General features: G+C 30.5%; 2 protein-coding genes and 1 pseudogene across 4 annotated transcripts; 2 read left to right on the top strand and 1 right to left on the bottom strand.

The window, feature by feature from the left end:
- Nucleotides 1–6,214: 6,214 nt before the first annotated feature.
- Nucleotides 6,215–10,592, top strand: LOC111282862 (putative inactive poly [ADP-ribose] polymerase SRO2). Of its 2 annotated transcripts, none has more exons than XM_022871136.2 (5): nucleotides 6,215–6,921; nucleotides 9,056–9,291; nucleotides 9,408–9,547; nucleotides 9,655–9,750; nucleotides 10,273–10,592. In XM_022871136.2, exons 1-5 carry the CDS (start codon nucleotides 6,452–6,454, stop codon nucleotides 10,309–10,311), a joined length of 981 nt encoding a protein of 326 aa, XP_022726871.2. In that variant the 5' UTR covers nucleotides 6,215–6,451; the 3' UTR covers nucleotides 10,312–10,592. The 2 variants fall into 2 exon arrangements, with proteins under 2 accessions (XP_022726871.2, XP_022726872.2); XM_022871137.2 differs by having other exon boundaries at nucleotides 6,218–6,921; nucleotides 10,266–10,592.
- A 5,274-nt stretch (nucleotides 10,593–15,866) lies between these two features.
- On the top strand, nucleotides 15,867–17,219 carry LOC149518722 (uncharacterized). Its single transcript, XM_089761479.1, has one exon. It carries the CDS (start codon nucleotides 16,237–16,239, stop codon nucleotides 17,023–17,025), a length of 789 nt encoding a protein of 262 aa, XP_089617605.1. The 5' UTR covers nucleotides 15,867–16,236; the 3' UTR covers nucleotides 17,026–17,219.
- A 1,983-nt stretch (nucleotides 17,220–19,202) lies between these two features.
- Nucleotides 19,203–48,200, bottom strand: LOC111281456 (peroxisomal membrane protein PEX14-like; annotated as a pseudogene). The gene is made up of 12 exons (XR_016341993.1): nucleotides 48,057–48,200; nucleotides 47,907–47,955; nucleotides 47,496–47,671; nucleotides 47,222–47,405; nucleotides 46,885–47,054; nucleotides 45,696–45,769; nucleotides 45,522–45,583; nucleotides 45,367–45,428; nucleotides 44,925–44,969; nucleotides 44,756–44,823; nucleotides 23,145–23,313; nucleotides 19,203–19,500 (listed from the first exon to the last, which is right to left on the bottom strand). The product of XR_016341993.1 is annotated as a peroxisomal membrane protein PEX14-like (transcript).
- Between the last annotated feature and the right edge of the window lie 23,889 nt (nucleotides 48,201–72,089).

Below are 72,089 nucleotides of genomic sequence, written 5' to 3' on the forward strand. Positions count from 1 at the left end.
AAAGATAGACTAAAAGTTACAAACTAAGAAGAAATCAATCATGAAAAATTGTATGAAAAAACACACCACAAACTAATTAAATGAGGGGTGGCATAGTTTGCCACACGCAAAAAGCTAGATAAATTCCAGTATAGATTGATGAAATCATACAAAAAAATAGATTTGTTATAAAAAAAATCCCACAAAATTGCAAGTGAGGCATTTCATTGGAAGAAGAAGACCTATCACTGTTTATATAATAATGTTATACATCAACTAATAAAATCACAACAAAAATAAAAAACAAATTAACATGTACTCAAAAATAGCAACCAAATCAAACAAAGAATAATAACAATATCATGATCAAACTTCAACTTTAATGTTTATAGCAAGGATCATTGAATGATCTCAAAATCAATAGATTTTTACAAACTACAAAACCATTAATAAAATCAAAATAAAACTGTAAAATAAAACAAAATTTTGATAAAATAAAAATAATAATCGCATAAACTCCATCAATTACAAAACTAGATATCAAACTTAGATAACGAACAAAACAATCCCAAGAAGATGCATTTCATTTTTGTATGATACAATATATCTATCCTATCACATGAATATCCCAAAAAGATATATTTGATAATAAAAAAACACAGCAATTACTGATATTGAAAGTACACACAAAAAACCAAATATATTCTAATACACATTGACTAACTCAAGAACTTTATAAAGATTTGACTCATCAACTTGTATTCTTGCTACTCTCATAAGTTTATTTTGCTTATGATTATTGTGACTCACCATCTAACTTAATCTTAAAACCTTTTAAAAAATAACAAATAGTAAAAGCTAGACAAAAACCTTACAAATTAAGAAGAAAATAAATTACTCAAAACTCAATGAAAATACATACCACAGATAGATCATTTTTAACAACCAAAACCAAGCACTTATTCATTAATTATAGCAACAACAACATTAATCCAACTTTAATATTTTGCATACTAACTATCAAAATAGTTTATACAACTCTGTTTAGCATCAACTCATCACTTAAAAGCAAAATAAATAAATAAATAAACAAACACAACATCAATAACTTAATATAACAAAACAAAGTTAGAATAACATGGACTCAAAAGCTAAAACAAAATTAAAGAAAGAATTGTCAAACCTAAACTTCATTATACACAGTAAGAATTTTGAAATGACATCAAGATCAATAGATTTCTACAGACTACAAAAATATGAATAAAATGAGAATAAAACTATAATTACAAACCTAAATATCAAACTTAAATAACAATCACAACAATTTCATCAATTAGACAAAACAAAATAATTACTGATACTGAACATGGATACCATAGTTTGATCCATGCAAAAGCTTAAACATATAACATGATAGACATATGGCATCATACAAAAATGATACACCTGATAATACAAATATAATGTCCATAACCTTATCATTATTTGTAAATAGAGGCCTGAAAGAATTGCAAATGAAGCATCATATTAAAGAAAAAAATCTATTTAAAAAAGTCATGAAGAACAAAAATCCTACATGAAAATCACAATCTTGTTTTGTATTTAACAATGACTTACCTGCAGACTGCCAAAGATTCAAAAAACTAGAATAAAATGTCAATACAAAATTTTAACCCTAAATACAAACATTAAAACATAGACTAAAAAGTTACAAACCAAAAATAAAATGAATCATGGAAAACTCTATGCAAAAACACACTATATATTGATTAAATAAAATCGTGGCATAATTTGCTAGATGCAAAAAGCCAAATAAATTTCAATATATGATGATTAAAACATGTAAAAAAAATGGATTTGTTATAAAGAAAACTTCTACAGAATTACAAATGAAAGATCTTTTTGGTGGAAGAAGATCTATCACAGTTTACAACTTTGTTTTATATCAACTAATAAAATCACACAAAAAAAAAAAAACATATTAACATGTACTCAAAAACACCAAATCAAATAAAGAATAACAACAACATCATAATCAAACCTCTTAAATGGTCATAACAAAAATCCTCGAATGACCTCAAAATCAACATATTTTTACAAACCATAAAACCATCAATAAAATCAAAACAGAACTGCAAAAATAAAACAAAAACTTGATAAAATAAAGATAATAAACTATGGACTCCATCAAGTACATAAACAGATATCGAACTTAGATAATGAGTAAAATAATCCCACCAAGATGAACTTCAAAATCAATAAACAGACTAATTATTGATATCCTAAATAAAGAATTAAAACTTCTATAACTTACCTGAAAATTGACAACCACTTAAAAAATCAAAAGCAAATACCAACAAAAAGAATAAACTAAAATCATTTAAGAATAAAATTGTTAAATTGCAATATTAAATTCAAGTATTAACCATTCATATTTCATTTTTCACCACAATATTTAAATCATTTCAAAAGAGAAAAAAAATACAGATTATAAAAAAGGCTGCAACCACCACCACTAAACCTAACATCAACCACCACACTGACAAAACTATTGCCACCATCAACAAACCTAATGTTGATTACCACAATAACATCAGTTCAAAACCCATAAAATAATTTGCATGAAAAAAAAAAATAAAACATAAAACTAATAGCTTCTATCAATTCACAACCCATAATTACTAACTAAAATTAAAAAAAAAAAGCTTAATAAAAAAAAAACACCATACACTAAAAAAAAATTCAAATGCAAAATTGATATCCAAAAAACCTAATAATTACATAAAAAGAAAAATTGGCACAATGCAAGAGAAACATAAACAATTAATCGAATAAAATGAATACGCAGAAACAATAACATCAAAATAGTAACGAAAAGACATTAAAAAAGAATAAATCATATAGAAAAAAGAAAGAAAAAAAATTAAGAAATCAAATATGAGAAGAAAAAAATAAACTCACCTAGATGAATAAAACAAACAAAATAGGAAAAATACTGAAAAGCATAAAAAAAAAAAAGTGGAAAGTAGAAAAGAAACAAATCCCAAGCTTAAAAACAACTTTCACCCCAAAATTAACCACTAAATCCTTTTTTTAATACATTGTTGAGCTGTCCAACTAATAGCTAAATAGGGACAGTTTTTATATAATGTAATAGATATAATATGATATATAAGATGTCAAAAATATTAAATTATTCACATTAAATCATTTCCTTTCTTGTTAGATTCTTTGAATTTATATATTTATATAAGACATTTAGTTTAAAAGTTTCTTTCTTTAAATCCTAATGTCAAAAAAATAGATTTTTTTGAACTTAATTCTAGTAACTAAAATTAAATGTTCAATACTTTATTAGCAAATTACACGATTGTTAGCCATATAGATGTTTTTGGTTATGATTCTTAAATGTATTTTGCAATGAGATCTATATAAAATAAATAGCTTGTACAAAAAAATAATAATATTAATGTAGTTTGACAGCTATTGTTTATAGGAATAACAAAATCCACTATAAATGTATAGATTACAAATAGCACAAATTTTAAATAAACTAATGTAAATAGCAAAATTTTTTATAAACGTAGAGGTTACAAATAATAAAAAATTTAAGATAAATTAGTTTTCATGCTAAGCTCATGGAATATCTCTTATGCAGTCCAATGGTTTCACTATTTTTGTGACATCCTACAACTCTATGAAATTAGAAATTCAACTCTCACATAAAAGATTACATCTCTCATGATTCTAAAGTTAAAATTCATTTCATATTTATTTTATATTTATAAAGTTTTGTTACCTAATTAAAAAGAATTATTGTTCATTAAAAATTTAATTTATCTTTTAAGTATATTTATCGCATAAGTATATTTAAGAATTAAGTAATTCTTATCCACAATAAATTCATTGGAATTGAAACTAATTACCAAGTAGAATTTCAGTCAAATATCCAACAATTATATTATTTTTATGTAAATATATTTATTTATTTTGTAAAATTATATTATTCTTAGAACTTAAAGTATGTATTTCTTGAGAAAAAAATGCATTGTCATTAAGTAATCTAAAAAAACAATAGCCAAGCAACAACCAAGTGATCTAATCTTTTGTAAAAAATAATAATAACAATAATAATAAACAAAATAAAATCTGTAAAATAATCTAAGCATTTATACTATATAAAACTTTTGACTGATGTTACGAGTGAAGCCAACTCAATGGTGAATTGACTAAAAACCTCGGTAATGATAAAAAATAAATCAGAAGAGGTGTATTAATCTTTTATTTTTTTTAAAAAATATTATTTAAAGCTATTTTGTTTTGAATTGACAATTGTTTCATTTTTCTATTTTAAAATTGCATAATCAATTTTTTTTTATCAATTTTCTATTATTTAAAGCTATTTTGTTTTGAATTAACAATTGTGTCTTTTTTATTTTAAAATTGCATAATCAATTACTTTATTTTTTATACTTTTAGATATAACATGCTTTTTTAACATTTATCTAAGTAATAAAATTATTTATTGCTTTATTAAGATAATGTGTTATGTGTAAGAATGTAAACTATTCAAACTATTCTAGCTTCATCTCGTGTATGTTTGAGCTTGATTCTTTCATTATTAAATCAAAATTGAATTTAAGTTCAGATTATAAAAATAATTAATTGAATGAATTTGAATTCTTTAATATTAAATTTAAAAAACTACAATCGTAATTAAGAATTTATTTTTAATACCTTTTAATATATTTAATATGTATATATAAATAACAAAAATATAATATTTAATATCTATGTTATAGTTTTGTGAGTTTTTTTGCACATGAAGTAAGTTTATAATCTTATTTTCATAATTAGAGTACTTTCAAACTTTTTTCTTAAAAATAAATAGTTTTTGCACAATTGCATTTCATGTCAGCGTGGTAATTCCACGTCACTCTCTTTTCCTACATTTCTCCCTTTTTCACTTCTCTTCCATTTTTTTTTCTTGGTTGTCTGCTTCAAATCCAAAAATTCTTGTAAGTTTGAATGAAGGAAAAAAAAAAAAAAAACCCATTTGCCAATTTTTTAAAATCATTATCCTACACAAAACTTGTGGGAGTGAAAATATGAAATCACAAAATTCTTTTTTAAATCATTCTCAAATTATCAAAATCCCATTAAATGATGAAACCAAACTCTTTTTTTTTTTTTTTCTAATTTTGGTCAACTCTTAATAAGCAAAAGGATTTTTTAGGCTTCGATAAATTAAGGAAACTTTCAAATTTGAGTATTTTGTGAAGATAATTTTGAAACAAAATGCAAGAGGGCTTATCTATTTAAGTCTTATTTCCTGTAAATACTTATTTGTTGAAGTTTGTTTAGAACATGAGTTTGGAAGAAAAATATTAAAAAAAAAAAAAAAAAGGATAGCAAAATGTTGCAGCTTGCGCGGAAAAAATGAAAAGAATTGATGATAGAAGATGCTAAGTTGGATAGAACGCTTACGTGGAAGTAAATTGAGTCAAATTATTTTTATTTTGAAAAAGAATTTAAAAGTATTCTATTTGGGAATTAAAGTTTAAGAGTACGTTGACTCAGAAAAAGTCATAATTTTATCAAAAAAGATTAAGTATGTCAAATCAAATTCAAACAATTCAAACAAATTACAAATAAAGTTTTAAAGTTTTAAATCTAATTAGACTTAATCCGACAATCAATTGACTCAATTAAACTTTTCATTCATCTTATAAAAAAGACTTACCTGAAGCCAAAATTTTAAATTCAATTAAATAAAAAATAATTTCGTTTAGTTTGACTGCAAAGTCAAATTTCAAAAGGTACAAAATTAAAATATTCTTTTATGATTCAAATTTGTTTTCCATTAAATCAATCAGTCATCTTTCATTACAAAATTAATGCTTGAAAAAATGATTTTTAAATTCTAATTAAAAGAGACAGAATAAAAACCTTTCCAATCACACAATATTGACGTGATCACATACGATACATACAACTATCTCAAACTTGTTTCCCAAGTAATTATTCATTTAATAAACATCTTAATTTTTAATTATTTATCAAATATCCAAAATACCCTTCCGTATAATAAAATCTCATCCCTTACTTCAGGGAAGATCCCTTTACTTTCTCCAAAAGTAAGGCTAGAGCATGTAATTTTCTCTTACTGAAAAACCTCAAAATTCTAACGTGGCTAGGGATGCTCGCCCGTACTCTGTTCTATGCTACGGCACGAAATCTGTGCGTCGCCGCGTTAAACGGCCATAGTATTATTTATTTTAACAATTTGAAAATTAATTAAAAAAAAAATGAAAGGGACGGTTAAATCAACCTTCGTAAACCTATAAATAAATTTTGTAACTGCTCCTTGTTTTCCCCATTTGGTTCTTTCTCTAAGCCACGGAAGTGTAACGCTCTTTACTCTTTCAGAAAAAATAAAAAATCTTTTCATTTCTTGGTTGTAGATGATCAAATGGTTGTAGAAGATCAAGTCTCGGGTACGATCGTTAATGAGGAAATCCCAGATGCTACGTTCGAAAGCACCGAGGTTGATTCGGGTTTCCGGTTTTTTGTCGAAAACGGTTTCGCTAATAAGATACGTAAATCAACCTCAGAAGATTCAATCATCAGAGCAAGTTTTTTCTCAGGCATGGGTCAAAATTTGGGGTTGGTTGAGAAAACAAAAATCGTGGCAATTCATAAGAACTTGAACCCTAGTTGTTCAGGGAAAGTTCGAGCACAAAGCTTTCAGGTTTTCGCAAAGGCGGTGGCCGACAAGCGTGGTGGAGATGCCAATCTCAAGTATGCTTGGTATGGTGCTTCCAGGGATGAGATTTGCGAGATTTTGATACATGGGTTTAGTTGGTATCGCAAGGCTGCTGGAAATATCGATTGTTCTAGACGTTGCATCTCTTTATCTCCCGCAAAATTTTCCTTCGACAGGTAGGCTTTTTCTAAACTGTTTTCTAATGATGATTTTTATTGAATTGTTACGTTCTGTAGATGGTATGTATAGCTCTTTATAATTTCTGGATTCAATTTCTTTTTTGAGACAATAATTAGAATTTAGAAGAAACCAAAGCTTCTCTGTTAAAAATTTTCACCCAAACTATCTAGTAAGACCTAGGCTAGGCTCGTGTTTTTCTCATGGGGGGTTTTCTTCGTTTTCAATTACTTGTTTCTTTGGTAAATTAATTGTGTTTGTTAGACTGGTTAACAATAACAAGCTATATGCATTAACAAGCGCAAGAAAGTAGTTGCAATTGTTAGCAGGATGATCATCTTATTTTGTTTATAGCTATCTACAAAGAAGCAATTAATTATTGATGCTCAATTTTCCTTTTAATTATAAACCTCTTTTCATCTTTTTTTTTTCTTTATGCAAAGGAAGTCACAATTTGATGATAGAAAAAAAAGTTAAAATATTGGGATCTGAATATCATACTTTCTTAATGTCACTTTTAAAAGTGATTTTATAAATTAAGTGAATTAAGTTTTTAATTCCTTTTCATCATTCTTTTTCCCTATGAATCTAGGACAAATTTGTTAACCCTAGGTATTCAGTTACCAACATATGCTATAACATTGATTTTCATATGAAATCTCATTGGCTGTTTGGTTCGGAGAATCTGATTTTTTTTTCCTAAATCTTACTTTTGGGAATGTAATTCCCATGTTTAGTTCATAAGTACATAATTCCTAAGAGTAATTTTAGAATTTTAATGGTATCCAAAAATTTCAAAATCAGAAACTCACCTCTATTTATGATTTTTTAAGATTTCAAGAGAAAAGTTACTTTTTAACCATATTTGATTTGAATAAAAAATGTTTTTTTTTTTATTTTACCTCATGAAAATCAATGTATGAAAATCAAATAATTGTGAATTGCTTTTGTTATGGAATTTTTTAATTTGAGTAATTTTTTTATTTTTTTCACTCAAATATTGTGTTTGTAGGCTTTGAAACACAATAATTGTAATTATTTACTGTGTTTCTTTGAACAAAAATATAGTATTTGATAACTCGTAAATCTTCTTTATATTTTCTTACTCGAATACTACATTTGTAGTCTTTGAAACACAGTATTTATGATTATTTATTATGTTTCTTTGAATAAAAATGTAATATTTGATAACCTGTTAACCTTTTTATTTTCACACTTAAATATAATAAAATTTTTAATAATAATGATTTAATTAAAATTTCAATAAAAAATAAAAATAGATAAATTGATAGAATTAAATGAGAAAATCAATAATTAATATTTATTCAATAGTAAAAGTTTTATAAAAATTTTTATTAAAAATAATTATAACAAAATATATTAAAATTTATTAAAAATTTTTGAAAATTTATACACTTAATTTATGTATTAAGTACTTTTAATTTATTAATTTTAATTTTTTTATTTTTATTTAATAATTTAATACAAAATTTTATAAATTTTCCTTAAAAAAAGGAAAAGATGATATTCAATAACTCGCACCAACCATCATAAATAAAAGGGTAAAAGTTTTGGAATTCCAAAACTCCAACTTCATTGCATGTCATTGTCGTATTTATTGTGTCTTTTGGAATAAAAATGCAGTGATTTTGCAAATTTTTTTATATTATAGTTAGATACTATAGTTTTAGGCTTTAAAATGCAATAATTAATTAATAAATTTTTATTTTTATAATTGATCATTCGAATATTGCGTTTTTAATATTTGAAACGCATTAATTGATGATTATTATTTTGATGAATTGTTATGTTTGTTATATAATGAAAGACATTACAGTAAAAATAAATGCTTAAGTAATTTGATTTTTTTCTCAATCAAATATAAGAATCCAATAATTTTATGCCATGAAGATTCACTTCATTTCAAGATTTTACACTTTTTTGAGGATTACTTTTCCTCTTAGAATCTAAAATTCTGCAAACTAAATGCTCCGTAAGAGTTTTTATTTCTTTTTGGGATAAATAGGGTTTTCCTTTTACTCAAACTTTGTGATGTAGTGAAATATATGCAATCGATGCATAAATATGCTAACTTATCATATTTCTAATAATTTTTTTCTCAATGTTTTGCAGTGTGTTGTCTTCAGAGGTTGATGAAACTGGATTGAGGCATTTGTTGTTATGCCGTGTTATATTGGGAAAGCAAGAAGTGGTGACCGATTCTAATCAGTTTCATCCAAGTTCCCCGGAGTTCGATTCTGGGGTAGATGACCTTTCAGCACCCAGAAAATATATTGTTTGGAGTGCTTACATGAATTCTCACATCCTCCCTTGTTACATCATCAGTTTTGAGGCTCCTTACTTGAGAGGTAAGCAGCTTAACTAGGATGCAACTTTTGTTTAGTGTGTGACTATTAATTTGTTTCTATACATTTATTTATCACATAATATAGTATTTATCCAGTCTGATTTCTGCATCAGTTAGACTCCAAAGGATTACTAGAGGCGAATACCATCAAGCCTAGATCACCATGGATGAGTTTTCCCAAGTTGATTTCTATGCTCTCAAGGTTTTTAGGTCCTTCAGACATGGCTTCCCTTAACAAACAGTATGCAGATTTTCAAGTAAGTGCATTATGTTCTCATCTCTAAACCCCATTTTTGGCTTCGGGACTTTTATTTCATATACAACTGGATCTCACCATTCATTTCTATGCATCTGGTTCTTGCAGGAAAAAAAGATTACAAGGCCGCAACTGATACAAAGTGTGAAAGAAATAGCGGGAAACCAGTTGTTAGCGGCGGTAGTCAACTTGTACATAAACGAGGTGATGTTTTATATTCTAAACCATGTATTTTACTTTCCGCTTCAACAAGTTTCTTTCCAAAATTGAATTAATGCAAACAAATTGCATTTTAGCTAGTTGGCTTTCAGAACCTTTGTGTGTGTGTGTGTGTATATATATATATATCCCAATTTGAAATCAGCATACACTTTCCGCCACATGCTAGTTCTTGTCTCTTCTTCAGCACTGATGTCAGACTGGTCCACAAAGTTTTTGACAATTTTCACATCTTTAATTGTTCATGGTAGAAATTGGGTTTACTTCATTACCAAGAATATGACTAGTAGTTTTTGTCATAAATTTGTTAGACGTCGCTTTTAAGGGTTTAGTTTCAACTTTAAGTCTATTCCTTCCTTGACATAAGCATGTGAGTTGGCTGCTTAGCATAATTTTTGTTTGCTTGAAGGGGATAACTTCCATCTGTCATGACTCTTGAACAATAAATCTTTTCTATTTCAAGATCATCAATTCAAGTTGTTAATTGATCGGGTCTTTAGAGTGCAGGAACTTCAAGTTAGCAGCAGCAGGAGGAGCAGCAAATGACCGGTGATGCAGCTTGTTCGACAACGGGTATAGTAGTTGCGGTAATAAGAGTTTGGAGGCTTAATTGACTTCTTGCAAGTGGCGTCTTCAGTCTTGGAATGAAAAACAGAATTAGATAGGATTTTAATATAGGGTTATACTCTTAATGTTTCTTCAATTCATTGAAAAGAATACTAGAAAATTTGGCAATTCGACTTTTTTATCTCCTTTTACTGGAGGTCATTGACGTTGAACAACTTCTGGAGAACTTTGTTAATAGCAAGACAACTCCTTCTGGACCATTTCTGCCCCAACATAAATATATCAGGATCTTCTTGACAAATTTTCTATGACCAGTACCGAAGATACAGTTACACCAATGGCAACCAAAATCAACTCAACCTTCATGATGGAACTGGTCCAGCAATTTTAACACTTGGATCAAAATTATTAAACTTAAAATATTATTTTGATTCAAATAAATTATTAATTTAATTTTGATTCAAAAATTAAAAAAAAAAAAAGAGTTACACTAGTGTAACAGTATCTCTCTCTCTCTCTCTCTCTATATATATATATATATATATATATATATATATATAGGGGAGGAATTAACCCATTTGAGCAAAGGGTTTTTATTAGGATAGTTAAACAATAAACCTAAAATCAATTGATTATAGGTGTACGAGTTTAATTTAAATATAACATCACATATAACTTAGTATTTAAATGATGTGATATAATATTATTTTAACAAATTTTTATCACATATAAATAAAGATAAAAACTTACAATATAACAAACTTGAAAAGAGTATAAAGTAAAAATCTTTAAACAAAATTTGGGCTCTAATATAATGTTAAACATTCAATCTAAAATTAATCGGTGTTGAGTCGCAACTTACCCGAGCAATGATGTCATGCAATTTGTTTGAGCGATAATATTATATTAAATATCTAATTAAACAATACTATTTTAATAAACACAATATTTGACACGTGTAAAATAACCCAATGTTTCTTGATCGTTTCTAAGAATTAGTTAACAAATACTGACTTTTACTACAATAATTGAGTTTTCAAAAAAAATTATTTTGAATCTATTTTTATTTATATAAAATAAATTTATTTTTAATAATCTGATTTCTTCTTCTTATGGGACAGAAGCAGTTAGGATCGTTTTTTATTGTCTATTTTTTTATTATTTATAAATATAAATTTTAATAAATAATAGTTCCCAAAATAATTTTTTAGTAGAAAAAATTATAAATAGATTAATATATCAATTTTTTAAATTGATATGAAAATTTATACTTAATAATTTAAAATGATATGATTTTTTTAATTGTTTAATCTGTTACAAAAATATTCTTAATTTTTTAAAATGATATGAAATTTTCTAAAAATATATATTGAAAATTTTAACTTTATTTTAATTTTTGAAAAGCTATTTTTATTAAAAAAATATTATTTAACTAGTATATTATATTAAATAAAAATATAAAAATCTTATTTAAAATTTAATATTTAACAAAATATATTTGAAATATACAAAAATTATAGATACAATTATCTTGGTTCCTAAATTTTGAGTAAAATTTTATTTTGGCTTCTCCATCAGCTATTTGAGATATTAGTTATTGCCATTTATGTGGCATCAGCTATCACTTAATATTGATTTAAACGTTTTTGTAGATTAAAGGATCAAAATGATAACTTTGAAGAATTAGAAATTTAATTGGAATTTTTATAATTAAAAATCAAAATAAAAGTTGATTCAAAATTTAGGGAACACAATGCTATTAACCTTAATAGCATCTTGGGTTTAATCAATCAAACAAAGACGCTAGTTGAACTCGCATTATTTAAATCAATTTAGAAACATAATTTTTAAGAATAAAATACAATTATAAAAAATATTTATCATTCATTCTTAGCGAGTATATCATCTATAATTTTTTTTATTACAATCTTAAAATTTCCTATTCAGCAAAAAAAAAATTATATAAGGGTCCATCATTTATAAGTGTAGTTCTGAATTGTAATTTGATGGACCATATACAATTTTAAATTATAATTGGTTTAACATACTCCAATGATTATAGGTGAAATATTTTTTTAAAATTAAATCTTATAAATTAAAAGTAATCTTTTATTTTTAAAAAAGAGTTGAATCATTGTAAACTAAGAGAATAACTTATCCAATTTTATTTTACCATTAAATTGAACATCAAACATGAGATAGAATCACTAGTACCCTATTGTTTTATTGGTTATTCAATCTAAATAATAGAATAGAAGAAGAATAATGTTGAATTTTCAGTAGCATTATTTATGACCAATATAGGAAAGGTTGAACGCGGGGTATCAGACCAATTGAAGTGTTTGAGCTAATGGTTTCAAAATTTCCGATTTATTGAAAGTAATATAAAGTAGCCATAAGCTCGGTTGCTCCAGAAGCAACATATGCATGAGGCATAAAAGTTGGCCCAAGAAAGAAGTGAGCAGAAAAGAAGTTGGGCCAGAGAAAAGGTTAGACGCAAAAAATTGGAGGAAGAACGAAACAACAAACCTGAGTTTTTTCCTAAAATAAGGTAATTTATAATCTTATTTTAAAAATTGGAGTTGTTTTAAACTTTATTCCTAATATAAGGTACTTTTGCACACTTAAGTTCCATGTCAGCATTTCATTTTAAAAACACTTACGAATCAGCATATTTAAACCCTACTCACTTCTCCCTTTCTCTTTTCCTTGAAACTACATATACATTTCTCTAAAAATTTATTTTTTCTGTTCTCAAATTAATTCTTAAAAGGATTCAATTACCATTACTCACGTTTATAAAGGTAATTATACCAGTGTTTCTATCTCCCATCAAATATTAGAAGAAGCAAAAATCTTGGTGGAATCTTCATTAGTTTTTACCGGTAGAATCTAGATGCTACTAAAAATATGATATCACCAAATAGAAAATCTAAAATAATTCTGGTTAAGTGTTTCCTTCTCTTTCACTACCCAGCCTCCACATATCTTTCAAATTTTGATGACCCAAAATGATTATTTGGTAAAGTAATCATATGTAATAATCAAGAGTAACTCTTTGTAGTTTTTTGAATACAAATTCAATAAAAAACAAAATCAGAGAAGCAGAGTGGCCAACATTGAAAACAAAAGCTTTTCACCTTGTTACTAGACTTGAATTTCAATATGTTTATTGCATTTCTTAGTTGGGTCTACATATAGATTTAGAGTTCAAAAGGGATCATATTGGATTAGTGTTGATGTTTAATTTTTTATCAAGGAGAGCTTCAAGGCAGCAGCTATATCTCCCAAACTTGCAGTATTTTTCAAAACAGCTGTATCCTTAAAGCCCGTCTTACCAAATTCATTGGAGTTGCTGTTGTCATCTGTGCTAATGGATGGATCCCGAATCGTGAAAGAGAAGTTTTGTGATATTAGTCAGATATAATCCTGATGAAAATGATTTTATTAGTCAATATTCAATATTAGATAAAAGCAACAAAAAAGCATTAATATAAATATATTTTTTAATTTATTTGGACAGTTGACAGACAGAAAAACTAAAAATCGTGTGATTTTGCTTTTAAAGTTTCTTCCAAATGAACCAAATAGAATTTCGAAAGTCAATGTTTGTACCAAGAAAGAAAAGTCAAACTTGAGATGGACCGAACGAACAAGTTGTCCGACGGTTGAGGTAGGATATATAGCAATTTGCCTGCTGTATTTTGTAGTATTAACAGATTTTTGTATTTGTCGACCTTGTTAATGTATGACAGCCTAAACCTCCAAAATTCAAAAGACCTTGTCAACAACATATTTATTTATTCTTGTTGACACCACTTGGAGTTTAGCTCCTTGATGCCCAAGTAAAACGTATCTGGAACCGAACATGTACCTTAAATTCTTTAACCATTTATTGTTTTATTTTCGTCAGTTCAAACCTCATCTGCTTGCGTTGGGTGACAAACAATTCATATTTTAAGTTTTCAATTATGTAACATTTAAATAAAATTAATATTTAATATATTGTCAATATATTTTTTTAATTTTATAAGTAAAATTAAAGATTGACATATGCTATATTTATTTTTTAAAATATATTTACGTATCATCTTATTAATTTTGTTTGTAAATTTATATGATTTACATTACAAATTAAAAAAAAAATTACAAATGCACCATGGTTGATTTAGTATATTGTTAAGAATTGATTATGATCATTAACTAATAATCAGCAAGGATTTAATTTCTTCGCTACTTTAAAGTGTTGAAAATTTTGGCTGATTTAATTTAAGATTTTAAAAAAAAATTTAGCCAAAAATTTATTCTTTATTTTAATATTGTATATATTATTGGTTTGACCATCTACCCTAGGCCTCTTCTTCTCAAGGGCTCAGAGTTCGTGGATTCAAAGGACTTTATATGCGTGATATTTTTTTAGATAGATAAATATAAATTTTCAAATTTAAAATTTTCAAAAAAAAAAATTTTGGACAAAAAATCTTTCCCAAATTTCCTTCTTTCTCATATACCCATTTCATCACGCATGATACATCCACCCACCAAATATAGCTGGAGTTATTATTATTAATTTATAAGTATTAGATTTATACAATAAATTGCATATTCAACTATTATATTATAATTCATAATTAAATTATAATCATTAAAAAATCAATAAATAAATTAAAATATAATTAAATAATAAATTTTATATACAATAAAATTTAAATTTAAAATCTCAATATTTCAAAATCTTTTCCGTACCCATAAATCAAATCTCATTGCTAGTTATTATTTTTATTATTTAACAAGATTTGCACATTATATGTAACATATCCCATATTGACTTTGGACTTTCCAAAGAAAGGCATTAGTCAACGTCACCTGCGGCTGATCCAACGGGCCAACCAGTCAACCCCATACATATTCATTCTACTACATTCACACGAATTGCAACAAGTGTAGCTTGTCCATCAAGCACCCTTCCCATTTTTTTTGCTTTTCTTCCGTTACATTTACATTATGGCCTGCGTAATCAAAATCACAACAACATAATGATATAATATAATAAAAATAATATAATTTAAAATTTTAAAAATAATTATATATAAATTTAATAAAATAAAAAAAATTATATTTTACATTTTTATAATAACATAAATTATGATATATTTTTTTATATAAAATACGATATAAATATATAAATTTTAATATTTTATATAATACAAATATATGAATTAGTAAATATATTTTCAATTTAAGTGTAAAATTAATACCTGTCATATAATATAATACTATTATTATGGTCAAATTATGTAACTAATTATTACACTTTTTGAAATTTAAAATTTAGTTTTTGGAGTATAAGGTTTGAATTAAATTATCCTAAAAATGTATTAATTTTTTTATTTTCACTTAAAATAAATTAAAAATTAAAATAAATAAAATTTGAAAATAAACAATTATACTTCTTAAAAATTAACATAGATTAAATGAAATGATCATGGCAAATTCATTAATCCACGTTAGCATCATCTTTCTTTTTAATAAAAAAAAATGTCATATCAGCAAAAATTAATGGTTATATCAATAAATCAGCGATGAGATCAACATTTTTTATGAAAGAAGTTTAATAGATATAGTGATTTAATTAAAATTATTAAATCGAACTACAGTTACTTTGTTATATTATAAGAGTTAAATTTTGAATCTTATTATAGAGAATAGCAGGATAATTTGACCATTATTATATCTTAAAAAGACAAAAAGCACGGGAGTTTCCATCGTCTCTGTAACCAACCGCCTCTCTATAAAAACCCGGCGAAGCCACATCCTCAAACCCCACCAACGTCTTAGTTTATTTCTCTATTTGGCACAAAGATATTGAAAGGTTCGATTTCGAGGTTCTTGTTTTTGTTAACGATGCAAGTCATGAGTGCTTCTCTGTCTTTGTCTCCCAGCTTTAATAGGTTTTGTGGAACCCGATTTCCGGAATTCGCCGGTAACTTTACCCATGATTTTGGAGTTAACGAAGGGAAGGAGGAAGAGTTTTCGTTTGTTTGTTTAATTCCTGATGGTTCCCCGATTTCTGCGGAGGACGTGTTACAAAACGGTCAGATCCTTTCGGTTTTCCCGTTATTTAAAGAAGATCTCCTCTTTGCCGACGAAAATGGCTCCGTTTTGATGTCTGAAGTCGGTGATGTGTATCTACGGCCTCCATTGAAGAAGATTTTCGTGGAAGATTCACCGCACACGAAGTCGTCGAGCTCGTCGGAACCGGGGGGACCGTACTGCGAGTGGAGGAGAGGTGGAAAAACCGTAAAGGGAACCTCACCTGGAAAGTGTAAGAAGTGCAACTCCACAGGGTTTTCCAAGCTTTGGAGGTTACGAAATTTGATGCTTCGAAGTAACAGCGACGGTAAAGACGCGTTCGTCTTCTTAAACCATCCACCTTCCACAGCTTCGTCGGTAAAAACAGAGAAGAAAAACGAAAAAGAAGAGAAGACTGCGAAGGTTAAGGTAACGGGAGAGAAACCAATGGTGAAGAAAGAGAAGAGTCGTAAAACGGCATCGCTATCGGCTCACGAAAAGCTTTATGTTAAAAACAGAGCCATGAGAGAAGCGGATAAACGGCGGTCGTATTTGCCGTATAGGCAGGTCGGGTTCTTCACTAACGTCAACAGGCTGAGCAGAAATGTTCATCCATTTTAGGGTTTTTAATTAATTTTTATTACTGCTAATTTTTAACATTATTAATTTAATTTGTTTTTAAATCTTGGGATTACGGTGAGTAAGTGAGGGATTTTTTGATGTCTTAATGTTTTTCCAATAATTTCTTTATAAAAATTTTATTGCAAGAGTAAGTCCAATAATTTTAAAATTTATTGCACTGTGATAATTTACTATGAGCCCCTTTTTTTTTATATATATTTTTAGTTTAATTTTTTAAATTTCATTAGTAAGGTTAAAAATTATCATATATATATTATTATTTTTATTTTTAATATATTCTTAAAAATATGTGTTATTTTATTAATTTTATTTGTAAAATTTAAAAACTTAATTAACAGTGATAAGATAATTTCTTTTTTTATTATTATCCATTTTTTATGTGCACTTTTTTAATTTTTATGAGATTTATTATGTTAAAAGATTAGTTTAATTTTTATTTGCACTTCAATTAATTTTTTTTTTTTTTTATAAAAGAGATTACATATAAAGATAGAAGAAAAATAATTAGTGTTAAAATTTAAATTTAAATATGCTAAATGTTACTTTCTAAAAATGATATAAATTAAGTGAACTAAATTTTAATTTTTGTGTTTAATTAATTTTGGTGATCATATTTATCTCCATAATAATAAAGAGATATCTAAGACTAAAAGTTTAATTGCAACTTTAAACAATCAATGGCGAAGAGAGATAGGATGCTTGATTGTAAGGGTGGAAAAAAATAAAAAAAAATAGAGAATTGATTGAAATCGTAGAAACTTGGTTTGCTTTGGTTTTGATTGATTTTTTTATTTAATTTGTATATTAAATATTTTTATTAAGTTTGAATCAGATTTTAAATATAAAATAAAAGATCAAAAAATATTTAAATTACATCGAATTATATTTTTTATATATTTAATTTTTATAAAATAAAATAATTATTTTATATTTAAATTTATTTAAATATATTAAAAATTATACAAAAGTAATATAAAGGATTTAAAAATTTAAAATTTAAAATCCAATAATCTTAAATAATAGAATAAGATAGGTTTCAAAGAGGATAAGCAGATTAACGTTTAGGATGATGTAGACCCGATCTTTGAGCAATAATCGGGGAGCACTTACGATTAACTTAATTACCTGATATGAGTATTGGGTATGGAGATCTATGGATGACGTGAAACAACACTGAGAAGGGTGTGTCTGAAAGTAAATAAGAAACCTATTACAGAGGTCAGTTTGAGGGCATAGTGGCACTTGCATCTGGAGATTTTACCTGTTTAAAAAAACTATAGAGCAAAGAAACTATATGAACATTCTGCAGCACCCTAGAAGGCTCATTAATTGTATGACTGCTGGTCTTAATTAATTACAGGTGAAGAAACATGTGAAGTTTGGGTTGCGTTCTCAGTCGAAGAGAGTAGAAGGAGAAGATCGAGTAACAGCATCAACTTTGGTGAGCTTGCATGTTGTAGTTGTCTGATCTGGAATTGAACAAAGAGATTCATGTACCGAGCAACCACTCATAGAATCCCTTTCATTACAAGATGCCAATCCAACTCTTTCCTCAATGACAATCGTCAAACTCTATTCAAGCCAAAGAAATTTATGAATTTGATATTGCTCATCGAATGGGACCAGTGGTTTGCTCAACACAATTTAATGAGCAAGACAATCTAAAGCACCATTTTTTCATTGGCAAAAAAAAAAAAAAAAAGACCCGCCATTTTTAATAGGCAAAAGAACCCAATTTGTGGGGTTTCATATACCGTTCAGATCTTAAAATTTTCTCCTTTTGCTCAGAAATATCATTTAATAGATCAGTTGTGAAACTCCAAATCTCTACTTTCCCATCTTAAATCAACAAATAGCATTAGAAGTTAAGACACCAAGCCCTCATGTAGGATTGTTTACCTTGCTGTAGTGAAGCCTTTGCTTGTCAAATACGTCGATGTTATGCGACTTCGAGGAATAAGCAAATAAATCAACTTCGAGGAAGCTGCATGCCTTTTGGTTTTAGAAACAAAAATAAAAACATAAATATTTTTATATTGTATAAAAAAACTGTCAGGAAGTAAAAAATAAGAACAAAAAAGCAAACAGGCAGCAGCTGGAAAACAACAAACATGTTTTTACTTTGCACCTACAATCTTTTCTATGAGCTATATTTCTTTTGTTAAAAAAAAAAAATTCTCTTTTGGGTGTTATTATTATTATTTTTTTGGTGAATAAAAGGTGCATAAAACCAAAGTCAAGCCTCAGCAGGGGCTTTACAAAATAACAGTCCCGGGAAACTTGATTCCTATTACATCAGCCATTAACAATGAAGATAAACTAGAAGAAGGTTCTTCAAACCACACAAAGGTGGAACCAATGGACGGCCCGATTTTAGCCAAGCGATCAGCACAAGGGTTGGCCTCCCTGAAGATGTGTTGAATTTTGTAATTGCGGATGCATCCCAGCAAAGACCTGCAATCGTCAACAATAGACCAGTAAAAATGGGAAGAAGTAACATCATTAGAAACAAACCTTAAGACAACTTAAGAGTCAACTTCCACAATCAAGTTGTCAAATCCTCAGATAATAGCAAAGAGGAGCCCCTTCCTGAGCCCCCAAAGTTCCACTTATAAAGTGGTAGTGATCCCAAGCTTGCGAGAAAATCCTCCCATCCAGTTTCCAAGATAGTCTCTAAACACACCTCCAGCCCCAGCTCTGCCAAGATTACCTTTAGCAAAACCATCAGTATTAAGTTTGATGAAGTTTTGAAGAGGAGGCTTCCAGCCAATGTTAACTTGTGTAGTATTTTTTGGTTGGATTTCCAGGTAATTAGTGATCCAAAATTCCTTGACACGAGTTTGGAGATTGTTGTACCAACCGCTAAAGCTTTCAGGAACTTCTTGGAAGATACGCTTGTTCTTTCCCTCTCAAAGAAGCCAAATAGTAAAGGGAAAAACAACTTTCCAAGGGTTATTAGAAATAGTTGACTCCACCATAGAATTGCAGTTGACAGAGAGCTGGTCGACAAAGTCCGTATTAAACGAAGGGAGGACTTCGGGAGGAATATGTAAAGCATCCCAGAACTCTTTAATCTTTTCACAATCTCTAAAACAGTGGCTAGGGGTTTCATCTTCCCTATTACATCTCGGGCAAGTAAAATTAATATGCATTCCTCGCTTGAAGAGAGAGTCCCGAGTAGCAATCTTTCGGTGTTTACATAACCATAAGAAGTGTTGAATCCTAGGTAAGGTGGGGGTTTTCCAAACAACTTTCCAGTTTTCATCGTTTCCCCTAGTAGAACTCTTTAGCATCTTATAAGCTAAGTGAGAAAGAACCAGATTGAGAGAATTCCAACTAATGGTATCCTCGTTATCACTTCCCACTTGAATAGAAGCAGCAATGATCCTTTCTTGAATTTCATCCCGGACCTGCGCACTGGCCAGATCAAAATCCCAAGAGCCAATGTCATTAATCAAGTTTTTCACCACCAAAGTTTCATCTTGAGGCAGCCAATAACCAAAAATAATAGAGTTCAGGGGACCCATGCCAGTCAAATCATCCGACCAAAATAAGGCTTGAGCTCCCGATTTGACAACCCATCGAATCCCCTTTTAGAGAATAGGATTTCCTTTGCGCATGCCTGACCAGATGGGAAAACAGGCCTTCCTAATGAATTCTCCATTTCTTGAGTATTTGGCCTAAAGAATTTTGGTCCAAATACTCTCTGGTTCATTAAGGAAATGCCATCCAAATTTAGCCATATTAACCTTATTGAGAGTTCTCATGTCTTGGAGGCTTAAGCCTCATTTTGAATTAGGCAAGGTCACAATGTCCCAATTAACAAAATTCATTTTCTTGTGGTTCTCTGTCGATCCCCAAAGAAAGTTTTTGCTAATTCTATTGATTTCTTCACATATGCTAATCGGAAGATTAGCTCCTTGCATGTAATACATTGGAATGGCATTGACAACAGATTTAAGAATCATAGTTCTCCCAGCAAATGAGAGCAGGTTGGCTTTCCAGTCAGAGAGTTTCTGCTTGATTATGTCAACAATGAATCTGTAGTTGCTTGCTTTCCATTTATCGGATAGAGGAAATCCCAAGTACTTACCAAGATAAAAAAAAAAAAAAAGAGATTCCCATAATGTTGCTGAGGGAATCCATCATTGCTCCTTCCATATTCTGGGAAAAGAACAATGTCGACTTGGTCAAATTGATGGTTTGCCCAGAGATTCTAAAAAATATCCCGTAGAACATTCTGCATTGCATGACAAGTTTTCACCGTAGCTTTTCCCATAAGGATAAGGTCATCAGCAAAAAATATGTGAGAGAGTTTAGGCCCTCTCCTAGAAAGTTGGATGGGTTCCCAATTCTGGTTTTCGCAATCCTCCAAAATTTTAAGATACAAGTATTCCATGCAAAGAAATGTAGGGCGATAAAGGATCCCCCTGTCGAATCCCTCTTGAAGGGGTGAATTTGAAACTTTTTTCCCCATTGATAAGGATAGTCATGCTGGTAGAGGAGATACAAGACATTATTAGATTGACCAATCCTGTAGGAAATTGAAGAAATACAAAACATCCCTAACAAAGCCCCATTCCAATTTGTCAGAGGCCTTTTCCAGATCAACCTTCACAACCATGAGACCTTGCTTCCCTTTCTTTTTTTTTGAAAGAGTGGATGACTTCTTGGGCAATAATCACATTATCGTGGGCTCTTCTTCCAGGAACAAAGCTGGACTGGAGAGGATGGATGATGCGAGCAAGACAAAGCCTAATTCTATTGACAAGGATTTTGGTAATAACCTTGTAGATAGCATTGCACAAGCTGATGGGACGGAACTGACTAATGCTTTCGGGGTTCTAAACCTTTGGAAGCAAGCAAATAAAACATTCATTGATCTTAGCAGGGACATGACAATCCGGAAAAGTCTGATTGATAAACTGAAAAATGGATTGACCAACAATATTCCAGCACTTTTGGAAGAAAATAGGATAGAGGCCGTCAAGACCTGGTGCCTTGAGGGGCTTCATGCTGGAAATGGCTTTGAACACTTCCAAGGCAAGAAATTGGGGCAGTGAGGCGAGTTAGATCATTATCATTAGGCGGGTTGGCGAAACGACTACTGAGAGAGGAGTGAAAGTTGCTAGTTTCAGAGAAGTAGAATAAAGCATGTCAAAATGCTTCAAAACTAAGGTTTTAATCCCCACTTCATCATTAATCCAATAGCCGACCGTGTCATTTGGAGCAAGAATTTTGTTTTTACGTCTATGCAGGATTGTAGTCATATGATAGAATCTTGTATTACGATCACCATCCATGATCCAATCCACTCTTGACTTAAGAGGCCAAATCTCCTCTTCAAGTTTGAGAATATGTTGATATTCATTCATCAGGGATTCTTCCAATTGTTGCAGCCATGCATTGGAGGCAGAATTGAGAGATCGCTGTATGCCATCAAGTTAAGCGCGTATCCTTCTTTTCTTATAAAAGATATTTCCAAAAGTATGTTTATTCCATAAGGTAATGCCATCTCTAAAGTTTGGGATAGCTTCAAGGAGGGAATTATGCGTCTGGCTCCAAATGTTCTCAATAATTTCTCCATGTGTGAAAACCAAATAGTTTCAAACCTGAAAGGGTGCGGGCCCGAATCTTGGCATTCTGGGATTGGTATCCAACAAAACAGGACTATGATCGGAATGAACCCGAGTCAAGTGGAACACCAAGGAGTCAGGGAAAATGGCCTTCCAATCACAGTTAGCCCAATCCCTATTCAATCTCTCACGTTTGATTTGGCCGAAGTCATTTTTGTTTGTCCAGGTAAACTATTGGCCAACAAAGCCAAGATCCATCATGCCATAATTATTCATGCAATCTTGGAATAGCCGAATTCTAGATTGGCTAAGGGGCCGTCCGCCTAGTTTCTCAGGCTCACTTATAACATCATTGAAATCCCCTATTATAATCCAAGGAAAAGAATGAGACTGAGCAAAGGCTGAGAGGTTTTCCCCAAGGAGGCGTCTTAAGGCAACGCAAGGACAAGCATAAATAGCAGATATCATCCAAACAAAAGAATAAGAAGAAAAAGAAGCATGAACAGAAGAAACAGAAGTTACCTGGACAGGGGGATGAATGACTTGGGAAAAGTGTCGAAGGATGTTAACCGAAACTTCAGCAGAGTGCCGAAGGAACCAGAAACCACCCGAGAAGCCTTCAGCATCAACCCGAAAAGTTCTATCAAATCCTGGCGAGTTCCACACTCTTTCAGCATTCTCCCTCGAAATTCTGGTTTCGGTAATTATCACAATACTTGGGTTATTGATTCGCATCAGATTCATAAATGTACGCCGAAAGTTAGGGCTTCCAGCATCCCTAGCATTTCAAAAAAGGCACCTCATGGGAAAGACTTCAAGCATTCTTTGGTTAGTGCATTGTTGTCTTTTACTAAGTTCAGTCTCCTCACTGTGTCTAGGAAGACTTAGGTTAGTGCCATGCCCTTGTAGGGTGGAAGAGGTTCCAATTGCCTGAGGATGAAAATTTGTTGTTGACTGTTTACTAAGAGTAGGTGGGGTTGTGGACTGTCGATATCCATGGTGATCGACAAATTGTTCCAAGCTAGGCCGATCTCCCTTTTGCTCCAGTCCTCCTCTTGGGGGTTGCCGTTGAACAGGATTTCCATTGTTCTTGTGATCCTGATAACTTTTTCTCCTAGGTGAAGGAACATTGAATCCAGTTTTGAGTAGATTTCTAGAAGGTTCTCCACGGGATCGAGGGGATAAGGCGTTGGTTCCGGCGACAGGTTTGGGCTTGGTGTTCTTAGAGCTGATTTTGGGACGTTTAGGGGGGGTTCTTTGGTTGACTAGAGAATTGGAATGCGGACAGGGAACTCACCTGCTTTGGTGGGGCCAAACTAGGTGAGTTAGAGTTAGGGAAGTTGGATTGACGGGTAAAAGGACAAGCATTAAATGCATGAGATACGTTACTCTCATGTAAATCTATAGAACTCTGCCGAACAAACCAAGAGGCCTGATTTTTCAACCGTTGAGAGGGTTCTACCACGTCCTATTCCATCACCTTACTCTCGCCCTTGTCTTTCGAGTTTTGAGATGGGTTTGTTTTCGGGTCTTCCTTGCCCGACTTATGCTCTCTGCCTTGTTTGGATCTCCTACGTGTGACAGCCATTCATGGACCATACTCTTCCCCTTTGAACCTGTCTCATTTTTCATCTCAATAGGCTGTTGCGATGCTACCATATCCACCCACCTCCTTCAATTTACTAAAAGAACAAACCTTTTTTCTAAGTTGAAGAGTGATTCAAAATTTAATTCATGCCTGGGCTCAATGTTCAAGTTCTTAATATATAGTTGGTAGTTAATTCTTGTACTTGATTGGGTAATTCTTAATATTCAACTACTATTTCTCACTTTTCTTATTATCTGTTAACTGTTTGAGTTTTTTACTCATGTTAGTTATCTTACAAGCTTATTAAAAGGTTAGTTGAATTTAATAAAAATAAAGAGCAATTTATGTGCAATTACCCAAAATTGATTCTTTATTTGACGTCAATGATTTAATTTCAAAAAACCTACTCCCTTCCCTAACAAATTTTTGATATTAAAGCCTTAAGATTCTTATCCATTTTTTGTATCCACTGAATTGTCAATGATGATAGTTAATGACAGTTTAAATGTAACCCAACCTCTCATTCCCATGTTCAATTGAAAATGTTACGACTTCTAGAGCATCAAGATGAATACACTTTTCAACTCTTAAGATGTAGAGATCGGATACGATGAGAATGATAATGATGAAAGACAATTGAAAGACAACAAGAAAAAGGATTCCAAATCCCTATTTATCATTCAATAGGCAGTTCATGAGATACTTTTCTTCGTGATTGTAGCAGCTAACACTTCAAATGAAGCTTGAGAAACCTTACAAAAATAGCTTCAAGGCTCTTCAAAAGTTATTGTTGTGAAACTCAAAACGCTTTGACATGAATTTGAAACTTTGATGATGACAAGTAAAGAAACAGTGCATGATTTTTTTTCTAAAGTAATTTCTATTGTTACTTAACTGAAATCTTATGGTGATAAGATTATTGACGAGACTGTTATTTTCAAAGTTTTAAAAAGCCTAACTCTAAAGTTTGATTATATAATTGTTGTAACAGAAGAGTCTAAGGATCTGTCTATTTTTTCTTTTGATGAACTAATAGGTTCTTTGCAAGATTGTGAGGCAAGGTTGAATAGATCACAAGAGAAGATTGATGAGAAGGCATTTCAAGTGAAAGGAGAAAAAACTAGAAAGAAAATGTCTGTTGGAAAAGGATGTGGTAGAGGAAGCTTTCGTGGAAGAAAACGTGGTAGAGATAGAGGAAGAGGCCGTTTTGATAGACAAGAAAGGTATTCTGTTGGTGAGCAAAAGAAGAATAGAAGAGCTGTCTAATTTTGCAATTGCAAGAAATTTGGGCATGTAAAGGCAAAATATTGGAACCAAGTGAACTATGTGGAGGAAGAAAGCAAAGAAAGTAATTTATTCATAGCCCATTTACCTACTAATGAAGTTTAAAATAATGTTTGGTTTGTGGATAGTGGGTGCTTAAATCATATGACCCATAATAAATAGCTATTTAAGGATCTTGATGAGTCACAAAAGTTGCACGTTAGACTTGGGGATAACAAGCAGATACAAGTTGAAGGAAAAAGTACTATTACAGTGAAGACAAGCAATGGTAAAATAAAATTACTTTTTGATATTTTCTTAGTTCCTAATTTGGTGTATAGTTTGTTGAATGTTGGACAACTAATGGTTGGTGGATGTGCAATTATGTTTGAGAATAGAGAATGTATGATTAAAGATAAATTTAGGCAAACTATGGTGAATGTGATATGAAAGAAAATAAAAAGTTTCCACTTAAAATTTCTAACGTAAAAAACCAAGCTCTTATTGTTAGTACGAAAGATAAATCAAAATTGTGGCATCTATGATATGGATATCTCAATATCAAAGGCTTATAGTTACTAAGTAGGAAATGTATGGTTCTTGGATTGACTCAAATTGGATCACTTGATTTATGTGAAGGGTGTTTTTACGAGAAATAAGCAAAAAAGTTGTTTCCAAGTTGATAGTTATGGAAAACCTCTGAATGACTTAAATTAATACATGTCGATCTATGTGGGTTTATGAGACCTACATCACTTGGTGGGAATAAGTATTTTTTACTCTTTATTGATGATTGTAATCGAATGAGTTGGGTTTATTTTTTAAACAACAAGTCAGAGACTTTTGAAAGTTTTAGAAAATTCAAGGCTTTTATAAAAAAGCAAAATGGAGCTTTCATAAAGACTCTTCACACTTATCAAGAAGAAAAATTTTTATCTAATGAGTTTAACCTTTTTTGTGATGAAAATAACATTCACTGGGAATTGATTGCACCATACACTCCAGAGCAAAATGATGTAGTTGAAAGAAAAAATCATACTATTATGGAAATGGATAGAAGTTTATTGCAAGCAAGAGGATTATCGAATCATTTTTAGGCTAAAGCTATGGTAACTACTGTTTGCTTGCTAAATCTTTTTCCTACAAAAGCAATCTTCAATCAGACATCTTATGAAGCTTGACGAGATACAAAACCAACGATAAGCCATTTAAAGATTTTTTATTGTGTTGTATATGCTTTGGTTAATTCTCAAGCTCATTACAAACTTGAAAAAAAATCTAAGAAATGCATTTTTGTGGGATATTGCACTTAATCCAAGGCATATCGTCTATATAATCCTCTTAGTGGCAAGGTGATTATTAGTAAAAATATGATATTTGATGAAGAAACAAGTTGGGAGTGGATAGACATAAATGAGACAACTCAAATTCTGATTTCAAGTGAAAGTGAGAATCCAAGTGAGAATACAACAAATGAAAGTATTGAATTAACCCATATAAACTCTCCAGTCAGTTTTTATTCACCAGTTTCCTCATCACACTCTCCACTTCCAACCTTACAACATAATAGTTCACCTTTTTTAGAAGAATTATTAGATGAAACACCTCTAAGAAAGTTTAAATCTTTAAAAGATATTTATGAAACTTGTCAATTTGCTCTCTTTGTTTTAGATCCTATAACTTTTAAAGAAGTAGCAAACCAAAAAGAATGGCAAAATGCAATGCAAGAAGAGATGATGGCAATCCATAAAAATGAAACATGGGATATGGTAGATTTACCTAAAGGCAAGAATCCAATTGGTCTCAAATGGGTGTTCAAAATGAAGTACCATGCTAATGGAACCATACAAAAGCACAAAGCCCATTTGATGTTGAAAGGATACAACAACAAGGTATTGATTTTGAAGAAACTTTTTCTTTAGTTGCTCGATTTGAAATTGTGAGAATTATTTTAGCCTTAGCTGCACAACTTCATTAGCCTGTTTATCAATTTGATGTCAAGTTTGCATTTTTAAATGGAGACTTGAAAGAAGAGGTGTATGTCAATCAACTTGAAGGGTTTGTGATCAAAGGTAATGAGACAAAGGTGTACAAGCTAAATAAGGCATTTAACAGGTTGAAGCAAGTGCCACGAGCATGGTATAATAAGATTGATAGCTATTTCTATCATAATAATTTCATAAAGAGTGAAAATGAACCTACTATTTATGTGAAGAAGCAAAGAAGAGATGATCTTATAATTGTTTATTTTTATGTTGATATTATTTATATAGGCTCATATGATTCTCTTGTTATTGAATTTAAATCTAACATGAAAAAGAAATTTGAGATGTAAGACATGGGTTTGTTGCATTAATTTTTGGGGCTTGAGGTGAAGTAAGGTAAGGATGAAATTTTCATTTCACAAAAGAAATATGCAATAGACCTACTTAAAAGATTTAATTTGCTCAATTGCAATCCAATTACCACACCCATAAACATGAATGAGAAGTTACAACTTGAAGATGGTTCAAAAAAGGCTGATGCAAAGATTTTTAGAAACTTAGTAAGAGATTTGATTTATTTGACCCATACTAGACCATATGTTGCATTTTTTGTTGGTGTAATCTCCAAGTTTATGCAAAGTCTCACAAAATATTATTTTAGAATGACAAAAAGAATCTTACATTATATTGCTAAAACTAGTGTTTTTGGGATTTTGTATTGACAAATTACAAACATCAAGTTATATGGATTCACAGATAGTGATTGGACAAGTTTGTTGGATGATAGAAAGAGTACTTAGACAAGTGTTTTCACTATTGGATCAAGTGCCATCACATGAAGTTAAAAAAAAACAAGCTACAACAAATTTATCATATTCAGAAGCTGAGTATGTATCCACAACTTCAGCAATTTGTCAAGCAATTTGGATTAGAAGACTTTTAGCAGATCTTTGTCAGGTTCAAGATAGAGCAACTAAACTTTTTATGACAACAAGTCAACAATTGCTATGACAAAGAATTCAACATTTCATGGGATAACAAAATACATCGATATTCATTTTCATTTTATTCATGACTTAGTTACAAATGGCATAATCAAAATAAAGCATTGTGGAATAAACGAGCAACTAGCAAATCTTCTCACCAAAGCACTTTCAAAAGATGAAATTTTCTACTTTAGATTACTTCTTAGAGTATGTGATTTTGAATTAAGGGAGAGTGTTGAAAAGTGATCCAAAATTTAGTTCACGTTTGGGCTTATTATCCAGGTTCTTAAGATATAGTTGGTAGTTAATTCTTGTATGTGGCTAGGTGATTCCTAATATTTAGCCACTATTTTTCCTATTTTTCTCCTTAGTTAACTATTTGAGTTTTTTACTCGTGTTAGTTATCTTGTAAGTATATTAAAAGGCTGGTTGAATTTAATAAAAATAAAGAACAATTTATGTGTAATTACCCCAAATTGATTCTTTCTTTTACGTCGGTGATTTAATTTCAAAAGCCTACCTCCTTCTTCAACATTTTATGCCCAATGACACTGCAGGCAAAGCAAAGATTAACTTATTTATATAAGACCACTTGCATTAATTTTCTAATATGAATTTTAAGCACCAAGGGCCTATCTAGATCCACTTGAGCTCAAATTCTAGCATACCTTCCATGTGTATTTAATTCTGTATCATGTCCTAAGTTAATGCATTCCATGTCTCATTTTGGCCGCCATTGAGCTTTGACTTTAGGATAAAGAAAGTTATAGCCAAATGTCTTCCCAAAAGTTTTCATAATGATAGCATTTTTCCAAGGGCTCTGATTCTATTCTTTGTTTCTTTTAAAAGCAAGATTGTTGGGATATCATCCCTTTCAACAATTTCTTGATTATGTTTTTTTCTTCTTTTGAAAGCATGATTGTTGGGATATCTTCCCCTTCATCAATTTCTCTATCCAATTCTTCGTCTATGAAGTTAGGTTGGCTCACTAGAGAGAAAGATGATGAATCTTGATCTCTTATAAGGGAATCTAGGTAAGACTCAGTGGCAGGTAGATGCTTAGCCAATTTTTGATCTGGAGATTTGAATTGTCCATTTTTCGTTTGTTTCATACTTTTTACTTTTAAATATTCTTCTTCGAAGAAAATAGGAGCATTCATGTTTCTAGTGCTTTTTTTTTATTGTTAATTCCAACAACCAAAACTAAACCAACCACTTTCAAAATGACAACTTTTTTTTTTCTTTTCATTTTTGAAGATATTAAAGATAAATTCAAACAACAATATAGTCACCATCAACCAAAAATAAAAAATAAAAAAATTAAGAACTCAAACGACAATTAAGTATCTTAAAAAGAAAAACTATAAAAATTGATCACCAAAGTTAAAGAAGAAGAATTAAGATAACAAAAATTATCTATTGATTTCAATCTTATTAAAGAGAAGTCGATACTAAAACCAATCCTTTTATCTATTTGGTATTAGAGCTCTACTCTATATAGAATACTAGTTCTGTTCTACTCTTAAGACTGAGTTGGATAAGATAGCCAAAAAAATCTTCTTTCTCATGGATTTGTCAACTTCACAACCTTCAGCCTCTAGATCTTCATTTAGTTTACCATCTCTTTCTTTTCTTGTAATTAGAAAATCTACTTTTTCTAAGTTAGATTTCCTGTATGAAATTAATTATCTTCAAGAAAACAATAAAGTCCAAAACATAAAACTTCCTCTGTAAATCCCTTTATTGCTTTTTCCAAAACTTTTTCTTCTCTTACTAAATCCATAAAAATCCTTTTGAAACTAAAATACCAAGCCCCAAAAGAGTATGTTCAAGTTTCAAAATTTGATTAGTGTATTCTCTCAACTGGATCTCAAAAGCACTTTGTTAGTTACCAAATTTCTTTAAAATTTGCACAACAATGGATAGCCAAGGATATACTTAAATTCACTTTAATATTATCAAAATTGCATTGAACTTTCATGGTAGAAATTGTATTCCTACTTGAACCAGAATGGCTTTACTGGATATAAGATTCAGAGATTACCAACATGCAGTACTTGGCATAGTTGAGACAATTCTCATTGTGGGAACTATATTTTTCATAGTATTTCCCAACTACAACATGTCTCTACATGATCCAATTTTGCTAAATGCACTAAAGGTTCAAGTGTAGATATTAAGAACTAAAAAGAAAGGATTTTAGGCAACACTTCACTACTAAATGGCTTATAGAATTCAAGATCATGTCATAAACCTACCATTGTCTAACTTTGGTGATGTTGTATTTGTAAAGCGAAAAGTTGCAAACAAGAATCCTAGATGTGTTCATATTCTAAAGCAGATCTCAAATGAAAAACTCATTGCCCTATTTCTTAAGTCGTAGATAATAAATTATTAAAAGATTTGGAAGTAAGATGAACTAATTTAACACTTTGATCCTTTTTACAAAACAAACCTATATGGTACTGTGATGATTGAATTTGATCAAAATAAAGGAAAATAATTCCTATCCCAATTTTTTTCTACATAGTTCATGATACAACCATTTCAAGCAGAATCAAATGTACCAATTACACACTCTAAGCCTAATGAAAAGCCAACATATGCATATAGATCTTTAGAAGGATATTGCTATTGGGACATTGATTACAAATGCAAAAGATGTTAAAAAAGATAGCTACAGAAGTTTTTTTAATGATGATGATTTTTAAAAGAAGCCAAAAAGAAAGTCTTCACAACAAAGGCTGAAAGAAATATATGAAAAAGGAAATCCTGATGTAGATTTTCTAAGTGAACCCTCAAGAAAATTTGATTTCTATGTCTTTTATTCTGGAAAAGCAAAGACAAAACCTTTTAAAAAAACCTATAAACCCTAGACACCTAAAAACCCAAAACTAGAATAACTTTTATCTCAGACGTGTATGATATAACCAAGTCAATCTTATGGCTCAGGATTTTCTTTTTTTCAAGAATTCCATAGAGATCAGTACAAACACATTCCAAAATCCCAAATTCCACTGACAAAGATGAATATGAAAACTAGAAAAGTATTTATCGAGCAGAAGCAGTCCTAAACTAGTAGAAAGATAACTCTATTCAACAAAATACATTTTTGCATAGGATAGAAAACAAGCTAAATTAAGTGAGCTAACATTTTGATCAAAGTTTCGTCAATCTTCATAGTATTATTCTTGACATTCAAACAAGGATAATAACTTTAGATTGAGAACTTAGATACATGATAGAAACCAATACTGATTACACTTATACTTTTACAAAAAGAAAAAAATGAAAAGCCTCAAGATCCAACTTGTAGATCTTTAGAATCAACTCCATTAGAAACAACAACAACAACCGCCAACCTCCATATTGGAATGCATTATAATTCATGATACACCTTACCAAGCCTACATTTCTCCTCTTCAATATCAACCATTCAACCCACATTCATCTCCAAAACCTTTTTTTCACACTATTTCAATACAAACCCCTAGCCACATCAACCCATTCATACACTCAAGTAAGATAATTCTTTACATCAATGTCAGAACAACCATCTCAAACTCCCCTTTTAAACCAATATCCTTTTGGTATAATTGAAACAAAGATTTACAAATTTAGAAAAAATAGTCAGTTGACCAAAAACCTAAAAGAATTATAGAACAACCACTTTCTTAATGTCCATAGTCAAAACCAAGCACAAGTAATGTTGCTACTACTTCCTCAAACCTTATACGAGAACACACCCTGAAAAGTGCCTCTTATGCCTTGAAACCTTCAACATAGCTTATGAGTTCTCATACTCCAAATGTTTTTCCAAAAATGCTTTAACAAATGGCACAAGCAAACAACCTTTAGTTTTTCATTGAAGATATCTTCCTTACCAATTATGAAATAAAATCTCAAATGAAAAATGATGAATCAAATAACTCAGATGATTTAGATGAAACACTTCTATAGATCTTCATGATAGAATCAACAATAAAAGTTTTAGAAGATAACCTAAAAGTGCACAACCTTTAAGTAATGGATGTTTCTCCTCCTTAGTACATGCTATTTCCATATCAAAGTTTTCAATGATCACAATTAATGATATTCCTTTTTTCAAATGGCCTTCAAGATTCTAAGAGTTCCTAGCTCATGGACTTTTTGAATTAAACTCCAATCTCAATGTTACAATAAATTTGGTTCTAATTAGATTTGTCTTAAAACTGGTTGAAACCTAAAAAATTTTTAAGATAATATTGGTTAATACAGACAATTATAGTTTTTCTAATGCCCAACAATCACAGAATCTATATATCAATTTTTAGCAATATTTTATGGCTAGGAAACTCATAGATTAGAAAAGATTAGAGAAAAATTTTCAAGCTGAAATGCTATTCAGTTCATCCAAAAGATCTCGATAGACATTACCAACAGTTTTCACAGTAACTCTACATTTTTTATAAAATTGATGATGTCAATTTTAAGTAAGCCTTTCTCAATTCTATTCTAAAATAACTGGCTCAACAGATAATGACTCAATTGAACTTAAGATCTCTTTATTTGAGAACCATGAATATTGGTTATATCTATAAGATGATGATAAGAGCTCTTGACAAAATTTATAAAGAGCACAAATACATTACAAATTTAGTGAATAATTCTAAAAAGATGGATGAACTAAGTTCTTACTTCTCAATAAGATTACAGATTAAATGTTCTTTTAAAAACTCTTCATGTCTTTGCAGTAAATAAATCACTTCAATAAATTAAGAACCCCCAAACATTCCCATAACTTCAAATAGAAAAAACTTTTTAGAACCACAAAAAAGTTGAAAAGATTTCAAAAGTTCAAATTTAGAAAAAAACAAAATAAACCCAAAAAAAAAAAAGAAACAAATGTTTTCTTTGTGGTAAACCAAGATATTTTGCAAATAGCTACCTAAAGTAAAATAGAAAATTAGTAAAGATGATACAAGATATTGCTAATATCTATGGTATTAGTATTTTAAATAATGACCTTAAATCGATTTTCTCTATTAATGATGAGCAGACTAAAATGTTATTTATGATCAAGCAAAAACATGAAGATAGCTCAGACACAAATGACTATTCATAAAATGATCACTATTTTGAGTACATAATAATTTAAGAACTCTAAAAGATCCAAATCATTCAACCTCCAAAAACTCCTCTAACCTTAGTAAAAATCTTTACCTATAAAAAATCTCCTCCCAAATAGTTACGACTTTCTTTGACACAGGTGCTACCCAAACAATAGCCAATCTTATTTTCTTACCAAAATTCCTTTGGGAAAAATAAAAGACTTTTTTCAAGATCACTAATGAAAATATTTTCTCTACAAACTTTATTAGCAATCTTATTACCTTTCAAATATTTTCAGATTATCAGTTAACCCAAAGAATTTTAGGATTGCCACTTTCACAAAAAGATCTACTTATTGATTTTGATGTTATTATCAGCATACCAATTTTAAAGCTCTATGAAAAAGGTATCAAGTTTGAAAGTTATTTCCAACTTTGAAAAAACTTATAAACTTCTTCATAATGACAGTCCAAACAAATTTGTTCTAGGAATTCAAGCAAAAGTTCATCAAATTTTATGTGCAAATAGTCACTCAGAATTCCTCTAGGAATGTAAAAACCCATTGTGAAAAATCTTGAATTTTTTATTACCTTTTATTTCAAGAAAGATGAGAATGAAAATTTCCTAAAAGCTAGTCATTCAAGCATGAGCTAAGATCATTTGAAGCTAGCCATTAAAGAATGTTTACAACTCCAAGCTCAAGGATTAATTGAACCAACTTCTTCTCTATAGGCGTGTGAAGCATTCTATACCAACAAAAGATCTAAACAAGTTTCAAAAAAATTAAGATTGGTTATCAATTACAAACCTCTTAATGTTTTTCTTACAAAAGATAAGTTTTCTTTCCTCAATAAGAAATTATTGTTCACAAGCTTGTCACAAGCAAAAATTTTCTCAAAGTTTGACCTCAAGACAAGATTTTGACAATTAGGTATACATCCCCGAGATAGATACAGAATAGTATTTTGCACCGTACAACATCATTTTCAGTAGATGGTTATGCCATTTGGTCTAAAAATAGTTTTTTCACTATTTCAAAAAGCAATGACAAAGATTTTTGCCCTGATTCTCAAGCATACACTCATCTACATTGATGATATTTTTCTCTTATTTTTAGTTATCACATCTTATGCATAATTATTGGATAAGTTTCATATGATTATCCAATAGTATGTATAATGCTTTTAGAGAAAAATATGATAATTGGTGCTACAAAGATAGATTTCCTTGGCATACGTTTAAAATATGACCAGTACATTGCTCAACTTCACATTGTCAAGATACTTGAAGATTTTTCTGATGAAAATCTTTCAAAGAAATAAGTGTAACAATTTCTCGATATAGTCAATTACACGAGTGAATTTCTTCTAGACCTTGTTCAAATAACTCGTTTTCTAAGATAGATATTAAAGAAAAAACCTTACAAATGGTCCTAAAAGCAAACATAGTAAAGATGTTAAAGACAAGATTAAAGTCTTTTTACACTTTAAATATTTCATCTGATAAAAAAAATTTTACAGACAGACACAAGTGACAAATATTGGTTAGCCATTCTCATAAAAGAAAAATATGGTAAAAAATAAATATGTATATACAAAAATAGTAGATTTAAATGTTCAAAAATCCATTATCACTCTACGCAAAAAAATAATAATAATAGTAGTGAAATATGGAATTCAAATATTTAACTTTCACCTCATTGGATATCACTTTCTTGTAGAATTAGATATGTTAGCTTTTGAGCAGATGTTTAATTTCAAGAAAAAGTAAATGCTAAATGCACATTTACTCAAATTGTCTTGAATGATTTTCAAAGTACTTCTTCACCACAATGCTTATAAAAGGAAAGGATAATGTTATCCAAGATATATTATCTAAACCTCTTTCAAGTTCTTTGAAGATCATTCTTGTCATAATAATGATGAATCCCTCATCCTTCTCTTAACTTTCATCCTCACAAAATCCTTTCATAACCCCCTTAATAAAACCTCACCTTGGTAATCTCTCTGATGAATCTCTCAACCTTCTAGTTGAATGACTTTATTCTAATATTTAATTGATAATTACCTAAAAAACCCTTGATAGTTGTGCAAAAGACCATATTTATAAATTTCAAGCCATACTTATCATAAAAAGAAATAACCATGGCATTGTGGCCATTGGACTACATCCAAAATATTCTTTTCTCTATCTTTTTCAAATACTTCATACAGTTAGACTGTTTAAAGAAACCTTGATTCTTTTTATGGTATCTTTGCCAAATTCACACTATTGTTATTGACGTTAGTGTGTTAAAGCTTTATTAGGCAACTTTCATCTTGCTCACCTACACACAAAAGATATTGGGCTCATAAAATTTTTTGAATGGTTTAACTCATTAAACAATTGGTTTGAATTCACCAAAGGCATTCTAATGCACTATCACATCATTTTCATGTTTCACAAACCCTATCAGGTACATTATGATGCACAATCAATTTCTAGACATACTCAGACATCTATGTGTGTAACCCATACTCTATACAAAACAATATTCTTATACTCCAATGAGTACAAACTCTTTCACAAATGACTTTGCAAGATCAACCATATCCAAGTCCCTGGAGAACTTTCTCCTTTCAAAAAAGAACCATGATGGGAATACCTCTCAAAATATTTCTAAAAATTACATAGCCATCTCAACAAATGAATTTTTGTATCTTTCTTCAACAATTGGTAGAGTGACCTATCTCGAAGATTTATAAATTTAGACCTCTTCAACTCTACAAAATTAGCACAGCTTTCAAGAAACCTCTATTGGTAAGACTCGGGAAACATTTAAAAAATAAAACAAGATTTAAATTTAGAATGTATGATCAGCTATTCAAAAATTACAACTAAAACCTAGAGGAATTTGAAAAAGAATTATTTGAGTAGGTCGATAACTACCTATTCACACAATACCTTAAAAAATTTTTAAAAAAATGATGATACTCTAATCAAGAAATTTCACGCTCTAGTCCAAGATTATGTTTAATTATGTGTGATGATTTCAAGATGCTTTGCAGATTGCTCTAAAGACTCTAAGACAAATTTGGTGCTGACATATCAACTCAAGCTTTACCTTTGTCAACATCAACTTTATGTCTACTTTATGTTTTGTCAGTTTTAAGCTTTGTCTCAAGTCTATTTTATTAAAGCTACTTTGATATAAGAAAATGAATATTACTTTCACTTTATTAAAGCTGCTTTAGTCAAGTCATGAACTCGTTGTAATTATTTTAAGTCCTATTTGTTTACTTTGCTTTCCTATATAAGTTTGTAACACTTTTGGAGAAATCAAGTTTTCTTAGAATTTCTTTCTAATATAAATTTCTCTATAAAAGTCAGGCCACTGACTCGATATCATGCCATGAGGGCGCTTAATCTTAAGCATCAACTAGAACAAGCGTCAATTATCATTCTCTTGACTAATTCTAGTCGGTGTTCGAGATTAAACGCCCTTTTGACATCACATCGAGCTGGTGGCCTAACTTTTATAAGAACATGTTTTTCGCTATGGCAGCTTACTTCAGTATTTCTTAGTACAATAACTTTTTTTTGTTAAATAGATCAATATTTGTTTGACAATTCTACAAGACTTTTTTATGTAGAAGATCCACAATACTATAATAACTATAGAGCATACTAACTTGTATCACTGCAAACCATGATATAGAAGACTAACTTTGATTTGAGACCTAAAAATTAAAAAAGTAAAAATGAATCACCAAAAGAAAGAAGAGGTTTTAAAAGAACATATTTATGTTAGAAAGAAATTTTAAGAAAACTTGACATTTTTCAAGGAGTTACAAACTTACATAAGAAAGAAAAGCAAACAAATAGGACTTATAATAATTACAACAGGTCTATAACTTGACTAAAGTAACTTTAATAAAATATCTTTACTAAAGTAAATGTAAGATTTCTTTTCTTTTATCAAAATAGCTTTAATAAAATAGATTTGACATAAAACATAAAATTGGCAAAACATAAAATAGACATAAAGTTGATGTTGACAAAAGCAAAGCTTGAGTTGATGTGTTAGTACTAAACTTGTCTTGGAGTCTTTGAAGTAATTTGCAAAGCAATTTGAAATCATCACACATAATTATACATAATCTTAGACTAAAATAAGAAATTTCTTGACTGGAGCATCATCACTTTTTTTCAAAATCTTCAAGGTATTTTATGGACATGCAGTTATCAACCCATTTAAATGATTCTTTTTCAAATTCTTTTGTGTCCTAGTTGTAATTTTTGAACAGCTAATCATACATTATGAATTCAAATCTTTCTTTTATTTTTTAAATGTTTTCTTGATCCTGGTTTGTTGGGTGCTGTGCTAATTTTGCAGAGTTGAGGAAGTCAAAATTTATAATTCTTTGAGACAAGTAACTCCATCAATTGTTGAAGGGAGGTACAAAAGTCTATTTGTTGAGATGGCTATGTAGGCCTTGGATGTATTTTGAGAGGTACCAACACTATGATTTTTTCTTGAAATGAGAAAGTTCTTCAGGGATTTGGATGTGATTAATCTTGCAAAGTCCTTTAGGAAGGAGTCTGTACTCATCGAAGTATAAAAATATTATTTTGTATAGAGTATTGGTTGTATACATAGATATCTGAAAATGCCTAAAAATTAATTGTACCATCATTATGTAGCTGACAGGATTTGTGAAATATGAAAATGATGTGATAGTACATTAGAATGCTTTTGGTGAATTCAAACCAATTGTTTAGTGAGTTAAACCACTCAAAAAACTTTATGAGCCTAATATTTTTTAGGTGCAATGACTCTGTATTAAGTTGGATGAAAGTTGTCCAATTAAGCTTTGACACATTAAACTCAATAGCAATAGTGGGGATTTGGTAAAGAAACCATAAAAAAAATCAGCGCTTATTTAAACAATCTAGTTGTATGAGGTATTTAGAAGAGATGTAGAAAAAGATATTTTGGATGTAGTCCAATGGGCCTAAGTATGGCTTGAAATTTATGAATAAAGTTTTTTGCACGACTGCCAAGGTATTCTAGGTAATTATCTGTTGGATATCAATAAGAAGTCATTCAACTAAGAGGTTGAGAGATTCATCAGGGAGATCACCAAGGTGAGATTTTGTTGAAGAGGTTATGAAGGGATTTTTTTAAGACAAAGGTTGAGAGAAAAATGACAGATTCATCATTGCTATGATAGGAATGATCTTCAAAGAACTTTGAGGAGGTCTGGATAACATATCTGGGAGAACATTATCCTTTTTTTTATATGACTTATGGTGAACGAGTACTTTAAAAATCATTGGGACAATTTGAGTAACTGTACATTTGAAATTTGTTTTTTCTTGAAATTAAGCATCCAATTAAAAACTAACATATCTAGTTCCATGAGAAAGTGTATTTAATGCGGTGAAACTCAAATTTTTGGATTCTATATTTCACTACTAAAATTTGTTTTAGCATAAAGTGATAATGGATTTTTTAATCTTTGAATCTACCATTTTTGTATCCACATATCTATTTTTTACCATCTTTTTCTTCTATGAGAATGGGTGACCAATATTTGTCATTTGCGTCTATCTATAAAATTCTTTTTTCATCAGATAAAATTTTTAAAGTGGAAAGAGATTTTGATCTTATCTTTAACATCCTTATTGACTATGTTCTGGACCATTTGATGTTCTTTTTTTAACATCTATCCAAGATGATGAGTTATCTGAGTAAGGTCTAGAAGAAATTCACTTATGTAATTGACTATACTGAAAAATTGTTACACTTATCTTTTTGAAAGATTTTCTTAGAAAAATCTTCAAATATCTTAGCAATGTAAGGTTGAATAATATACTTGCCATCTTTTAAATGCATGCCAAAAAATTTATCTTTGTAGTATCAATTATCATATTTTCTCTAAGCGCATTATCTCATACTATTAGATAATCATCTGAAACTTATCCAATAATTATGCATAAGGTGTGACATCTAGAGAGAAGAGAATAATATCATCAATGTAGATGAGTGCATGCTCAAAAATCAGGGCAAAATCTTTATAATTGCTTTTTAGAATAGTGAAAGAGCTATTTTTAGACCAAAGCGCATAATTATCCACTGAAAATGTGTTGTGAGACGCAATACGTCATTTTGTATATGTCTTATGGATGTATGCCTAATTATCGAAATCTTGCCTTGAGATCAAACTTTGAGAAAACTTTTCCTTATGATGGGTTTGCAAACAATTATTTCCTGTTGGAAAGAAAAAACTTATCGGAAAACATCAAAAGGCTTGTAATTGATAAGCAATTTTAATTTTTCTCTAACTTGTTTTGATCTTTTATTAATATAGAATGCTTTACACACCCATAGATAAATTGTTTCAATTAATCTTTGTGCTTAGAATTGTGAACAATCTTCAATGGCTAACTTCAAATGATCTGGGTTCATACTTTAATGACTAGCTTTTGTGGGATTGGCACTCTCATTTTTCTTGAAATGAAAGGTAATAAAAAAATTAGGGTTTTTTCACAATGAATTTTTACATTTTCGAAGGAATTTTGAGTGACTGCACGTAAAAGTTGAGTGAACTTTTGCTTGAATTTCAAGAATAAATTTGTTTGGACTATCATTGTGAAATGGTTTGGAAAGTTTTTCCAAGGCTCAAAATAACTTTCAAACTTGATACCTTTTTCACTAATCTTTAAACCTAGTATACTGATAATAACATCAAAACCAAAAACTAGGTCTTTTTGTGGATGAAGTGGTTTGAAAAATTTTTCCAAGGCTCAAAATAACTTTCAAACTTGATACATTTTTCACTAATCTTTAAACCTAGTATATTGATAATAACATCAAAACCAAAAACTAGATCTTTTTGTGGAAATGACGATCCTAAAATTCTTTGGGTTCTTTATCCACTTGAAAATATCTGAAGGGTAACAAGATTGCTAATAAAGTCTTAGAGAAAACATTTTCATCCACATTTTGAAAAAGGTTTTTTGTTTTTTTCGAAGAGATTTTGATAAGACAATAGGATTGTTTACTTTTTGTGCAGCACCTATGTCAAAGAACGCTGTAACTGTTATGGGAAGAGAGTGTTTATTGGTAAAGATTTTTATTGGGGCTAGAGGTATTTTTGGAGGTTGAATGGTTCAGGTCTTTTGGAGTTTTTGAATTGTCATGTACTCAAAACAATGATTATCTTCTGAGTAGTCTTTTGTGTCTAAGTCCAAGCTATCTTCATCATATTACTTAATCATAAACAATGACTTTTCAATCTGTTCATCATCAAATGAGAAAATTGATTCAAGGTCATCATTTAAAACATTAATACTAGAGATATTAACAATATCTTATATCATCTTTATTGACTTTTTGTTTGACTTTGGCCAGCTCTTTGCAAAATATCATGATTTACCACAAAAAAAATATTTGTTTCCTTTCTTCTCTGGGTTTCTTTTCTTTCTTCCAAATTTGAACTTTTGAAATCTTCTGGGCTTTTTTGTGGTTCTATAAAATTTTTTTTGTTTGAAATTGTAGGAATTTTTAGGGGTTCTAAATTTTGAAATATTTTTTTTTTTGGTGACTATAAAAACATGAAGAGTTTTTGGAAGAACATTTAATTTGTAATCCTACTGAGGAGTAAGAAAATGGTCTATCCATCTTTTTAAAATTGTTCACCAAATCTGCAATTAGTTTATGCTCTTTGCAAATTTTGTCAAGAGCTCTTATCATCATCTTGTATATATCACTAAGATTCATGGTTTTCAAATCAAGAGATCTTAAGTTCAATTAAGTCATTGTTTGTTGAACCAGTTTTTCTAAAACAAAATTGAAAAAAACTTGCTTCAAATTGATATCATCAAATCCACCAAGAATGTAAAAGTACTATAAAAACTGTTAGAAATGTCTATCAAAATCTTTTGAATGAAACTAATAGCATTTTAGCTTGAAAATTTGTTCTTTGATCTTTTTTAATCTGAGCTTTTTGGCCACAAAATATTACTGAAAATTGAAATACAGCTCCTGTGATTATTGGACATTAAAGAAACTATAATTGTCTATATTCATTAATATTGTCTTAAAAATTCTTGAGGTTTTTAACCATTCTTGGGACAAATTTGATTAAAATCATATTTATCATGACATTGAGATTGGAGTATAATTCAACAAGTGTCTAAGCTAGGAACTCTTGGAATCTTGAAGGCCATTTCGAAAAAAGAATATCATTAATTGTGAACACTGAAAACTTTAATGTGGAAGGAGCAAAGCATGTGTCTGAGAAAGAGGAGGTTGTTCAGCAACCATTACTTCAGGGTTATGCACTTCTGAGTTATCCTTTGGAACTTCAACTATTGGTTCTATTAAAAATCTGTGAAAGTGTTTCATTTAAATCATCTGAGTTGTCTGACTCATCATTTTTCATTTGAGATTCTATTTCATACTTGGTAAAGAAGATATCTTCAATGAAAAACTGAGAGAGATTTTCTTGTGCGATTTGTTAGAGCATTTCTAGAAAAATATTTAGCGTAAGAGGAATCATGAATTGTGTTAGAGGTTTCAAGGCACAAGAAGTGTTTTTAAGGGAATATTATAGTATAGGGTTTGAAGAAGTAGTAGCAACATTACTTGTGCTTGGTTTTGGCTTCAGAGGTTGAGAAAGTGGTTGTTTTGCAATTTTTTTGAGCCTCTGGTCAACTAACTATTTTTCTATGAATTTTTGAATTCATTTTTCAATTATACCAAAAGAAGGTTGGTTTGAAAGGGGAGTTTGGAATGGTTATTCTGACATTTGTGTGAAAAATCATCTTGTTTGAATGTATAAGAGGGTTGATGTGGCCGGGAGTTTATATTGAAATGGTGTGAGAAAAAGTTTTGAAGGGGAAAGTGCATTTCATGGTTGATATTGAGGAGGAACATAGGCTTGGTAGGGTATATTATGTATTTCAGTATTGATGGGAGCAAAAATACTGAAGGTTGACAATTGTTACTATTGTTTTTGATGGAATTGATTATGAACATTTGCAAGTTGGATCTTAAGGCTTTTCATTTTTTTCTCTTTCAACAAAAGTTTAAGTGTAATCAGTATTGATTTTTATCATGTATTTGAGTTTTTAATCTAAAGTTATTATCCTTGTTTAAATGTCAAGAATAATATTATAAGGATTGACGAGACTTTGATAAAAATGTTAGTTCACTTGATCAGACTTGTTCTCTATCCTATGCAAAAATAAATTTCATTGAATAGATTTCTCTGTTTGCCAATTCAAGACTGTTTTTGCTTAAGAAATATTTTTTTGATTTCCATATTCATCTCTATCAATGGGGTTTGAGATTTTTAAAATGTATTTATACTAATATCTATGAAATTCTTGAAAAAGAAGAAATTCTGACTCACAAGACTGACTTGGTTGCATCATACACATATGAGGTAAAGGCTTTTTTGGTTTTGAGTTTTCAAGTGTCTGGAGTTTATAGGTTTTCTGGAAAGGTTTTGTCTTTGCTTTTTTAGGATAAATGACATAGAAATTAAATTTTTCTGAAAGTTCATCTAGAAGATCTACTTCAAGATATTCTTTTCATATCTTTCTTTCAGCCATCGTTGTGAGGACTTTCTTTTTGGCTTCTTTTGGAAAAAATCATCATCATCATCAACGAAGCCTCTCTAGCTATCTTTCTGACATCTTTTGCATCTGTTATTAATGTCACAATAGCAATATCCTTATGGAGATCTATTTGCATGTAGAAGTTTTCCATCAAGCTTGAAGTCTGTAACTAGTACATTTGGTTCTACTTCACATTGTTGCATCATGAATTGTATAGGAAAAATAGTTGAGGTAGGAATTTCTTTTTCTTTACTGTGATCAAACTCAATCATTATAGTACTATTTGGGTTTGTTGTGTAAAAAGGATCAAAGATTGAATTGTTTTATCTTGCTTTCAAATCTTTTGATAAATTATTATCCATGACTTAGGAAGTAGGATAATAAAATTTTCATTTGAAATCTGCTTTGGAATATGAACACCTTTAGGATTCTTATCTACAACTTCTAGCTTTACAAATACAACCTCACTAGAGTTAGGCAATGGTAGGTCTATAGCATGATCTTGAATTCTGTAAGCCATCTGGTAATGAAAGGTTGCCTGGAATTCTTTCATTTCAGTTTCTACTATTTACACTTAAACCTTTAGCACATCTAGCAAAGTTGGATCATGTAAAGACATATTGTAGTTGAAAATTACTATAAAGAAGATAGCTCTTGCAATGAGAATTGTCTCAACTATATTAAGTACTTTATATTGATAATCTTTGAATCTTGTGACTAGTAAAACCATCATAATACAAGTAGGAATACCATTTCTGCCATGAAAGTTCAATGCAATTTTGATAACACCAAAGTGAATGTGAATATATCCTTTGTCCATCCACTGTTGTAGAAATTCTTGAGGAATCTGTAGAGTAATAAAGTGCTCTTGAAATTCAACTGGAAGAATATGCTAATCAAACTTTGAGTCTTGAACATACTTTTTAGGGCTTAGTATTTCGGTTTCAAAAGGGTTTTTATGGATTTAGTAAGGGAAGAAAAAGTTTTGAAAAATGAAATATGAGGATTTATAAGGGGAAGTTCTGAGTCTTGGACATTTTTGTTTTCTAAAAAATAATTAATTTCATATAGGAAATCTAACTTAAAGTAAACTTTCTAATTATAGGAGAAGCAGAAGGCAAACTAAACGAAGATCTAGAGGTTGAAGGTTATAAACTACTAACTTTTGACAAATCCATGAGAAAGAAAACTATTTTGGCTATCATATCTAACTCAGTCTTAGAAGTAGAATAGAACTAGTACTCTATAGGGAGTGGAGCTCTAATACTAAATTGACAAGAGGATCGATACTTCTCTTATGTTGGTATTATTACGTTTCCTGCATTCTCTTCATTATCCGGTGTGTGACCAAAGTTGTTCTAGGGTTGACCAATCTCCCATGGCTGCTCAAAACACCAACTCTAACTAAAGAGGGAGAAAGGCAAAACTAACACAAAGGACTAAAACATAAAACTATAAACAAGAATATCAAATCTGTGGTTATATATTTTATTTTATATTAAGGAGTTCAATTGCAGTTGTTTTATTTCCCCCCGTACATTGTGCAAAAACAAAAAAAAATAAGGCATACAGCGAAAGGTAATATGTCAACTTTGCTTCAGAATGCTGTACCTTAATTCTTGGAGTTATCGAGGATCTGGTAGTGGTTGATCAGGATTTGGAGGTGAATCATCAATATCCTGAAATTCAAAATAAGAGATATAACATTGAATCTACTGTATGAACCACAATTCTTTTATCCAAAAACCATGGGTGGGGGAGTTGGTAAGTCGGTGCAAACCTTTATTCCACAATGTTTCTCCCCTCTTTGTATCATAGCCAAGATCTGCACAATTTACTGATTTTAGTCCTAGAAGACATGAAAATGCTCAAAAAAGATAAAGGAACTGTGTTGTTATTACTGGCAAGGTCTACATGTGACTTGCGTAGGTCAATTATACCTACTCCCGCAGGACATTCATGGATTCACTCTTCAAAGAAAGCATTACCGAACTATAGCAATGATATTTATTCAACCTTTTCTGGTCCATAAAATCTCAGAACGGAGACAAAATTGAAATGGCTTTGGTGTTGGATTCTTTAGTATCTAATAATAACGAAAGTACATTTGATCATCGAAGGGCTAACTTGGCATTTGACAATGTTGAAAAAAGGAATGTTACGAGTATAGCCCTTATGAGCCATCAGCAAACTAGAAAACCTAAAAAAAAACAACAAATTACCTCCATATAGGACATTGGGTGCTGGCCAGCGGAGGGTCTCAAAGGTGCAGATGAAGGCCTAACTGTAGAAGTTCCAATCATCAGAGCAAACAAACAGGCGAATACAAAATATTAAGCCCAAATGAAAGAATACATAGAAAAAGAAACGATAATACTAAGAAGCTCTCTGAAATGCTCCTGAACTATCAAAATTTGATATGCCACTTGGTTTAAATTTCTGAATGGAAAAGGCAAAATCAAAGTCTTCAGAACTTGGATGTTCAAGTTATACCTCAGTGACAACATTATGGATTTCAAGCAGTAATAAAAAATAAGCCTTGTTAATTTACCGTTGGACAGGGAATAAAGTATCCGGGGTCATCTCTCTGGACAGTAGAGGTCTCTGACAGCTTGCTACCAAATCCTGATTATTTCAAAGCAGCAAAAGGAATTCAAGACAATTCACACAGTATTACACACCTAAGTCTAGAAGACAGCTGAAATGTTAAATATCTAAACATTTTTCATCATTAGTGGTAAGCATTCTAGTAACTTCCAGGAGGGATGTGTCTCCGGAGCAGTTTCTATATTTGTGTTTCAAATCGAAATTATTAATACAGGAAGGGTAGCCATGAGTAGTGAAAATCAAATGTTTTTCGCATTCAGATGTTTTTCATGCTTTAACGTGGCCAACTTTTTTTTTTTTTTTTATAAACAGTCAAATACATTGACTTTCAAGCGGCATAGCACAAGTTTTTGTTTCAACCTGTCACGTTAAATAACCGATATTAACATAAAACTAAAACAAAAAATTGTCTGAACGTTGCAATGCATTCTTAAATTTTAAAGATGAAATGCAATTAATGAGTATAAGATTTCCAACAGCTCAGTTCTCAGAAGACAGTATTTTTCAAAAAAAAAAAAAAGGCAGACCTATTATTTATTGGAATTCATTAACAAATCCTACAGATGTGGATACATCATAAGAATATTCCTAGCTAGTGTTTCTCAATACTGAAGAGAAGCCACAAACCTCCTAACGAGGACATTGTCTGACACATTAATTACAAGACTCCACCCCAAAAATGAGGATTTGACCTTAACAGAGGATATTGCACTTAAACTTATTATTATTCCACAGATTTGGTAATATATGTAATTGATAGAAGTTTGTCATTATGTTGATTTTGAGAAAACATGGTAAAAGTCCTATGATGTTTGGAAAGAATCTTGCATAAAGCTTTTTTTTTAGATAGGGAAATTGCATTGCATGAAACTCTTGATTAGTTAAAACAGATAAATAATCAGTTAAAAAAGCAAGACAGCAAGAACGATTATTGAAGGATTCACAACTTGTTCTGGGATGAAGCAAAAGAAAATAGCATTTTTTGGAAAATTGCACATTGAAATCCATGGATCAGAAATTTATAATTAAAACAGTAGTAAGTGATCATAGGAAGACATATAGAACCCATAATTTTTTTTATAGAAAAAGAAAATAAATAGATGTCAATATAGAATCAAAAGTTACATAATTACAATTGGCCTACCATTCTCATTCCATAATGTGTGCTGAATGTACTATTCTGGGTGTTTGTGTAAGGAAGCCTTCATAGCACCATCCAGTTTCCATATTGTTCTACTCATTGACCTCAGTTCTCCTATATCGATGCCCAAACATCTAACCAAAACATCAAGGTATCGCCCCTCTAACAAAGGATAAAATCAGCGCCATTAACTGTTAAAGATAAATAGACATCAATATTGAAGAGGAGGCGAGGGAGAGGAAGAGAACCTGTTGCAAATATAAATAAATAAGCATTCTATATGTAAATGGCTACAAGAACAAGACCAAAGCTCTTTGGATTAAACACACCTTCTTTCTTTGACTGTAGTATTTCCAGGCTTGCTTTTGCAGCACTGATAGAAGCATCTGCGGTTGCCTTTGCAGCTTCTATCGCTTCTTTAGACAAACTTAGTTTTGAGTTTCTTCCCTTGTCATCGTCCTCTTCTAAAACAACCTTGCAGATCCAAGACTTCAACCTGGGCAAAAAGAATTTCTAAACAGGGATTATGCCATCAATTGGACAAAAATAACTATTCAGGGAATCTATTTACACAAGCTGGTAATGCAGACTGCTTTTGATTACCTTTAGGAGCATGGAAGTCCCAGCAACAGATAAAATAAGTAGCACTAGAGAAAGGATAGCATATGGCCAGGAAAACCGGGATCGTGGAGAAGCTATAAGCATGGATGCAGCCAGAGGTTGAGAGGATTGTCCTGTACCTTGTAGCTGAACACTAGCAAAAGGCTTTGATTGCAAATCTGTCCCAGATAATGGATGGACATCATCAAACAAAATGTGTTTGTGATCAGGCTATCGCTCATGTTATGTGCTCAAAGATATGCAATTACTATCTATATTATGGAACTGACAAGCTTTGTTGAAAACTTAAAATTATTTCATGGATGATACGTGCCAACAGCAAAGCCATCTTTACAATTGAGACACCCAAATTTCAGTCAAAACCCAAAAGGTTTAAAAGATGTCACTTCTTACCTTGATTTGAGTTAATGTCCTGTCCAAATGTTACACTTGAAGTTGTATCCTTCAATTTGCACAATGGGCAAAAAAATCATCACAAATTAAAAGCAAAAAAAAAAAAAAAGCAGAGAATCAAGTATGAAATAAAAAGATCCATGTCCTCACAGGAACACGACAAAATGCTTCATGTATCTCATCACTTGTAAGGCCCTTCTTCTCGAGAAAGGTACGCCTCTGGCTGATCGAACTTCTTTCAACAGTTGGATGTAATAGAAACTTAGCAGCCATTTCCACTAACTTCTACCTCATTAATTCAGAGTTCAAAAATACTGAATTCTTTGAAGTTTCTCCTGATTTGTCTTCCTTCCAATTATTTTTTCAACCTCTCAAAGTGACTCCAGATCGAATAGTAATAACCGTAATTAATTTCATTTTGATACTGGTCATATTGGCTGATACATTGTAATTATACCAAAATATGATACATCAAAAAATGATTTTTTGTATCGGATTTGATATCAAATAATATCAATTGTTTTCGTTAATTTCGACTTATTTTGATAAATTTTGATAGAACAATATATTTTAGCTCGTACGTAAATGTAAAATATATTTTATAATTTTTAATTTATCTTTTGTTATTTAACTATTTTAAACTTAATAAAAAAAATAATTGATAAAATAATCATTAAAAATTGAGTTTTTTTTTTTTTTTATATTAACTTGTTTTTTTATATTTTATTTTTTCAAACTAAAGTTTATAATTTTATATTTTATTTTTTCAAACCAAAATTTATAAATATTTTAATTTTTTTCAAAAAAATAATTATACTCTTTTTATAAAGTTTAACAATTATAAAGCTTTAATTAATTTTTTTCATCTCTTTGTTTTTTTATCTTAATATTTATATGAAAAAAAATATTTATTTAAATATCATATGATTAAATTAAGCATTTAAAAATAGTATGAAAATTTTATGATATTATTTTTTATGTTTTTATAGTTATTTATTTGATTTGAATATATTACATATTTATTTTATGACTTATTAATGATATTATAATGTATAATTTCATGCATAATTATAAACATATTTGTATTAAATTAAAAAATTTGAAATAATATACCAAAACAACTGGTAGTTATATATACCATTTTTTTTTTAAAAGAAACCAAAATATTATTTGGTAAGATATTAACAACTTTAGTAATAACCCAAAATAAATTTATACAATTTAAAAAATAAACTATTTTCACAGGAATTTGCATATGTTCAATGCATCACATCTAAGTTAAACCAATAAACAACTCAATCCCAACCAGTTTTAGGAACATATAATCATCAGTCGTTATTTATTTTTATCTGGCAAAGCTAAAGTAACAACTTTGCATGTGCAACAAAAATTTCTAAATTTCCATAATTTCCATATATATAAGAACCAAAGATAAAAAATGAACACCCATTTTAGAACTTGATGAGCTGATGATTCTAAAACAATTTACATGAACTATAATAGTAGTAATAATCACTAATACAGAACAGAGAAATGTCATCTTTTTTTCTCATATTTTGGATAATCAACCTCTAAACTTTTTAAAAGAATCAAGCTCAACCCATAACAAGATCATAGATACATTAAACGAAAAAGGGAAACGTATTAAATTCGAAAGAAAAAAAAAAAAAAGAAGTTCTTATCTTTCCTTTCACAGAACAGAATTCTTGAATTACTTCTATGCATCCACAAAAGAGATCACTCTTTCCGATGCATGAACTTTTACAGGTGATCACATGCAGGCGCAGGACTTGTAGTGAAATACAGAGGGCGGTCGATTGGAAAACCAGAGATCATATTAGATTTAAAACAGGGACAAAGATTTGATTAGACATCGAATGTGGAGACAGGGTACTGATAGGTTTTTTCTCTCTTTTTTTTTTTTTTTTTTTTTTTTTCCTGCGTTGGAAGACTGAATCGTGGGCTGAATTTGACGAACCTGGCCTGTTTTTAACTTTTTGAACAAGAGTGCGGCAGTGGCTGTTGACCTTTTAACTTATGGACCAAAGTTATTGAAAGATCTCGTTGGGCTTCGTTTTAGGTTAAAAATTGAAGCTAAATTAGGGTGCTAATTGGCCCATTTTTTTTTTCAAGAGATAGTAGTTTAGAGATAAGATAAAGAGGTTGTAAATATTAATATCTGAATTTATATATATTTATAGAGACTAATATGTTATTTTTTAAAAAATGAGTGTATATATCAATTGCTTTAAATTAAAAGTTTGAATTATAATTTATATAATATGAAAAAAAAGAGAACTAAGTTGGATTAACAAAAAATGACAAATCCTCTTATAGACTTATTGAAGAAATGTCTCAATTATATCTAAAGGAGAGAAGTGAGAATTGAGATGAAGCATGCATTTTCCTACAAGAGATTGTAATCCATAATTTAACAGGAAAGAAGCAGCCCTTGTCATCGCACATTTCACTTTCTTTATCCAATGGGAAGCGTTGAATTCACCTTTCTTCTCCCTTATTCTCATGCCCTTCATTTGTATATTCTCCCAATTTATCCTAGTCAAAGGAAAATTTCATCCATGTACTTCCCTTCTTAATGCACAACTTATTCGAGAAATCTAAAAGGTGCTAATTGTTGCTGACCTCACTTCCAGTCTCCAAGTTATTTGGTATTTCATCTCTCTTCAATTCTTTCCCTTTCTCTTCATGTTTAAATTTTAAGACCAAATCCCAATTTTAAGACCAAGGCCCATCCAACTTCCATAAATATATGGGCAAAGGAAAAACATAAAAAAGGAAATAGGAAAAGAAAAGGAATATTATATTGAAGAGGGAATATAAAAATGTGAATTTGTCCCATGAGCGTATGTAGGGGCCCCCATCATTAATCAAGGAGACTTATTGTTGATAAGAAATGGATCTCCGAATTTCTTCTTATTTTTAAATTCATTTATTCCTTATCACTTGACATTATAATTCTTATTGGCGAATCAAGGGCGGTGACTCCAATATGTATTTTTTAAGAACCCCTTAAATGAAAACGTCAAAAGTTCATACTTTTTGGTTATCTCCATTTTCAATTATGTTCATTTGGTTTTCTTACTTTGATAAAACAGGTAGCAATTGAATCGTAGTGTTTTGTATAATTTTTAGTAATTAAAGATTTATGTGTTTAATATTATTAAAAATTAAAAATTATTTTATTTAAAAATATCAAAATACTTATAGACACTCAATTTGATCCAGGTCCGAATTAATTGAGCTTGATCCAAATAGATAAGCGCAATTTGATTTTTATTTTATATTTTTATTTTATATTTTTTACTTTTTTTGTATTTTATGTATTTATTATTTATTTATTATTACTATATATTAATATATGTATATCTTTATTTTTTTTTTCTATTAATCTCTATATATGTATTTTATTTATCTTGTAATATTTTTTGATTTATCTTATTATTATTTTTAATTATCTGTTATATTTTTTTTTCTTTTTTCATTTATCTGATTTTTTTTTTTCGTTTATCAAATTTTTCTTTTCTTTTTTTTGGGTTGAGATTGATCTTTGAAGAATCCTACCGTGAATGGGGATTCAATTAGAATCCAGATTGGATTCAAAGATTGAATCCCCATCAAAAAAAGAATAGGGATTGATCAGAAACTCTTCTGATCAATCCTTATAAATAGATACTGAAACAGAAGGAAGAACACAAAGAAAAATAGTGAGCAAAGAAGCTGCTGGTTGAGAGAACAAGGGCGTATAGAAGGCTAAGAAAAGGTTTAGAAGTGTTAGAACAGCCCTAGAAATTAGCAAAAATTTTTTGAAGATTTTTGGTGATTTTTTTTTCTGGGAATTTCTGAAAATTTTCATATTCCGGTTGAATTTTCTGATGAAAGTTACATTTTTCGGTGACTATTCTGGCCAACCTTGAAGTTTTCGGCGAGCTGTCCAGTTTTCGATGAAGGATCCCAGAAATCGACTAACTTTTCGATGAACTTTCGGCGAAAAACCCAGATTCCAACGAAAATTTCTAAAATTCGGTGAATATTCAACCGGAGTTCTTCGACCGTTTAAGAGAGAAACGAGAGAAAAAAGAAAGAAGAAAGAGAGAGGAGAGAAGATTTCTGTCGAAAAATGAATGAAATAACCTTATATACCTTTCCAAAACGACACTATTTTTGCCTTAAGTGACCTAGAGGATCCGCGCATTTTGTTGAAATCCGATCAGACCCGAGCGTCGACCCACTTTTGACCCGCGCGTGTCTCGCCCCCTCTGAGCCGATAGCTGAGTCGAGCCGACGTCCCAAGCCGCTTCTCCAAGCCGTACTCCGAGCCGCTTCAGGTTTTTTTTTTTTCTTTCTTTTTTTTAATATTTATTTATTTATTTATTTGTTTATTTATTAAATTAGGATTATTTAATATTCTTTTATCTTTATTTTATTTTTATTTTTGTTTTACTTTTTTTATTTATTTTCACTTTTATTTTATTTTATTATTTTATTTAAATAAAATCCAAAAAAATATAAAATTTCAAAAGAAGGATTTTTGAGGAAAAGTTAAAAGTATCAATTTTTCTTAAAAAAAAAGTTTTTTAAAAAAAAATTTTTGAGAAAAAGTTGAAAGTATCAATTTTTCTCGAAATTAAAAGTTTCCAAAAAATATTTTTTAGGAAAAGTTGAAAGTATCAATTTTCCTTAAAAATAAATTTTTAAAAAAAATAAATTTTTGAGGAAAAGTTGAAAGTATCAATTTTTCTTGCACAAAAACAATCATTCTTTTCTTTTTTTTTTATTTTTTTTAAATGTTAAATAATTCGACGATGGAGCCTCTGTAAGTGAAATAGTAGTTTTCTTGCATACTCTTGAGGTGAAGAAATTTTTTCAATTTTCTGCTAAAAGTATTAGAGTCAATTGAGAATAATTTTCAATAATTAATTACTTGGTAAAATTTTAAGGCTTATTGGATAACACAAATTTAAGCTGGTACCATCTTTTGATGGACGTTGTGAGGGTACTATAACCTTTCTCACACGTAACCGAACCCCCGAACCCTGTTCTGGTTAGTAGATCTGAACCTATTCTTTTAAGGACCCTTAAATTTAGGTGTTCCCTGAAAGGATAGATTCTTTAGGTGACCAATCGCATCTAAATAAAAAAGATTGGTGGCGACTCCCTTAAGTCAATGTCTAACGATAGATCATCGGATCTAGACGTTATGACAGTACTAATACATATTATAATAACTATATAAATTAATAATTTCAATATTATTTAAAAATAATAATTTGTATATAAAACATTACTTATTTCATAATAAATATAATTAAATTATTAATTTAAAAATATATATTGATAGTAAATTAGTTTTTATAGTATAAATTATGTAAAAAAATAAAACTAATATACTAAAATCAAAAGATTATATTATAAATAAATTTTAAAAATTAAAAAATTCACACAAAATATTTTTGAACTTATTACAATTAATATGAGTTTGAAAATATAAAAATTATAATATAAAATAATAACAATTAATTTTAAGAAGAAATAAAATTTTAATTCACATATTAAACTAGTAACATTAATTATTATTAATTTTATATATCACTTCATGATAAAAATTTTTCATCCCTTTAGATGAAAATTAAATTACTCTTCAAAGTAATGGTCTAATCACTCTCAATAATTTAAGATTATCATTATGTAAAATTATTAAATAATTGCAAAATACGATAATTTGATTACCATACATGGATCATCATGATTTTTTCACTGATCACCCCATACTAAATACTATCGATGACAAAAACCCATGGCTGGAAAATTTACCAACTGTATGATGGTTTGTTGTTCGTGAAAGCTCTCTGTAAGATCATGTATATTCTTGAAATGAAGGACACCAAACTTTTACTTACTATTATTATTCAAAGATAAGCCAAATGTTGAGGTTGGAAAACAAAGTACTGTAAGCTGGCGAAGATATACAACATTAAAACTATTTTTATCGGTTTAAATTTTTTTTGGTGCAAAGGAAATTGTAATTTAAGATAGAGAAAAATATTATAAATACTAAAATTTAAATTTTAAAATTATTAGATCTCAATTTTTAATAATGATAATGTGAATAAACTAAATTAAATTTTAAGTTAATCAGTTTATAATTTCAATTAAAGCTCATCAACTCTTTTGTATTTGCAAATATTAAAATTGGTTGAATTGAAAAATAGAAAATCACTATTAACATACCATTAAAAAAATTAATCAGTGACTAGGGTTGGCAAAACTAAGAAAGAATGCAAATGGTAAACTTCAGAAGGATCGGTTAAGAATTTGAGACGGTGAATTAATATATTATATAGCATGAGAGCCAATTGTCGTGAACTGTTATTTCACAAGGATTGATCAGGTTAACCATTATGGGGGCAGGTTTTTCTTAAATTTAACCCCTTGATTTTCCCAAACTTCCAGTCAAAAATTGTGGGCATTCTGGGTCAGGCTTAACTGCTTTAGGAATTCTGAAAAAAAAAAAAAACAACAGTAATTGTAATGACAAATAAAATGCATGAATATATTTTTACTTTTGAAAATTAATTTGTTTGAGGATGATTAAGGTTGTTGATAAAATGAACTGAGATTTGGGAAAAAAAAATGAAGTGTAGAAATTTTGTTGTTTAAAAATGAGTTTCAAAAGAGGGTTTTAGAAATAGAAATAGAATAATATTTTTATGTGAAAATATGATTTTAAATACCGTACATAGAAATCGGAGGGAATTCAAATAATTATTTTTGTAAAAGAAAATTGTCTTAGCTTTAAAAAAAATTTATGTGAATCTCTAAAGTGAAAATCAATTTTCTCAAATTTCACCTAGATATTAGAGAATTAAAAGAAAATTTTCGATACCAGATATTTTTATTTTTACAACTATATATTTTTTGAAAGGAAAAATAAAAGTATGATTAAAAAGTAAAATTAAAAGTTTGCAAGATAAGAAATAAAATTGATTATTTGCATCATTTTACTTTTATTTGCATGATTTATTCATTTATGTTCTTTGTTTAATTATTTCACGTTGCAACATATACATTTTATTTCTTAATAATAAAAGTGAGATGGAAAATAATGATTTTTTTAAAGAAAATGAGACATATTTAGAAAAAAAAAAAAGATAATATTTTTAAGTAAAAATAATTTTAGAAATCTTTTCTAGATATTGGAAGAAATCCAAATGTTTATTTTTACCAAGAAATATTATTTTTATTTTAAAAGATTAGTATAAAATTTTTTAAACAAATGATCAATTTTTTAAAATTCCACTTAAATATTGAAAAATCAAGGAAAATTTTCATCATTAAAGATTTTTATTTCTAAATATTTTATTGAAGAGATAGTGGAGAAAGATATAAAAAAGAAAGATTTGAAAAGAATGAAATAAAATTGATTATTTGCATTGTGTGATTTTTATTTGTATCATTTATGGATTTATATTTGATATATTGTCAATATATAGATTCTATACATTGTCAATGAATTGGACGATATCATCTCATTAATGAAGTGAATCAGATGATACCATCTCATTGATGAGTATATTTTAAAAAATATATATTAATTTTTATATATTTATTTTAAGGGCTGATATTTACTCATTAATAAGATGACATCATATGATTTACTGATAGTGTATAGAGTCTATATATTAATAATGTATCAAATACAAACTCATCATTTATTTCATATGGCATTACATGCATTATACTTATTGGTAATAAATGTGAAGTGATGAAATAAAAATTTTTTAAAACGATTTTTAGAAATAAAAAACTAATATTTTTAAGTAAAAATAATTTTTGAAACTCTACTTAGATATTGGAAAAATTCTTAATAATTATTCTTTATAAAGGAATATTATGCCAGATTTTAAGGGTTATTATGAAAATTCAAAACAGAGGAATATTTTTCTAAATTTCACCTATATATAAGAAAATTTAGAAAATGTTTCGTAACTAAATATTTTAATTTTACTCCTAAACAAAAATATTTTAAAAGGATTTTGCAAAAATAAATAAAACTAAAGGAGTTATCTTGAATGTCAAAATTAAAGCCATTTTTAATCAATACTAAAAGATAATGTGTGATTAATTGGTAGTATTTTTAAAACAGGTGCTATGGTGGTATTAATCTTTTTTTATGTGTAATCGTACTCCCAAACTTAATTTTATTTTTTTTAGATCAAAGATTTTTTTAATAAGTTTTAATTAACTTTAAAATTTTATTAAAATTTTTTTTTCTTAGATAACTAATCACACTTAGCAAATAAAGATTAATCACGACCCCCTTACTTTGATTTTTTCTAAAAAAAACATTTAAAGGATCAAATTCTCAAACCCTCACGTTATAACACCATGTCTCTCCAAATATTTGTTTTTCCACATTCTTTAAAACTCAGCTACTGTCTTACATTTTTTATGGTTTTTATTGTTATTTTATTATATTTTGTGCAATTATGTTAATAGACAATTAAAAAAAAAGTAAAAATAGATTTGTGAATTTAAGTATGTTTGTTGTTTTTTTTAATAAGGATAAATAAATTGAAATTTTAAAAAATAAAAAAAATAGACTGAGGGAGTAACTATATTTATAAAGCTTTATTTCCAAATAAGTGCATTGATTTGTTCTATTACATATGATGCATTTTATATTGGATAAAAAAATTAATTATTGGTGAATAACTTGATTTTTATATTAATTCTATTTTAAATAATTATATTTAAACAAAAATAATTATAATATAACAAATTGTTATAGTCGTTTAAATATAAATAAGGGATTGTTCATATAAGTTGTGAATGTACAAATAATTATAATAATTTGAATAAAAATTTATGTTTATTCATTCCTTATAAATAAATTTTTCATCAAATCAGTCCTATGGGCAATCCCTTCCTATGCGATGAGTAGCTTCCTGTTACCAAGGGCTCTTTGTAAAGAGGTCAATAGTATAATCAGTAGGTACTGGTCGAAGAATGGTGGAGATACTTGTGTTTACCAAAAGACAAAGGTGGCTTGGGGTTCAGGGAGACGAAAAACTTTAACAAAGCAATGTTCAGAAAAACAAGGATGAAGAGTACAAACGATGCCAAAGAAGCTTGTAACATAAGTACTGAAAGCAACGTATTTTCCAAGTTGCAAATATGTGGATGCTAATATAGGAAGCAACCCATCCCTTACGTGGAGAAGCCTCTGGGCTGTAAGGGATTTAATAGACGAGGACTTCGATGGTGAGTTGACAACGGACAACGCATTAGAGTCTAGCAGGATAAGTGGGTTCCTACCTTATGTTCCTTTATGCCTTACGAGCCAGAAACACTAATGACAGAGAGTGTAGGGTGGTAGAATTAATACATCCAACCACAATGAGCTAGAAAATTGATGTCATCCAAAATATGTTCAACGAGAATGAAGCAAGGGCTATTTGTGCAATTGCTGTAAGTAGCATGGGGTGGCCTGACAAGCAAGTTTGGCACTTTGATAATAAGGGACTCTACATAGTGCGAAGTGGGTACAAGCTATTATATGCTGAGGAATAGGTTAACAACCTTATTTGGCAGCATGGGGAGGATACCGACAAGAGGTTATGGAGAAAGATTTGGAGCGCACACGTGCCAAATAAGATAAAAGTCATGGTCTAGCGTAGCTACCACGGTATTCTGCCCACCATGCAAAATCTATAAAAAAAAAGGGGGGGAGGGGGATCAGTGTCGATGTCATGTGTTCTAGGTGTGGGAAAGAGATGGAGATGGTCTTCCATGCACTTAGAAGGTGCCCAAAAGCAAATGAGGTATATACCGGGTGCTACAGTTTGAAAATGGGACTGAAAGTAACCTGATAGAAATGACGGAATGGATAAAAATATTATATGCAGTACTGTCACACAAGAACAAATGCCAGTCTTCATGAATACGGTATGGAGCATTTGGGGAGAGCGCAATAAAAAGTTGCATGGAGAAACCAAAAAGAGCACACAGGAGTTGGTGAGACACATAACAAACCATATCCTGGAATATAATACAACTCAGACACAAAGCTCTATTACAGTGGCTACAGGATGGAGCCCCCCTAGACCCAGATAAAATGAAGGTTAACTTCGATGGTGCATTTGACAACCAACTGAAAATGGGAGGAATCAAGCAGTTATTAAAGATGACGTGGGGAATATGCTGGGAGCTATAATGACAATGATGATTGTAATAACATATAGATTCGAAAATCTATAGCTAAACTTAACAAATGGAATCACCACCAATATTTTTTAACGGGATGCAATTGATCACCTAAAGAATTTATCTTTTTAAAGAACTTTTAAGCTTAATTAAGGGTCCTTAAAAAAATAGTTTAGGTCTACTAACCAGAGCAAAGTTTAGGAGTTCGATTACATATAGGGAAAGTTATAGCGCCCCTACATGTCCATCCAAAGGATGGTATCATTTTATTTTAAATTTATCATAAGGTTTTGATTCTAATGGTTCTAAATTTTATGTTGAATATTGAAAAAAATTCTTAAGATTCTTTAATCAATCTTGTAGAACTTTTAAACATATTTTCTCATTTTAAGAGATTCAAGAATCCCATTTATTTTCTTGAAGAGGCTCCATTGTCAGAAATATTTAATTATTTTTATTACTTTGGTTTTTTATTGAAAATACATATAATTATTCCACTATTTGGGCTAAATTAAAAATATCTTCTTCTTTTAATTTTTAAATTCTCCACCATTTGGGCCTATTTAGAAATTCTTTTTTTTTTTAATTTCTAAATTCTTCACCATTTTGACCTATTTAGAAATTCTTTTTTTTTTTTAATTTCTAAATTTCCACCATTTTGACTTATTTAGAAATTCTTTTTTTTTTTTTTATCTTTGGCAAGAAAATATTATGGTAATTATTTTTCTTGAAGTTTTATTTAAATTCTTCCACCATTTGAGATAAATTTAAAGAAATTTCTCACATAGAAATTTCTTAGAAATTTATAATTTAAAATTTCTAAGAATCTCGCTATTGGATAATTGTCAAATATTTTCAACCAAATTTTTTATATTTGGAAAAAATACAATTACTTTTATTGAAATTTCATCTAAATTATTTCACAATTTGAGATAAATTTAGAGAAATTTCTTATCTAGAGATTTCTTAGAAATTTACCATTTGAAATTTCTAAGGATCTCATCTTTTGGTAATTAGTATTTTTTCAAAATTTTAATATTTTTTATTTTTTTGTTCGAAAATAAATAGTAACTATTGTTATTGAAACTTTATCTAAATTATTCCACCATTTGGGATAAATTTAGACAAAATTTCTCACCTAAGAATTTTATAAAAATTTACCATTTGAAATTTCTAAAAATTTCATCATTGGATAATTATTATTTATTCTTAAAAAAAGTTTTATTTTTATATATATTTTTAAATTTAATCACGCTAAAATTCTTTAAAAAAACACATTAAAAAATAATTAAAAAATACAAAAAAAGGAAACGGTTCGACTGAAAGGTGCGGTGCGGCTTGGCTCCAAGCACAAAAAAGGGCTAAAAAATGTGACTCAGGGCACAGTACAGCTGGCTCAACTGAAGGGGTTGGTCGAACATGGGTCGGCCAAAAGTAGGTTACGCTCGGATCGAGTCAGCCTAAATAGAAAAGCGCGAATCCTAGGCATTTCTTAACACTAAAATGACATCGTTTTAAGATGATATAAAAAGCTGGTTCTAGCTTTTTCTTCATATTTCTCCTTTTCCCCTCTCTCTCTTCTTCCCTTTTCTCTCTCTCTCTAGAACCACCTAAGAACATCGATTGAATTTCACTAGATTCTGAAAATTTGTCAAAATTTGGGTTTATTCATCAATAATTCACCAAAAAATTCAATCAGCATCAAAATTTCTACTGGATTCTGGAAAAGCTATCGAAAAGTTCAACCAATGTCAGAAAATTCACTGAAAAATTCAACTGATGCCGAAAAATTTCATTGAAATCTAAAGTTTTATAGAAAATTTTCAAAAAAAAAATATGTTTTTAACCTAATGTCGCCCTTTGATTTCCCTTTTGCTTGATCTGTATTTTTATGTTTCCCTCTATGTTTTTTTCACTATGTCCTTTGCCCCTGATCAGTGTGTCCATTTATAAAGTGAGTCAGAAGAGTTTCTGATTAACTCTAAGTCTAGCATCAATAGGAATTCTGTATTATCATAAAAAATATCGTTTTTCTTATCATAACGTCTAGATCTGGGGATCTATCCTAGACATTGACTTAAGGGAGTCGCCACCAATCTTTTTTTATCTAGGTGCAATTGGCCACCTAAGGAATCTAATCTTTCAGGAGGCACCTAAGTTTAAGGGTCCCTAAAAAAATAGGTTCAGATCTACTAACCAGAATAGGGTTCGGGAGTTCGATTACATGTGAGGAAGGTTATAGTGCCCTCACAACGCCCATCAAAAGATGGTACCAGCTTAACTTTGTGTTATCCAATGAGCCTTAAAATTTTACCAAGTAATTAATTATTAGAAATTATTCTCAATTGACTCTAATACTTTTAGTAGAAAATTGAAAAAATTCCCTCACCTCAAGAGTATGCAAGAAAACTACTGTTTCACTTGCAGAGGCTCCATCGTCAGATTGTTTAACATTAAAGAAAATTCAAAAGAAATAAAAGAGGAAAAAAATGATCGCTTTTGTACATGAGAAAATTGATACTTTCAACTTTTCCCTAAAATATTTTTTGGAAACTTTAATTTTGAGGACAATTGATACTTTCAACTTTTCCTAAAAAAAAAAAACCTTTTTTTTTAAATTTAAGAAAAATTGATACTTTCAACTTTTCCTTAAAAAAACCTTTTTTGAAAATTTATTCTTAAGGAAAATTGATACTTTCAACTTTTCCCTAAAAATATTTTTTTAAAATTTTTAATTTCGAGGAAAATTGGTACTTTCAACTTTTCCTAAAAAAGAAACCTTTTTTGAAAATTTATTCTTAAGGAAAATTGATACTTTCAATTTTTTCTCAAAAAAAATCTTTTTTAAAAATTTATTTTTAAGAAAAATTGATACTTTCAACTTTTCCTCAAAGATGTTTTTTTTGTTTTTTTTAAATTTTATTTAAAGAAATAAAATAAATAAAAATAAATAAAAATAAAATAAAAATAAGAAAATAAATAAATAAAATGAAAATAAATTAAAAAATAGAAAAAAAATATTAAACAACCCTAATATAATAATAATTAATAAATAAATAAACTTGGAGCGGCTCGGCTTGAGGCTCCACTCGGCTCGGCTTGAGGAAGAAAAACAGCTCAGAGCAACGACTCAGAGGTGTCGGCTCGGCTCGGCTAAAGGCTTGGAGGGGTGAGCCACGCGCGGGTCGAAAAATTGATCGATGCTCGGGTCGGATCTTGGTAAAACGCGCGGATCCTCTGGGTTACTTAACGCAGAAATGACATCGTTTTGGAAGGGTATATAAAGTTGATTCTTTTATTTTTCAGCAGATCGAGCCTCTTCCCTCTCTCTCTCTTCTTTCCTTTTCTCTCCATTTTCTTTAAAATTTTTTAAGAACTCCGGTTGAATATTCACCCAATTTTAGAAAATTCAATGGAATTTGGGTTTTTCATCGAAAGTTCATCAAAAAGTTGATCGATTTCTGAGAATCTTCACTAGAAACTGGGTAGCTGGCCAAAAACTTCAAACTTGGCCGAAATTGTTGTCGAAAAATTTAACTTTCATAAAAAAAATCATCAAAATTTGGAAATTTTTCAGAAATTTCCAAAAAAAATTCACAGAAAAATCTCCAAAGATTTTCCCCCAATTCCTAAAGTTATTCTAACGCCTCTAAACCCTTTTTAGCTTTCAAATCTCTTTTGTCTGCCTTTTTCTTTCAAGCCAGTAGCTTTTTTTCTCTATTTTCTCTGTGTTTCCTTTGATTCTGAAGGTCCTTTTATAGGGATTGATTAGAAGAGTTTCTAATAAATCCCAACTCCTCTTTGGATCGAGATTCAATCATTGAATCCAACATGGACTCTTCTGATTGAATCCCAATCCAATCTTCAGTCAAATAAATAAAAAAATCAAATAAAAATATTAATGAAAATAAACAAGATAAATAAAAAAATAACAGATAAATTAAAATTAAATAATAAATAAATTATAACATATAATCAGATAAATATATATAGATATTAACAGAAAAAAATAATAATAAGGATATATATATTAATAAATACATAAGATAAAAATAAAAGAAAAATATATATAAAAACAATAATAATAATAAAAATAAAAAGAAAATAAAAATATAAAAAGGAAATAGACTTACCTATTTAGATTAGGCCCAATTGATCCGGGCCTGGACCAAATTGGGTGTCTACAGCTGCCCCTTTTTGCACATTTTCTGTGAAACAGAAATTACGCAAAGACGTAGACACCAAATCAAGACTCAACTCGACACATTTTTTTTTAAGATTTGATCAAAACTCCTCTAAGCAGAGGCTTGACGACTTTGGAAAAATAAATGACTCCTCTAATCAGAGGCTCAACGACTTTGAAAAAATAAATGACTCCTCTAATCAGAGGCACCACGACTTTGAAAAGTAAATTGCTCCTCTAAAAAGAGGCACCACTACTTTTGAAAGTAAATTGCTCCTCTATACAGAGGCACCACGACATTGGAAAGTAAATTGCTCCTTTAAACAGAGTCACCACAACTTTTGAAAGTAAATTGCTCCTCTAAATAGAGGCACCACGACCTTTAAAAAGTAAATTGCTCCTCTAAATAGAGGCACCACGACCTTTAAAAAGTAAATTGCTCCTCTAAACAGAGGCACCAAGACTTTGAAAAGTAAATTGCTCCTCTAAATAGAGGCACCATGACTTTGGAATGTAAATTACTCTTCTAAACAGAAGCACCACGACTTTTGAAAAGTAAATTGCTCCTTGACAATCATGTCCAAAGGAATTGAAAATTGTGTTTGAAAGAATTTCAAGAGATTATGCCCAAAGGTCTTATAAATCAATCTTAATACCAAAAGACATCCTATTTCAAGGATTAGGAACTTACCTGACAAGTTTCTTCTCAAATTTGAAAATATTTTCATATCTGTCTTCTCTATGTGAGATCTTGGAACACCTCTGCTTCTTGAATTTATACACTACACTTTTCTGAAAGTAGTATATGCTATGCAATGCATATGAATTTCAATGCATGCTATGCAAATATTGGCCAATTAATTCCTATTCAATGTATGGTACTCAAGTTTCTCAAACCCTTTTCTTGGGCATCAAGCCCTGTGATTCTTCAAAGATCCAATTGCATTACTCTTCTAAGATTGGGCCAGTGTAGCTCTTAATTGTCTCTTCCACTTACATTCTTTTTGTAAGAAATCTCTTGTCAGATTCAATGTCTTAATCAAGAATTGAACATCTCGATTCTACCTTTATCACTCTTAACTTATTCAATGTAATGTAAAAATATTTCATGTTATTATTCATTCATCAATTATTATCTCAAACTCAAAAAGTAAGAATGCATTTGCACATTTCTTCCATGGTGGGGTATTAAGAAGAAAAGAATATGAATGGCTGAGAAACAGTCACAAAAAAAAGACATAAAGAATAAAATAGAATGTCTTTTATTAGCAAAATGTTGGCAAACTTTGGCGAAGAAAGAATTACAAGGATAAGTGTGGGGACAAAGCCCAAAATGAACAATCGAATAATCATGATAACACATCTTAAGATTTTTTTTTTGAAAATCCAACCCTCTGATGTATTTAACAACTTGGAGCTCTTTCGAATTTGCTAGCCTTCATGTCAACGAATTTTTAAATTCGATGCTGTATTCTCCTTATTAAGCTATCTTTTCAGGTTTTCAACTTAGACAAACCCCTTATGACTCAAATCGCCCTTTTAGGGTTTTCACATTGAGTCTTCTTTTTTCATTCACTTTTTTTTTCTCATTTTTTTTACCTTTTTTTACTTTTTTTTAAGCATAGTATTTCTTCATAGCATCAGAATTTATAGGATAGGGTAAATCATTTCCATCCATCTCAGTCAGTATCAACGCCCCACTTGAAAAAGCCCGTCTCACCACATATGGTCCTTCCCAATTTGAAATCCACTTTCTTCTACTATCATGTTCGATAGGAAGGATTCTCTTCAAGATCAACTCTTCTTCTCGAAAGCAACGGGGTCGAATCTTCTTATCATGAGCCCTCATCATTCTTCTTTGATATAGCTGACCATGGCACAATGCAGTCAATCTCTTTTCTTCTATGAAATTTAACTGTTCATAATGTTCTTGAATCCATTCGACTTCTTTTAACTCAACTTATTTTAGAACCCTCAATGAGGGAATCTCTACTTCTACTGGTAGTACAGCTTTCATCCCATAAACCAAAACAAATAGAGTTACCTTAGTAGAGGTATGAACTGTCATTCGATATGCATGTAATGCAAATGGTAACTTCTCATGCCAATCTTTATAACTCTCGATCATTTTTTCTAAAATCTTTTTTATATTCTTATTGGCTGCCTCAACTGTCCCATTCATTTTCGGATGGTATGGTACCGAGTTATGATGCTTTATCTTGTATTGAGCACATATTGCTTGCATCATCTTACTATTTAGATTCTTGGCATTGTCTGAAATAATTCTCTCTAGAAGCCCATATCTACAGATGATCTCTCTTTTTATGAATTTACAAACCACAAATCGTATCACACTTACATATGACACTGCCTTCACGCATTTTATGAAGTAATCTATCATCACAGAAATAAATCTGTGCCCGTTAGAAGCCTTTGGGGTGATTGGACTAATGACATCTATGCCCCACATTGAGAATAGCCATGGTGGTACCATAACATATAAAACAGATGGTGAAGCATGGATTTTATCAGCATATATCTGGCATTTATGGCATTTACGAGCATAGTTAATGCAATCATTCTCCATCATCAACTAGTAATATTTTGCTCTCATGATCTGTCTTGCTATCATATGTCCACTAGTATGTGCCCCATATATTTTATCATGTACCTCTTCAATGATTTTCCTCGCTTCAGTCTTACTTACGCACCTCAATAATACTTGATCCTGATTTCTTTTATATAGAACATCCCCATCTAAGAAAAAGCTCATAGCCAATCTTTGAATAACCCTTTTATCATTTTCTGTTGCTTGAAATGGGTACTGCTGATTCTTAATATATTGTAGGATGTCATAATACCAGGGCTTTTTATCTTCTTTTTCTTCTACATTAGAGCAATAAGCTAGTATATCCTTAACATCTAGCTTGATGGGTTGAATGTTAGTATTGTTATTAATTCAAATTATTGCAGCCAGAGTAGCCAATGCATCAGTAATCAAATTCTTTTCTCGAGGTAAGTGGTCAAACTGGATATCTTTAAATTATTTCGTCAACTCTAAAATATACTTATGATATGAAACGAGTTTTAAATCTCTCGTCTCCCATTCTCTTTTCAACTGATGTATAACTAGAGCTGAGTCTCCAAACACTTTCAGTGCTTTCACTCTTCTATCTATAGCAACTTGTAAGCCCATGACACATGCCTCATATTCAGTGATGTTATTTGTGCAATTAAAATTTAACCTTACTGTTACAGGGTAGTATTGTTCTTCTAGAGAAATCAAAATTACCCCAATTTCATGCCCCAAGGCATTGGCAGCTCCATCAAAGTATATTATCTAATATTTTTCTCCATACTCCCCTTCTTCCAGTTAGGAAATAATCATTAAGTCTTCATCAAAAAATTTCAACTTTATTGGCTCATACTTTTCAGTAGCACGATCTGTAAGAAACTCCACTATAGCGCCTCATTTTATTGCCTTTTGACTCACATATATAATATCATACTCCGAGAGCATTACTTGCCACCTAATAATTTTCCCAGACAAAGAAGGTTTCTTGAAGATATATTTAATTGGATCCAATTTTGCTATGAGTCATGTAGTATGATAGAGCATATACTGTCTGAGTCTTTTGGTGGTCCATGCTAATGCACAACACATTTTTTCCAATGAGGAATACTTAGATTCGTACTCTGTGAACTTCTTACTCAGATAGTAAATAGCTCTCTCTTTTTGGCTAGACTCATCTTGTTGCCCCAGCACACATCCCATTGAATTTTCGCATACTATTAAGTACAAAATTAAAGGTTTCCCTGGAACAGGTGGCACCAACACTAGAAGGTTTGATAAGTATTGCTTAATTTTACCAAACACATCTTGACATTCCTCATTCTATTTTCCAAGATTACTCTTACGAAAAAGCTTAAATATAGGATCACATTTGTAAGTAAGCTGAGAGATAAACCGAGAAATGTAGTTTAATCTCTCCAGAAAACCTCAAACTTCCTTTGGTGTGCTAGAAGGCGACAAATTCTAAATGGCCCGTATCTTATCTGGATCACATCAATTCCTCTTTCACTGACCACAAAGCCTAGCAACTTCTCTGACTTTATCCCAAAGGTGCACTTGGCTAGGTTTAATTTGAGCTAAAATTTTTTTAACCTCTCAAATAACTTTCTAAGGTTGGTGACATGATCTTCATCCTCACAAGACTTTGCAATCATATCGTCTACATACACCTCGATCTCTTTGTGCATCATATCATGAAAGAGTATTATTATGGCCCTTTGATATGTTACCCCAGCATTCTTTAACCTAAAAGGCATGACTTTGTAACAAAAGGTTCCCCACATAGTCACAAAAGTAGTCTTTTTCATATCATCTGTAGCTATTTTTATCTGATTATACCATGAGAAACCATCCATAAAAGAGAAAATCGAATGCTTAATCGTGTTATCTACCGGTGTGTCGATATGAGGTAAAAGAAAGTTATCTTTTGGGTTAGCCTTATTCAAGTCCCGATAGTCTACACATATACCTTTCCATCCTTCTTAAGAACTGAGACTATATTGGCTACCCACTCTGGATACTTATCCATTTGTAGAAAACCTATATCAAATTATTTTTTCACCTCTTCTTTAATCTTTAGTAGCATTTCGGGCTTCATCCGTCTCAGTTTCTGCTGAACTGGCTTACATTCTAGCTTTAGGAGCAATCTGTGCTGCACTATCTTCGTGCTCAACCCTGGCATATCCTAGTAAGATCAAGCAAATATATTTACAAATTCTCGAAGTAGGTCTACCAATCGTTGCCTATCTCCTGATGAAAGTGAAGTGTTCATTCTGACCTCTTTCTTATTTTTTTTATCTCTCAAATTCACTAAGTCAACTATTTCCTGATAAGGCTCAATTGGCTTATTTTCTTGTTCAATCAATCTCATTAGGTTCGGAGGCATAACATATTCTTCAGAATTCTCTTTATTGTCAAGTTCATCAGTGTTAATTGAATTCTCAAAGCTAACCTCTTGATTATTATCATGATTATCTTTATGTTCATTTAAAGACCTGAAATTGGATGAAATGGAATATGTTGGCAAGATGTGCTTGGAAAGATAGAAATGATGAAGACACAAGAAGAAATGAATGAAAATGTATCATTCTTATTTTTATTAAAAATAATAAAAGATAAATGGCCCAAACAAAAAAAATCACCCTAATGCCTTAGGCAATAGCTATTGGGATGTTACAATTACATTGTATTAGTCTCAAAAGTCACAGGCATTTCGATGGCACTCCAATTATTCAGCTCATAATTTGGCAGACAAAGGTGAACCCACTCCTCTTGATTAAGTCCCACTTCATCTTCAACAGCATTAATGGTTAATTGGGCAAAAACGTTTTCCACACTTTTTCTTGAATCTGGGTACATGAATCCTTCAGGTCTGAAAGTCTCATACAGGTGTGAGATAACTATTAGTCTTGCTATCTTTCCTACTGGCCTTCTTCTGACCTCTCATTCCACCATTTCATAGCTTAGGCCTACCCTGTCGCTATTGTCTATTACCGCCAGGAATTCTTTTATTCCCTGCAAGTTTTTGCCCAGCCCTAGTCCTGGATACCAGCCCTTGTTGATGACTTGGCTCATCATTATCCTTGAAAAAAGTTGATTTTAAAATCTTTCACCTACAGAATTAACTAATTCAAAAGATCGATAGAAGCATTCCAATGCTTTTTCGGTAGCCTTTACATATGGAGTGTTCAATGGTTGGGTTACTAGCATGTTTTTCTCCCCAACTACCACTACTAATTGACCTTCTACATTGAACTTGATCTTCTAATGCAAAGTAGAGGGCAAAACTCCTGCCATGTAAATTCATGGTCTTTCTAATAGACAGCTATAAGATAGAGAGATATCCATCACTTGAAACTTTACATTGAAAGTGCATGATCCAATTTGTAAAGACATCTTGATATCCTTCAAGACTTCTCTTCTGGTTCCATCAAAGGCTCTCATAATCATTTGACTGTCCTTCATATGAGAGTAATTAATGGGTAGCCTTGCCAAAGTTGACATAGGCATGACATTGATAGTAGAGCCATTATCGATAAGGACCTTAGCTATGATATGACTCTTGCACTTGACTGTGATATGCAGAACCTTGGCATTTTCTTTTCCCTCCAAAGGAATCTCATCATCATTGAATGAAATGTGATTTGGCATGACTAGATTTCTAACCAGGTGGTTCACATATTCAACAGATACATTGTGTGCCACGTATGCCTGATTTAACACTTTCAGCAGGGTATTTCGATGTGACTCTGAGTTCAACAGTAGTGATAATAATGAGATTCAAGCTAACATTTTATTCAACTATTCCACAACTGAATATTCATTATGTTTTACTAGTTTCAAGAATTCATAAACTTTTCTTTCTGATACTGGCTTCAGACGATCTTCTTCAAGTTTTACTTTAGGATTATTCCATCTTTCTCTTTCTTTAGCCTTCTCCCTTCTAGCCTTCTCTAACATTTCTAAAGTGTAGCACCACCCACTTCGGGTAATGCCTCATATACCAGTTATATTGAAAGTATCAGCTTTGGAGACATCTTCTTCTTGTCCTTAAACTACAGTGTCACAGCCATATCTCTAAGGTACAGCCTTATCATCCTTGTACGAGAAAAGAGTTGAGACTTTAAAAGTTACTGGCCTAGGGATGAGTTTGTCTATGATTGACTTTAGTTTGTTCTCACACTGAATTGTCACTGGTTTTGGAAACAGCTTTACAGGCCTATCAGTCATGGACACCTCAACACTCTTTAAGTTTTTTCTTCCTTCATAGACCTCCATCTGATGTGAATCTAAGAGTTTTTACACCTCTTGGTGAAACTGCTCACAGGTTTTAATAGAATGGCCTATTACCCCCATTATGATACTTGTAACTAGTACCATCTATATATGCTCCATGATAGCATGTGGATTTACTAGTTGTATCATGTCAGCTCTCCGTAAAACATCAAACAGTTGGCTAAGAGGTGTCTTAATATCTATCACTTCTTTCTTTAAATGATGCTCTTATTCTTCACTTAGAGCATTCATATTATGGTTCGATAAGGGATTGCCACTAACATTCGGTGCAGTCACTCCTTCCGTATCAAAGCAAATCATTCTATCCTTGATCAACCGTTGCACTTTATGTTTGAGGATGGTGTGATTTTGGTGAAGTGGCCAGTAATCCCATAATGGTAGTCATAGTGGGCTGTGGGATCGTACCACTTGGGGTAAGGTGGCTTGAGAGGTTTCAATTTACTTGGAGTAATCAAATGACTGTTGTAAAGCTCCTTATATAACTCTGTATAAGTCATTGTAATTGGGTCAAACACAAGTTTCTCACAGGTAGTTCGTTGCTCCTGTGAACCACCAATGGAGTTAGTTGGGCGATTTTGGGGTCTTGGGGTAGGTTGAGTGTTAGGATTGTACATGGTATTTTGAGGCCTATGAGGGGTTTGATATGTTTGGGGGTATGGTGATTGTGCAAATGGTTGGTATGGGTGAGGGGAAGTGTTATTTACAGTAGGGTAATATGGCAGATATCCTAGTGGTGAGTAGGGTTCATAGCCTCTAAATTATTGTCTATCAAAGCTCACAGCCTGAGTTTCAGTTTTTTTCTTCTTCGGGACTCTCTTGCTAGATGCTTCATTTCCTTTTAGCTTGTCATTCTTGATGCTACTCTCAATAATTTCACCCGAAATTACCATATCAGTAAAGTTTTTCGTTGCATTTCCTATCATTTTTTCATAATATGAAGGTTTTAAAGTGCTAACAAATAGCACTGTAGTCTCTTTTTCAGTCCAAAGAGGTTGTACTTGAGAAGCAATATCCCTTCACCTCTAGGCATACTCTTTAAAAGACTCATTTTCCTTTTTCTTCAGATTCTGTAAAGACAAACAATCAGGGGCCAAATCGATAATATGTCGATATTGACTGATGAAGTCATGTGCCATATCACTCCAAGAGTGAATATGGGTTCTGTCCAGCTGAACATACCATCTTGCCGCAGAGCCGATAAGGCTATCCTGAAATACATGCATTAAAAGTTTTTCATCATGAGCATGAGCTGCCATCTTTTGACAATACATGGTGATGTGAGTTTTGAGGCACTTTGTACCATCATATTTTTTAAAATTTGGTACTTTGAACTTATGAGGAATGACCACATCAGGGACTAGACAGAGCCCAGCAGCATCAACTGGCTCATAAAAACCAAATCTTTCCACAGCCCGTAGCCTTTGCTCTAGTATACTAATCTTGGAGCTTTTCTGAGTTTCCACTCTTATCTTTTCCTTTTTTTTTAAATCATATAGATCAGGAATTGGTTCTACTACCTTTTTAGTAAAGACAGGATTTAATAGCTATTATAATACCCTGGGTTGGAAGCTGACGGTATTCCAGGATATGTTGGATAGGTGAAGTGTTGTGGTGGAACCTCTTGAGCAGACTGAGCTTGAGGGGGGCCAAAACCTGGAGGATACAAAGGATTAGCCACTTCTTGTAATGAGAGAACTTGTTGGCTTGTATTTTCTTCAACTCATTTTCCCTTATTCAGCTTATTGAGAGCATTTAAAATTTTGCTCTACTCACTTTCCATCTTCTCCTATGCTTTTTCTATCTTTTCAAATCTGTGAGAATTTTTTTGCTCCATTTGTCTGGCTCTGGATCTTATGTTGTATCGATGGGCAGGGTTCTCGCTAAATGGAGCTATCATTGAACCTTGAGTACCATATCTTAGAATTAGTAAATTTGCATGACTATCACATGGTTACTTTGTTAAGTGTAATGAATGAGAATGCAATGAATGAAAAATACATGTATGTAAAGAACATTTGCCTTAAAAACGGTATTCAACTAAAAAATTTCATTTATTCCAAAAAAAACTTTTATCTATATTGAGTTTATCATCCTAGAATTATAGCCATAAAATTATTTGATCTGTTCATACTGGGCTTTGGCTTCTTCGATGAAGTTTAACAGATGCTGTCCATGTTCTCCTACTGGGGTCACTATTTGTCTCAATGCCTCTACCTCTTCCACCATCTTTCTTGCCTTACATACCCCTTTATAGATTTGGGTCGTTAGGTGCTCAATGTATTTTTATCTTCCTAAGTTCTCTCTTTTACCACACCAGACTTGGTATGATAATTCTCTATACTCCTTAACCAATGCAGCAATGTGGTCTCCTTGTTCATTTAAATTTTGCCTTAGCCTACTTAAGTAACTGTTTAACATATTATTCTCTGCCTGTACTTTGATACTTTTTTCTTCCAATTCAGCATACTCTTGCTTCAATCTTGTATTTTTCTCAGTCAGCTCGACAATGGTTATCTCTTTGGCCCTTTCTCTCACACATAACCTTTTATGCTCTTAGTGTAGCTTTGCTAGGTCTTCAATAGCTGTATCACGTTCTCTAGCAATCTTATGAACTTTAACTTTATGGCTTTCGACTCTATCTTTCCACTGGGCTTTTTCTTCTTGAAGCTTCTGGATTTTTTGCTTTAACTTGCCCTTTTCAGATTCAAATTCTTTTGTTGCAAGCTCTAATTCTGATGGTGTCTCTTCAAGTTTTTCTTCTGTTGGTCGTTGAGAGATTTCATAAGTGAATACCATTTCTTGTCTTCTTTTTGTTCTCCAAACCAAGTACCCTGGGGTGACTTTATCAGTAAACGGTCCAGGACTCACTCTTAGGGGATTTTTTCATGCTTTAATCATCTCATTCATC

Source organism: Durio zibethinus, chromosome 5 (assembly GCF_047325235.1).
Source record: "Durio zibethinus cultivar Kanyao isolate XHJ-2024 chromosome 5, ASM4732523v1, whole genome shotgun sequence".
Lineage (NCBI taxonomy): Eukaryota > Viridiplantae > Streptophyta > Magnoliopsida > Malvales > Malvaceae > Durio > Durio zibethinus.

Bases quoted from the DNA above. Each gene is read 5' to 3' on its own strand.
- LOC111282862 (XM_022871136.2), top strand. From the start codon at position 6,452: ATGGTTGTAGAAGATCAAGTCTCGGGTACGATCGTTAATGAGGAAATC. The intron at 6,922-9,055 runs GTAGGCTTTTTC...AATGTTTTGCAG, and splicing joins GCAAAATTTTCCTTCGACAG to TGTGTTGTCTTCAGAGGTTG. The intron at 9,548-9,654 runs GTAAGTGCATTA...TGGTTCTTGCAG, and splicing joins AACAGTATGCAGATTTTCAA to GAAAAAAAGATTACAAGGCC.
- LOC149518722 (XM_089761479.1), top strand. From the start codon at position 16,237: ATGCAAGTCATGAGTGCTTCTCTGTCTTTGTCTCCCAGCTTTAATAGG.